The following is a 71,873-nucleotide window of genomic DNA, read 5'->3' as shown; positions in this document are numbered from 1 at the left end:
AAATATAAAATGAAAAGTGGTAACACTCACGGGAGATTGACACTACAATTGTAGAACAAGTGATGTTTAAATATTTAGCAAGGCAAACGATTTGAGTCCAGTAAAAAATTTTGCATGGCGGTAAACACAGACCTGTGACTGTGCTCAAGGATGGTGGCACCAAATGATAACAATGTCGGGCTGCTTAAACTAAGGCCAAGCTGTTGCAATGGCCTTTCCATCAACTGTTTTCTCAGCGTAGTAAAGCGGCGGCAAAACAATAAAAAGTGATCTAATGTTTCTTGTTCACCGCAAAATGCGCAGACGGGAGACAGTGCCAAACCAGACCTGTAAAGATAGAAATTTAAAGGTGGGATACGGCATCGCAGCCTTGTTAGTGAAATTTCAAGTTGCCGTGAATGACATAATTTTCTATTCCAAGAATAATTTAGATGCAGGTAGTCATCAGATCTTAAAAGATGTCCATTTTTCATATTTAATAGGACGTTTCTTCGAAACCTCGCTGCGGTGATGTACGCGGTCGCCGGAAGGATAGATAATACGGGGCCATTAAGGGACTCTTTTGCCAAATTGTCAGCATATTCATTTAAAGTCACATTGCTGTGGCCTGGGACCTATACAATATGTATAATTTTCAAATGTCTAGGGATCAGGGAGACAAAGGCTTTTACTATTGCAGAATCCACCGACGAAGAGAGAGATGAACATAAGGATAGAGAGTCGGAAATTACTGCCACTTCAGAAAAAGAGGAGTCTAATTTCCGCAAAGCGAGTACCACCGCCAGAAACTCCGCCTCAAAAATTGGGGTGAAGTCCGGAAGCCGTACAGAAAAAGACCAGTCTAAATGTGGACAATATATACCCACACCCGTCTTTTCATTACTTTGAGATGCGTCAGTAGCTACAACAAAACTATCAGAAAGACTTCTTAAATGATCTTCTAATAATCCGTTTAGAATAACGGACGATAAGTTTTTAGCATTATTTGGGAATATGTCGTCAAAGACAATTTTAATAGATGAACCGATGGTTTGTATGGGTAGAATACTAGGAAGGGGAACATTTAAAGGGTCCAGCAAATTTTTGACCATAACAACCTGCGGGGTGTGAAATTTAGACCAATGGACACCGAAAAAGGAGGTCGGTTGACAGCAAAAAACAGACATAGATCGATGAAACTCTGATTCATATATCCTTAAGTACGTCTGAACGGTTAGAATTTGTAATCTATATATCAAGGGTGGAATCCGGGCTTCAAGGTAGAGCACATTGTTGGCAACAAATTTTGGAAGTCCCAGACACAACCGAAGTGCTTCTCGCTCCAACAGAACAAGCGGTCGAATTTTATAAGTTGCTGATCCAGAAAACAAGACTGAACCGAACTCTAAAATTGGACGCACATACATAACATAAATCATTAAAAGGACATCTCTCCGCATTCCAGACCTGGGACAACTAATTCGGTGCAACATGCCCACGGCCCGAGCCCCTTTCGTAGCAATATGGTTAATGTGGGGCTGCCATAAAAGATTATCATCATAAGTGACTCCTAAATACTTTAATGATTTAACCTGTGGTATTATTTGCTGCTGATACATTACAGACAGACTTACAGAATCTTTTATATTAAATACGAGGACTGCGCTTTTGTTGACATTTAATGTGAGACGCAAGCCACACAACCAATTCGCAATAGAGTTTAGGTACGTTTGCAAGTGGAGATAAAGTGATTGAATATCCGATGCAGTTGCAAAAAACGCAATATCATCCGCATATACGTAAGTGCGAACGTCATGACTAACTGGTATTGAGCTGAGTAGTATGTTGAAAAGGACTGGTGAAAGGACTGCTCCTTGCGGCACTCCCCTGGCTTGCTTATATCTGCCATAATGGACGCCATTTAATGCACAGTAAAACTCTCGGTTTTGGAGGAATTCAGATATCCAGGCTACTAAATAATGTGGAAACTGAAGAGATTTTAATTTTTGCAAGAGAATGCTATTCTCAACGCTATCATAGGCCTTGGCTATATCTAGCGTTATCAAGGCAGCGTGCATTTTTTGGCGCCGCGCTAAAAGAACTCGACTCTCGAGATCAGCATGCGCATTCCAGATGGAACACTTTTGACGGAAACCAATTTGGCAAGGGCTGAGGATATTTTCTTTATTCATGAATTCCGAAACACGTATAAGTATGACCCTTTCAATTAATTTTACAATGTTTGATGTTAATGCAATTATCTAATATTATCAATGGACAAGGCACCGCCTTTATTCTTAAGTAAAGGAATTATTTTGGCAAGTTTCCATTCTGGGTGTATCCAAGCATGTTTGATGGAATAATTTACTAGCTCTAATAACGTCTGAGGTGACTCGTCAAAAAGAATTTTTAACATTTTTGAAGTTACTTTATCAGGACCGGGAGCAGCGGCTGGTAATCTCATAACTATAGGAGAATGCTCAGAAACGGAAATTTGAGGATCATAATTAACTGGTTCCATTGGCATTACAGATATCGAGCCCGAAGGAAGTGCAGACGAGAAACGCTTCTCCAGTCCTTTGGCAATTGTTTCAATTGTGTCTATTGCTTCATGTGGAGTCAAAATAAAGGAATGTAGATTTTGTGCTTGCGGAATCTTTTTCCGTGAGCGTAAAAAACCAAAAAGAGCAGTTCGATTGCCAGATTTAGAGAGGAAATCAAAATGCTTAGCATCATACTCGTCCTTCGCTTCTGCAACTGTACGTTTAAAAGTAGCTGCAATGAACTTGTAGTCCTGCCAGCTTTTCGGGCACTGGTTGTGGAAAAGCTTTTTCCATGCCGCCTTTCTACGTCTGTAATCTCGGGAACAATCAGCATTCCACCAAACAGCTGAAGTAATCCCTTTTGAGCTCCGTACCAAGATCTCAGACTTCTTACGGCAATCCTCAATCACCGAGCATAAGCGTTTTGATTTTTGTTCTTCATCCGTGTTAGTCAATGACTCAAGATTAGAGCGTAACGTTGACTGAAAGTTATTATAGTTGATAAATGACTTCAATTGAGAAGTCGCTGCAGTTACAGGGTGATTAACCTCAAACGCAATCGGTATGTGGTCACTAGAGGTGCCACAATCAAGTGTCGACCAATTATTAACGAAGAGACTGGGAGAGGTAAAAGTTAAATCTAACACAGATTGACTGTGTTTTCTTATAAAAGTGGCCGAACCCGAATTTCTACAGGAAAAGTTATTATTTGTTATCCAATCCCAAAGACGCTTGCCACAACTATCTGTCTTGTAGCCCCATGACACATGATGCGAATTAAAATCACCAGCCAGAAGAACTGAGTTTCGACAATTAACTAATAGCAGATATAGAGGTTTTGTATCTTGTACACCGCTAGGGAAATGAGCATTCACTAAGGAAAACGGACAGTGCCCTGGAATTTCAAAGTCTAGGGCCAATAACTCACAATCTATAAAAGATAACTGGAAAGAAATCTTAGCCCTGTGACAGAATTTTGTACAGACAAATATAATTAAACCTCCTCCTTTTGATTGGCGATCTTGTCGGAATTAATGATAATTTTGTAAAGAGAAATGCTTTTCGGCTGTTAGCCAAGTTTCTTGCAAAATAATTATGTGTGGATTATATTGAGAAGAAATGTAAACTAAATCTGTTGAAGCTGTTAGAATTGAACGACAGTTCCACTGGATAACTCTTAGTGCCCCTATCATTGTGAAATCTTGGCAGCCGCAACTGCCTGCCCCAAAATATTATCCTTTGGCTTTAATGTATGCTGATGTTTCTTTGATTTTGGTTGGGACCGCGGAGAAGAATGATTGGACATGGGAGACCCACACCGTTTTAGAATTCGTACATCTGATTCTACCATCTCTGCGTCATTAATGTTTTCATCGTCATCTGGGGGAGCAGCCCTGATAGGCGAAGCAACAGTAGTGCTTTCAAGCAGTTGAGAGCTTTCAGAGGGCATATTTGCTATGAAAGGGGCTGTTCCTGATTGCAGTGCTTGCGTTAGCTGAACTGCCAGAACGTTAGAAAAACACTCTGTGACAGTAGCAACTATTCGGTCGACCATTTTAGTCATTGATGCTTCCACTGCAGCCATTATCGTCTTTGAGATTGATGCATCCAGAGGCACACCTGATCGGGCTGACACACCTGCATAACCGTGTAATCGTTCCTTAACTTCTGTTACAGCGTCACGACGCGAACAGCGTTTTCTATCTATTACCTCTAAAATTTGCAGCTCCTGTTTTCGAGATGGACACTCCAAGGAGTTTGCAGCGTGGGCTCCACCGCAAAGGCAGCATTTGTCGTGTTGTTGTGAACATGATGACGAATGATGATCATCGCCACATTTGGAACACCGCACGGAGGACTTACAACCACGTGCACTGTGACCATATCGCCAGCAATTAGTGCACTGCAGTGGCTTAGATTCAAGAGGATCCACACAGAAGATCCATGGCCATGCTTTTATCTCTGACGGGCATGAAGTTCCCGCAAATGTGGCAATCACCGACTCTGTTGGTACCCGCGTATTATTAACCTCCCGGCTGCAACGATACACCGCTACCACACCAGCCGCAGAAAGAAGGTCGAGGGTCTCAGCTGGAGTTAAAGAAGAGTCTACTCCTCGGACTAATTCCTTTGTGCATGCAAGATGAGTTGGGATAAAGCTGCTCACCTGAAGCGATCCAAATGAATTGCATTTAAGCAGATCCTTCACGCAATTGAGGTCTGGAGATCGGCACAGTATCCCGCCACGCCCAAACTGCCTCACTTCTGTGATCGAGTCATACAGGGTAGAGGCTGCCTGGAGAGCAGCTCGAACAGTCCCAGGGTTATTCATTTTAATAAATCCGCCATCCTTGGGCACCAGCGCCACAGGAATGTTTGGAACGCCAGATCGTTGGAACGTTCCCAGAGGTAGATCGTGAGGAGTAATGAAAGCCGACCAGGGGGAGCGCCCCTGGCCGGGAGACTGCGTAGACATCACTTTACAGTTACAAACTCTCTGCGAGCGTTATCAACACGGTGAAAAGCGCAAATGCGCAGGGGAAAACAGAAAAAGAGGACTAGCCGCCCAATACTTAGCCGATCAAGCCTTCTGCTCGTAGCGGTGCCCTAATGGCGGTGCTGAGAGACTGCTGCTATGGCTGCCGAGCCATATTCGGCGGAAATAAATAAATGATGATGGATGAGATGTACCTGAGTGTAGAAGAAGAGGAGTGGTGAAGAGAAAGTGTTTTCAGATTCTTATTACAGTTGGCAGTGTGCGCGTGTGTTGTCTTTCTTCTCTTGTGTTTGTGTTTGTTGCGCCACATTTCTGAATACTATGCAGCACCAACTAGCCCCTCAAGCCGTTATTTTTAGGATGCAACGTTAGGGTGCTTCCATGTTAATGCCAACCATCTTTTGATGGTGGTGCAGGCCGTTCAATGGTTGGGAAACGCCATTATGCTCCCTCTTGATTGCGTGTATCATTGACATTGACATGAGAGTCGTACGTATTACGAGGTTATGGCTTAATTGCCTGGCTAGTGCATCGGACAATCTCGTCGGTGACAAACAGAAAATGAGTTCTTTGGAAATAACACACCGGCGCGAAAATGTTCACCTCTGGGAATATAGCATGTCATCACCACTCTAAACGGCTAACTTGCATACTGAAGAGCTTCGCTGGCGAGAGCCGTCTTTTAGCACTACAGCATCGGACGTTGGCTGCGCACGCGTGTCCCTAGTATGCGTTGTGCATTACCGTGCAGCGTGGTGACTGCAGTACGGAGGGAACGGCAAGATAAAATGTCTCACAAATCGTAGGCGAGAACCATAGCCTCCTTTAGAACACGTTCTCCAGTAGACATGGTATGATGGATGAAGGGTGTGGTCAAATAAATGAAAAAACCCTATCTGGTGTAATCTGTGGGTTGTTACCGGTAGTGGGTGAACTGGGCCAAATGCTTTGGGCTCTAGCATGAACGGTGACCATTGAAGCGTGACCGCTTTGTAAATGAGACGTGAGACGCTTTGTAAATGAGACCAAGTAGTTAGGCGTCGAGCTGAATGGTTACCACCAAAGTGAGCAATATCGGAAAGAGCAGACGAAAGAGCTAGGGAAAAGAACAAAAGTGAAAAGACGCCGCCATATCGATTCTCGCTAGAGCCAATTTATGTTCTTTTTTTTTTTCTTTTTCAGCAGCAAGCTTTGGTATGTAATGCCATTTCTGTATTGTTCGCATTTGAACATACAGAAACTCCATAGGGCGTTCGCTGGCTTCGTTTGGGCTTCGGAATGGGAACACTTCAACAGGACGAACCTGTTTTGACTGGATAAAAATGAGGGTTTAGAGCTCGGGCACCTCCTTCTTTTTCCAGGTGGTCAACGTATTTTTGGCTTTTGTTTTTTGAGACGTATCCGACACATTCATGTGTAAAGTAGGCTGCGGCGCGTGCTGGTGGAGTTTCTTGTCTGCAACGAAGTAGCGTGTGTGGAGGAGGAAAGGAGTAGAAACGGAGGGCGGAAGGCAGGGATGTTAACCAGAAATAATTATAGTTGGCATCTGCCTCGGTTTGCCTAAATGCACCTCAACGGCAGCAACTGTTCTTCTAGCCGGGGAACATCCTGTCACTGCCTATGTTGCTGTCGAGACCCTGAGAACACACATTGGAGACCTCGCACGAGTTCCCAATCACCACCTGGCAAATCTCCCAGCAACTAGACCATGGCTGCCTTTTCCAAAACCATTCAATTTTACCGCACGTATCTTCATTTGCAGTTCACCCCTGCTTCAAGACCATGCGCACCCATATGGAGCCTACATGAACCACAGATTAACTTTTCAATTCCTGGTATAAATAAGAAAGCTGGAGTACCAATGCCTGCTTTGCAACAAATGACACTGTATCATCTTCATTTAAAGCACAATCGCCGCATATATGTGTACACGGATGGCTCAGTTAAGTCAGCCAGCTCCACGGGGACAGTGGTGATACCGGCAAGGTCCGTCTTGATAAAGCTAAAGACTACACATTTCACCTTTTCGACGGGTGCGGAATTAGCTGCCCTACGGGCTGCAGTCCAATACATCAGCCAGGAACTCCCCCAAGAATATTGTTTTCACTGACTGCAAAGCAGCGCTTTAAGGCATGCAAGCGGCAATACGCCACGGTTCAAATGAATATCTCATTGCAGAGATCCGCACGCTGCCCCACGCCGAAATACCCAAAGGTTACGACATCATCTACCAGTGGTTGCTAGGACACTATGGCATTGCAGAAAATAACCAGGCGGACGACGCTGCTCGTTCTGCCCACAACGACCGACTTCCAGTTCAAATTCCGTTAGCGATAGCCGCCGCAGCGATTCGGCTTCACTGTTTGTCTGTGGAGCTGCCATATTCAGCTTGGAACACCGGAGATTCTCCAACCATCGCCTCAAGGCTTTGGACCCCGGACTGCATCTGCAAATTCCCCATCACACAGCACGTCGTCAAACAACGTTACTGTGCCGCCTATGGCTTGGCGTTGTTTTTGCAAACAAATTCGGCTTCCTGATCGGGATGGCTGACAGTCCTGCTTGTGAACGACGCGGCGTTGACGAAACGATTGAGCACCTCCTTTGTGAGTGCCTTGTTCTTGCAACTGAAAGACATACGCTGCGTACTGCATTGGATCGTCTGGACGCCACCCCTTAACGGAAGGGAAGATCTTGGCACCATGACCACAAAAGTCATCTGCGCTCGAAGCCTACAAGGCACTTCTTCGCTTTTAAGAGAGACTAGCCTGATTGCAGACTGTGACTTTATCACCTCCTCTGTCGCTTGGCGGAGGAGGCTTACTGCAAGACCTTTTCTGCGGCCACGGCGCAGGAGAGCCGGAAAGGTGGAGACCCTCCCCTTGGCTGAGCCCCTGCCCCGAGGTCCATGCCGGTGTAAATAAAGTCTTCTGTTTCTCTCTCTCCCTCTCAAAAGAAGGAGTGAAATAATGTGACGTAGAGGATATGACGTCACTCGACTGGAAGTAGAGCCGAAAAATGACATAGGAACGGATTGGCGCTCAATTTGAAAGTACTAAAGACTGAAACGGGTAAACAAGAAGTGAATTAAGGGACTAGAAGCAGCCAACAGCAGCATGAATCCGTGCTTTCGCATTACTCCAATGTAGATTCTGCTGTGCTCTATTTTTTTTTTTTTTTACCGTGAGGAACGCATTGTTTATTCCGCAAGAAATCGGAAACAATATAACATGTTTTTTTTTTTTTTCATTGTCCGGAAGGCGTAATTTTTGAGATTTATTACAACGAAACATAAAGAAGGATTTCCCACTAAACTCGCACGGTATTCAATATTTAAGTATATATAGATAATGTGGATGGGTTTTTATTTAGCGCAGTTATGCTTTTGGGTTTCGACTCGAAATGGCGCTCCAGAATGACAGGGTAATACTGTGACAGAGATGCAAGACCTGCTCGAATTTATTTTCGCGAGAGTACGAAGTGGTTTGCCGTCATTAAAAAAGCTGCTGCAGAACCTCCCATCTGGCTCTCAAGGAATAGAGCCTCTGTAGTAGTTGTGGGATCTTTAATGTCATGATGCCATGCTAACACTGAATGATCACGATGCTCCTTTACATGTGCTCTTCATGTTGTGATTGATGTTTATTTTAGGGAAATATTGTGCGTCAAAGCCAGGCAATAAAATAAAAAAAAAGCTCGGCGCGGACTAGCGGTTAATGCGCTTGGCAGATCAGAGGGATAGTGACTGAATTCCCGGTGGAGACAGACTTTTCTTACCTGTCAGGTCGACACTTGTACAACACGACGCGCGGCCTTGAAACATAAATATTTAAGGATTTCGCTTTAAAAACACCTTGAAGGGCATCTCAGCAGGTCCGGAAAAAAATCCGCGCGACAAGAAGCAACATCTCATGTTCTGTCTGCTCCCTTATAATGTTTCTAACTGTGCTGCCCCTCTGGGGGTCTTTGAGAGCAGGTGAAATTTCTCAAGGTTTAGTTCAGCACTTAGTTCATCGGCGATGATAGTACTGGGTACCTTGAATAGTTTGCTTCGTACATACCCCTTCAAAAGTTCCCTCTCAGTTCATTAGTACGCACAACACTATGTCCTAGTTGCACGAGTGATGTCTATTCTCTTGTTTGATCCTGAAAAAAAAATGGGCACAAAAAAAGGGCGTCGCGTTAATCTTGTGCTCATTTTCCGTGGCGATAATGTGGATACAATTGTCCTGCTCTAAATTTCATCCAGCCAAGCCTGGGCGGTTCACCCAAGGTGTAAGACTGTAGACGAGCGAGCGCCGGGTTAGTCACCCCACCGATTCACCGTGAGGACGGTTATCTTTACTTCGTTTCCTTCGCTCTGCATCTCCGTTTGTCGTTTCGGCTGGTACAGCTCCAGTTTCAGGGGCTTCATGCACTTGACAGGGAGGATAAGGTGGAGGGGAGGGAAGGAGAGGGGAGGGAGCGCGACAGAATGATGAATTCTTCAACAACCCAGCAAAACTCCATAAAGGCTGCCGTCTTTTCTACTTTCCTTCATGAATGCTGCCGTCTGACCGGCCTGACCGGTGAGCCAATGATTGCACTAATGTGTGCTGCCGTTCCGTTGCCTTCCTCCGTCGCCAGGCTAGCTCAGTCAAGAAATACATGATCTATCGTTTCTGGATGTTTACAAATTAAGCAGTGTGAACCCTACGGAAGAAATAAAGCTTTTTCTTGCAAAAACACTTTGAGTGGCAAAGTTCCAGTGGGAAACTTAAAAAAGAAAGTTTTAGCCGCTGCCGGCACTTGCATTCTCTTTACCCTCTTCAGTATATTGCTGCCAGGGCCTCCCCTGTATATGACCCTATAGACGGGCTCCGGAAGAACAACATCGCACAAATCTTTGTAGAACTTTTTCTTTTTCACAGTTGATAAATACTCTTTTGAAAACCTTGCAGAAAGAAATCGCACACTTGAACAACTTCTCTAAAGTAACCAAAAATACCTCCCGTGTAACATTCGGTTGGCACAACAAAATCTGGCAGTGCACGTCCAAGCCTAATTTGGCAGACAGTGAGAAAAAATGGATCATGAAAGTCACAGAAATCTGCTGACAGTCTGCCGCAAAAAAAAAAAAAAAAAAAGGATGTCCTAAGCCCATGCCGCCATCCTTGACACTTTTAAATTCGTGCGGCTGCATCTTTCCCATTTTGAATGTATGTCATCACTGTTGGGAAGGGGTTTATTTTTGGGACGTACTTCAAAGAACCATAAAGAAAAATTTACCTATTATTCCTTACGGAATACGGTGTACTTACCCACGCAGAATGAGGAGAACGCAGAAGGACTTTATATGTGGGCCGGGGAAGAAGAAAAAGAGAAGAAGAAGAACGCTCGGTCACCCACAGCTTATGCATTCGTTCAATATTTGGTTCAGCACCGTTGAACAATTGTAATTTTTTTAACCCTTTGTTCGTAAGCGACTCGCTTCCTTTCTTTATGTTTATTTCAGATGTCAAGGCCATGTCGCTCGGCTAGCTCAGTGCTGGATACAATACAAATATACTCCAGAGCGAAATGGGCACGAAAAATTTGTAACACAAAAACAACTTCTCTTACTAATTTAGTGACAGCGCGATTTCTGGCCGGGTAACTAGACTCAACAAAGTCCGGTATCACATCACCTAAGCGCATCTGTATCATTGTGCGCAAGAAAGGGTCTGTTTGATCGTGCAAAAAAAAAAAAAAAAGAGAAACCGTAACATAGCTCGTCTCAGAAACAATTTCGAAAGACCAAGGCCCCCCCTTTTCATTAGACGAAACAGATTAGTGCGCCTAGTTCGCTCTAAATTTGAGCACCAAATAAAAACTGCAAATATTCTATGCAGTTTCTGCACATTCAATCGGGACATGCACAAAAATTGCAGGAAATACGAAAATCTGGCAATCAAAAAGAAATTGCAGACGCTTGCACGTGCGAACAGTGAGAGGTCGCTCCCTTTCAACCCATTCTCTTCTTGCTAAGTCTTTTGCGCTGTGTCGTTACACAACTCCCTGGTGCTCTCATAATGCTCTAATGGCACACCAAAGTACTTCTCTGGAACAGTTGTCCACAGCATATTAGCAAACATTACTGGTGTATTACACTATTCAGCATGCCAACAACCAATGCTGTTCTCCCAATTGATTTCACATTCCGTCTTTTTGCAGTAATCACGCGCAACTCGAACGACATCTTTAACGCTTTCCCGAACTGCGCAAAAAACTGATATATCGTGCACTTAGCCCAGTACTGTATCTTAGTATTGTATCAAGGAAATAATTGTATAAGGACTTGCTCAACCTGCTTGTACCCGTACCTCCGTACCAATCAATATTTTGTGGAGGCCCAGGACAAGATGCCCTAAAGAAAACTAGGAAGATGCCGGTAAAACAGAGCGTCAAATCTTTTTTATTTTTCAAGCTTCACTCTGGTACCCTTGCCGTAAAACCCTGTCTTAATGATAAAGGTATATGTGTACCTTGGACCCTCAACTGCACAATATATGTTAAAAACAAAACAAAACAGAGACCATCGATCACGATTTTATTGACTGCTGGGATCCCGTTTTTCACTGGGATATATTCAGTTCAGTTCAGTCGTTCAGTCGTGTCCGACTCTTCGTGACCCTATGGATCATGTCACGCCACGCTTTCCGGTCTCTCACTATCTTCCTAACATCACATAACTTCATCTGCAGGGATATATTACAAAGAACTTTAAAAAAAAGAACTACCCATTAAACCACACGGCATCCGGTTTCTGCCCGTACAAAGTGACGAGGTCCCATACGACACGATCATGGTGCTGGGTCTCCGCAGCATTTGGAAAACGCGGATGGCATTTAAGCACGCCAGAGAAAATGTATGATAGGTCAGGGACGACTTCATCGAAAGTGTCACATTTCTCAGAGATGTTCTTCGCAGTCAGCCTGAGCAGCGTCAGTGGATGAATGTTATTGACGCATTGATCACAATGAAAAAGGTTTATGACATTGTTTAAGTCAAATGTAGGCTACTGATTTCTATGCTTGTATGTCTTTGTTTACCGGCAATAAAGAAATAAAAAAGACCGGTTAGCTCAGTCGGTAGGACGTGAGACCTTATCTCAGTGTTGTGGGTTCGAGCCCTACGTTGGGCGGTTCATTTTTTTTTTAATTCTTTTTAAATAACAATGTTGCTGCCAGCAGCTGCATTCTTTGGCCCCTTTGGTTGGCAACGCTATCTGCAACTGAAGAAATGATCTCCCAAGGTTCGTCCCCTGGGATGATATTTTGATCAAGGATGGCTGTAGCAGTGGTCAGTTAGGGCCATAAAACATGTTATGAGAAAGCGTTAACCAAACACTCTCATCGAAACTGATAATTTTTAACGAGAAGCATAAGGAGGTGATAGATTAAAAAATGTCCAGCTGTGCAGCTTACACAGTGCTATTTAAGGGAAACACGCCTTTCTTTTTTTTTTTTTTTCATGATGGGCTAATTAGGCCAGTGAGTTAGTTGTTTTAGCGTTTAGATATGAAATCAATTTCCAGGAAATGCAAGAAAAGGCAATACTGACGGCGAGATCCGAACCCACGTTCTCTGTATATCGTATACAGCCTGTAGATCTCTCCAGGCGATATGCTAATCAGTGGCTTTGGGTATTATCTACATGGATATTTTCGTTTAGTCTACTTCCTTCGAAACTTTCTTTTCCCTAAGCGATCAACCACTCTCTCAAACTTTCTGAGCTGTGCGTATCCGCTATTCCCGCCTCCTTCGGCATCTCCCTCCTCCCCACCCCTCCCCATAAATGTTTTCAACTGGTCGGGTGGAGGGGGGGGGGCAGCATTGGCTGGGCTATTCATACCCGTAGGCGGCCTTGAACCGTGTGCGGACGCTTCCAGCGAATGTAGTTGTACCTGACCTTTTTTTTATTGCCTTTATATCCACCTGACTGCTCGTTATTATTTTGATTTTATTCGTGCCACATTTTAACAGATCCTCGTGAAAAACATACTCGTGTGCAGAGAACACTGCGAGGATAAAGTTATGGAGCCATGAAACGCAGCTGTGGAGCTGAGTATAGTCAAGCCGAAATGATACACGGATAGCGGGGGTGAACGACGCGTGATTTTTTTGTTGGTATATTTAGCTGGAGTATGCAGCCAGTTTTTCGTGCGTGCCCTGGTTTCAGTCATGCATCCCTGAGCAGTACAGAAAAATATTTCGTATTGACGAACACCACGTTTACAAACTTAAAGGCCGCTTGCGGGCCCCGCAGCAGACTGGGGATGAAGAGTATACGTTTATGCTTAGCTCTCGTAACAATGCATGGAAACGAACCTCTTCAAAGCAGCTTTATAATTTCGCAGGTAATTTATGAAGCCGTCCTTTGGTGCAGAGCAACCATAGACACCATAGAACAGATTGCGAGAATACGAAACGTCATTTAGTACGTGGCGTATTTTTGAACACTGCAGACCGTTTGAAGGTACCACTCTATAGCGCGGCTCACGAACACCTTGAGCGGAACTTACGGAAACATTTTTCTCGTCCTAAGGCTATCATCGGAGCGTTATAAGCTGGAAAGTGCTTTGAATAAATGTGTGACAAAATATGCTACGACATACCGACGGCAACCCATGTTTGGTGCATTTCAGTAAATCTAATTGCAAAGCTAAATATATATATATATATATATATATATATATATATATATATATATATATACCGTGAGAAGGCTCGCGATCAGCTGGGTGTTTCACCGTGTCGCGTAAGCTTCTCGGGCAGCCTGATGTGCTGCCGCAATGATGTGTTCTAAACATCCTATTTTCTTCTGGGCATTGCTAAGTGGTCCCGTCTTCTGCACAGTGTTGATTTGACATCGCTGTCATAATAGTTTGTATAAAATGTATGTATATACAGCATTGCTTTATTGCAATTAAATTCCATGCTGAGAAAAACAAAAAGGGTTGATATAGCTTAGTGGTAGAATGCAGCGGCCAGGGAGGCTGACTTGTAGGCTTCGCCGTGGGCTGGAATCACGTTCGGGGCTGTATGCCATTTATTATTTTTTGTTTATTGTGCGCCATCCCCTGATGAGTGACGTCACACTTTGACGACGGTGCCTCGGGGATTCGTACCAAGAATTTCAGACCGCGCGATCTTTCGCCCAGCGCATGCGCTGGCCACAAGATAGCGCTTCGGCGAATGTCATATAGAAGCGTCGCTACCCAGGTAGCACAAAGTGAGCTGTGATGGGTGGGTCCCGGTGGGTCCGATGTAGGCAATGTAGGACAGCCCCGGTGGGCTGAATGTGGGTGCTGCAAGAGGGGCCGACGTAGGCCCAAAGGGGACTGTCGACAAAGCCCCGATGGGCCCTACTAGGGACCGATGCAGGCAGCCCTTGCGGGGCTGCCCACATTTTTCCCGCATTGCCAAAAGGGCACATCCCGCCAACTCCTCCCGATGGTCCTACTTTGGACAGATTCGGGCAGCCGCTCTGGATGAATATTTTTTTTTATTTCGGTTAGCCCCTCAGATAATGACATAGGACCGATGCGGGTTCTATAACGCAAGCCGCACTTGGGCTTGCCCACATTATTCTCATAGAGGTCCGATGCAGGAAATTGATGGGAAGCCCTAGTCAAAGTTTTTCCAATCAATATTTATGCACATAATTAATTAATTATTTTATACATGTCTGCACTTTCTAAACAGCCACAATATTAAACTTTACAATAATTCATAACATTAATCTAGCCTAAATGACTTCATATACATCTTGTGCAGGCTATGGAGATGTGTGCTCTGAACAGTAATATTGTGCTGAGAGTTGCAAGCTGTCCATAGCAACCACACAAGAAGCAACAGTTAGCAATTAGTATGTTTTAGTATTTTTAGCGTAATTTGCATGAACGCGAGAACTAAAGCCATGTAATATTTCTAACCGACTAAATATGGCAACAACTGCTATACAAATCATTTATAATAGTAATTTACGGCAACATCTAATACAAATAAAGATTGGAAAGAATGATTACACAATTGCACGCACGCCTTCTAGCCCCATTACGGCCGATGTGGGACCTACAACGGTTTTGTGTGGGCAGCCCCAATTGGGCTGTGTGTTGTTTTTGAACCTAAAGCCCACTTGCTGTTGCACGTGCCTTCAAGTTCCCCACAAGGGACCGATGTTGGTATTATGCGGGCCCTCCCGCCTTCCAGCCCCATTACGGCCTATGCGGGATATAAAGCAGTTTTGTGTGGGCAGCCCCAATTGGGCTGGGTGTCGTTTTTGAACCTAAAGCCCACCTGCTGTTGCACGTGCCTTCAAAGTCCCCACCAGGGACCGATTTTGGTACCATGCGGGCACGCCCGTCTTCCAGCCCCATTACAGCCTATGTGGGACCTAAAGCGGTTTAGCTAAGGCTGCCTTATTTGGGCTTCACGAGGGCTTGACCAAATTGAGCTCTTATTCATATCTCACCTGCCCTCAAGTAACCTACAAGGGGCTGATTGGGACAGCATGTGGGTGTGTCCGTTTTTTTGCCCCACTACGGCCGATGTTGGTCCCACAAAGATTTAATGGGGGCGGCCTCATCTATGAAGGCTTTCCCATAAAGAGCCCACATAGGCTGGATTGCCCTCAAATATCCGACAAGGGATCCTTGTGGTCTGGATGCAGGAATGGGCTCTGCATTATCACGAGCAACGCCGCTATGGGACCCATGCAGGAGGAACAGGGGTAAGCCCAAATGGGGCTTGCCCACTTTTGCCCCATCGGGGACCGATGCAGGTTTTATGATGGTTGCCCCAGCCCCACTTGCCTACATCGGAACTACTGGGGCCCCACATTTTATGCTACCTGGATAATTTCATCAGGATTAAGAGATCAGGACAACCTTAAACTGCAACCAAGCAAACTACAAGCAGCTTTTCGGAAAGGGTCCTCTACTATCGATCATATCCACACTATCAACCAGGTGATAGAAACATGCTCGCATAATACCCAATCCTTATACATACATTCATCGATTACGAAATAGCATTTGACTCAATAGAAACCTCGTCGGTCATGCAGGCATTCCAAAATCAGGGTGTAGACGAGCCATACGTGAAAATACTGAAATATATGTGTAATGGCTGCCCAGTAACTATTGTTCTGCATAAAGAAAGTAATAATATTCTAAAAAAGAAAGGTGTTAAGCAAGGAGACATGATCTCTCCGGTACAATTCACAGCTTGCTTAAAGCATTCAGACTTGGGATGGGAGTAGTTAGGGATAAGGGTAGATGGAGAATACCTCAGTAAATAGCGATTTCCCGATGACATTGCCTTGTTAATTAACTCAGGTGATGAATTGCAAAGAATGATTGATAACCTTGACAGCAAAAGTAGAAAGGTCGGTTTAAAAATCAATATGCAGAAGACAAAGATAATGGTCAACAGCCTCGGGAAGGAACATTTTTACGTTAGGTAGCGAAGCACTGGAAGTAGTAGGCGAATATGTTTACTTAGGACAGGTAGTAACGCAGATCCGGACCATGAAAAGTAAACAATAAGAATAAGATTGGGATGGAGCGCATTTGGCAAGCACTCGCAGATTATGACTAGCAGCTTACTGATATCGCTCAAGAGGAAAATATACAACAGTTGCATCTTACTTGTACTCACCTATGGGGCTGAAACCTTGAGGCTTACGAAGAGTGTTCTATGTTAGTTGAGGACAACGCAGAGGGCTGTGGAACGAAAAATGGTAGGGGTAATGTTAAGAGATAGGAAATGAGCAGAGTGCGAGAAATAACTCAAGTTACTGACATTCTAGTGGAAATCAAGATGAAAAAATGGGCATGTGCAGGGGATGTAGTACGAACAAGGGATAACCGATGGTCGCTTAGGGTAACAAACTGGATTCAAAGGGAAGGAAAGCGTAGCAACGGGCGGCAGAAAGTTAGGTTGGCGGATGAGGTTAAAAGTCGCAGGGGTAAAGAGGATGCAGTTAGCAGAGAACCGAGTTAATTGGAGGATTATGGAGAGGCCTTCGCCCTGCAGTGAGTATAGTCAGGCTGCTGATGATGATGAGATGCAGCTTGGCTGCAAAAGGGACAGCCTAGAGAGAGAGAGAGAGAGATAAGGTGGAGCAGCTCCTGGAGCGATCTCAGCACCGACAGGAGATGCGGGGAGAGACCCAGCTTGACTCAAACAGCACGCCTTGTACGGCGACCATAAACGGTATGGCGGCACCATGAACGTTAAAGAAGCTTGTGAACTGACTGTAGATCCTGCGTTCTCCTAGGTACTGCACTCTAGGGTTCACAAAATACTGCTCTACCATGTCGATAAAAGAGAAAAGATTTCTTATGACTCGTCACACTGCATTTCACGTCTTCCTGTGCTTTTCGAAGTCGTAATCTTGGTATACATTCTTGCAGACCTTCTTGCAGATATACCATTCTTGTAGATATACATTCTCGCAGACCGCTTACCGCTACCGTCTACCGCTACCGCGCGAGCGGGAGTACGCATGCGCAAATCACCCCGAGGGCGACAGATGGCGCCACATTCCTGGCAAATTCCGGGAACCTCCGCACGCAGGGACCAATCAGCGCGTGCTGTGCCGACGGCGCTCTGTAGCGGTAGACGGCTGCGGTAAGTGGCAGCGGTAAACTAAATGCTTACCGTTCGTCTGCCACGATATAGGCGCACATTTTTGTTAAGTTAGCGCGGCGTCTGCGTAGGAAATTTAGAAACGTCTCCTCCGCGCGAGGAGAGACCGTAGCCTTGCATACATTGGCGTCAACCCAGCCTCCTCACTCGGCGGTGACGGCGACTCAACCGGCCTGAAGGTATTTGTCATCGTGAGAACTTTCTACAGCGCTTCTACAGGAGGAGAGGACGCTTAAAAGGGTGAAGTTACGTGTATGTGCGCATCGGCCTTTGCGCTTTCTTAGACGTGGCGCGCCTTATTTATGGAGGTCGCGTCACTTGTGCGAGCCAGCTATTCTTAAAGCCAGTGTTGCTGCTAGTTAGCAAATGCTACTGCTCAGTTCCTGGGGTCAACCACTGCTCGACAAGCCCATTGATCTGTGAGGAGCGGCACTCGTCTACACGACGGCCACATCGTGACTGTGACTGTCAGTGTTGTAAGCCTCTGTTGATTCAAAAGCCTCTTTAGTTGCATGCTTTGCATTCCTTTCCGTGAACCTTGTATCTGTATATGTTTAGTGCCAGTTTATATAAAGTTTGCTTTGCTCATTAATTCTGACTGCGACTCTTACACTGGCTTGAACCATGATCCGGTAATGGCAATGGGCCAGCACAGCATATGGAGAAGCAGGATTGCAGTACGTCATGCAGATATTGACGCACGGCCAGCTAGAGAATACTTTAAGGAAAGTGTTGCAAGATTTTGTTAATTTATAAAACTGGATCCAGCACCTGACTGGCTCCCGCACATTGAAATTTTGAAATTTTTGACATAATTTTAACCCTGGTACGTCGGTCACATACGACTGACGTTCCTTTGGAAATATCGTATATTTTAGTTGCGATGAGAAAAATAAAAATTCTGGGGTGCAATGAATTATTACTATGCTTATCTGAGCACTCAAAGCAACTGTTTGAATCCTCTAAGCGCGCTTTTTTCTGTTTTTTGTTTCCACTTCCCAGCATTCAAATTTACTAACATCTTTCCTGGGGGGTGTTTCCCTTTAGGTTGCTTTATGTGATGTTTTTGGTTCTTAATAGCTGCTAAACCAGCCGTGAACAACGCCATGAGCTTAGGGAGTGACAATGGTTACACATTGCAATTACCTTCACCATAATAATTTCCTGTAGGAAATATGCGTAATGCATCGCTTCATCTTCGTCGTTCTTCCTTGCCAAATTGGAACAAAATCTATCGATGGCCCAGGGTAGTGTAAGGAATGAGGAAAAAGCTGACAGGAGCGCTCTTTTGGAATGTTGTCGTATGGGCGCGCTGGGGGTAGACGGCATTGGAGTGGATGACGAGATGACCAATGGGCTGGACGGATGAACACGTTGTTGGGTGGCAAGCTGTGATAAAGCTTATGATAAAGAGAAAGGCGAGCTAGTTTCCGGCGTAAAGCTAGATTGTGAAGTTCAAGTTTGGATTTTAGTACGGTAACATTGGTGCGATAGGAGTAATCTGAAAGAATGAAACGTGAAGCTCGATTTTGAGTAGACTCCAGTAAATTGATCAGATTAGTTTGGTGAAGATCGAATATAGCTTGAGCGTACTGAAGTTTGGGTCTGACAAGCGAAGTGTAAGCAATTAGTTTGACAGAAGGGGGAGCTAATGAAATGTTGCTGCGTAAGTAGCCAAGAACGCGACAAGCGGAGTTGGTTATATGAGAAATATGACTGGATCAGGATAGGTCACTGGAGACATGAATACCTATATATTTTACAGTGTCACTATAAGTTATAGGAAAATCGTAAAGATGATAGGTAGAAGGTAAGTAGTTACACCGACGGTGTAAAGAGACATGAAACGTTTTATCAACATTTAGTTTCATAAGCCAGGTGTCGAACCATTCCTGCACGTTAAGCAGATCATTCTGTAGGATAGCGATGTCAGATTGGTTATTTATGGTGCGGTATATTACACAGTCATCGGCAAACAGCCGTATGTTAGATGTTATGCAATTTGGCAGGTCATTAATATAAATTAGAAAAAGTAAGGGGCCAAGTACAGTACCTTGAGGAACGCCTGACCGGTCTTGGAAAAGGGTAGATGAATGGGAGTTGGCGACAACAAACTGGAGACGATTTGTTAGAAAATAATGGATCCAATTCAATACACAAGGGTCTAAATTAAGGGTAGGTAGTTTAAGCAGCAAATGGCGATGTGGGAATTTATCGAAGATTTTTTTGAAATCTAAAAAAAAAAAAAGGAGTCTGTGGGCATGTTAAGGTCGAGGTTCGTGTGAATATCGTGAAGGAAAAGAGCAAGCTGAGATTCACAAGCGTAGCTTGACGGAAGCCGTGTTGATTAGGATGGAAATAGCCAGCGGATGAAAGGAATGTTGCAACCTGGGAATAAATAACATGCTCCATAATTTTTGAATAAACACTGGTGAGGGATATTGGTCTGTAGTTGCTGGGTGACGAGCGATTACCTTTCTTGAAGAGAGGAACGACCTTCCCTATTCTCCAGTCTATGGGAATGGTACCAGTGCTTAGCGACTGTTGAAAAATGAGCGATAAAACAAGGCTACTGACATGTTTAGTGTTCTTAAGCACCTTAGCATTAATGCCGTCGGTTCCCGCTGAGGATGAATTCTTTAGTTTATCAATGATATTAGAAATTCCGTTCGGGTCAATAGTTAGAGGATACATTTGTGGATGAGCATGTTCTGGTGGCGAAGAGAGGTCGACAGAGGTCTCTTTAGTGAAAACAGCACAAAAAGTGTTATTCAGCATGTCAGCGACTTCGTGATCTTGTCCATTGCTGCCGTCACTACGAAGCAAATAAATGTTGGTTGAGACGGAAGGACTGATTGCCTTCCAAAACCTTTTGGGGTCATTACGCAGCATAGATGGCAGAGTGTTATTGAAAAAATTTTGTTTACAGGAGCGCAATTGTCTTTTGTACTCTTTAGCGGCGCAGAAATACTTATCCCATGCAGAGGCATTGCTTGAGCGCTTAGCAGATCGGAAAAGTCTTTTTTTCTTATTGTTTAAACGTTTTAGTGTCGAGTTGAACCATGGCGACTGCGAACTCTGTGTTATTGTGATAGTGGGGATGTACTTTGCGATTAGACGGATCATTTCGTTTTTAAAAAGTTGCCAGTTAACGTCAACAGGCCTCTCTTGATAAGTGGCTGCAAAAGTGTCGCAAAAAGATTCTAGCTCAGAATTCATACTTGTGTAGTCACCTTTATCATAGAGTGTTAGGTTTTTCTTAGTTTTTTTGTACCTAACCAAGCTGCGTTCCTATCCAAGCCGCTCGCGGCCATTGTCCCGTCAACGGTAAAACGATACGCTGCCACGCGGGCTTGTGCCGAAAAGGCTGCATACAGCGCGCTTGAGGAAAACAAGCCGGCTGCGCCTCCGCTCCCGTCGTTAGCTCAGTTGGTAGAGCGGTGGACTGTAGAGGTTTCCTACTGCGGACATCCATAGATCGCTGGTTCGAATCCGGCTCGACGGAGGGCACTTTTTTTTCCTGACTTTTTTTGTACAGTCAGCAAGCGCTGATTGCATGTAGCTATTACAACAGTTGTCCGAACGTTCTGTACAGTTGACAAGCGCTGACTACATACATGAGTTCTAGCAATTCTCCGAACAAAGCCTTCATTTAAGTTAGGTTTCAACGGTAAGGTGCCTCCATGCCAACCATCCTTTGAGGATGGTGTCGGTCGTCCACTGGTTGGGAAACGCCATTATGCCCCTTCCTGATTGCGTGTATAATTGACATTGACATGAGAGTTGTACGTATTGCGAGGTTATGGCTTAATATTCTGGGTAGTGCATCGGACAATCTCGTCAGTGGCAAACAGAAAATGAGTCCTTTGGAAATAACACAGCGGCGCGAAAATGTTCAGCTCTGGGAATATAGCATGTCATCACCACCCTAAACGGCTAACTTGCATACTAGAGCTTCCCTGACGAGAGTTGTCTTTTACCACTACAGCATCGGACGTTGGCTGCGCACGCGTGCTACTAGTATGCGTTGTGCATTAACATGCAGCGTGATCACTGCAGTGCGGAGGTAACGGCAGGATAAAATGTCTCTCAATTCATAGGCGAGAACACGTGCCCCCCGTAGCGCCACAATAGAGCGGATATGGTAGAACTAATTTCAAACGCTCTGCTAATGTAAGCAGCGCATAAAATGAAATGTAGAGTACAGTCTTCGGCACCCACAAAATTTTTTTCTGAGTTTTGTATAGCGTATGAACTATTTCGTACGCCAAACGCCAGCAAATTAAGGGACGTTATTCCGTGGGCTTTTAGTTGACCGTGCGAAAACACGAACACTAGTTGCAGGGGCGACATCTGGTGTTCAAACATTAAGGCACAGTCATCCTTTTTTTTTTTTTACTCGGAAGCCAAAACTAGCCATGTCGCGCCGGGATTTGAGCCAGTTATTTCGCTTCTGTGCTGAACACTGAGCCAGAATAAGACATTACAAACTACTGATTTCCCTGTGCGCCAAGTTTTGTATCGTCATTATGGTGCGTACCGTTCACAACTTTTGTTCACGGAAACAAGGTTGTCAACAGTTAAGCAAAGACGATCCACTTCACGGTATTTCCTTGTCAACAAAACGCCAATCGTCAGGCTTATGGACTGCTCAGCCGCCGAGAAAAATGAAACACAAAATTGCAGATGATTACGTTACTTCCTAATGCGAAATTGGCGGGCAACTCATCAGCTTTTTCACCTTTTTGCATAGATTGAGGCAAATAATTCGAGCATGACACGTATGCACAATTACAGACAAGTTTTTTTTTAAATTTTTTTACACGTATATTTCTTCAAGAAACACTGAACGGGGTAGCGCGCGCAGCAATAAGATAACTGGAGCGGTCGGCGCCACATAGAAAGAGGGGGGCTGAGTTGGGGGCTGAAAAGGGGGCAGAGCTGGCTACGAGGCCCACACCGACGCCGACGCGAAACCAAGGAACGGGCGCCAAAGAGCTGTTCTCTAAAAAGCAAAACGTGTAAATCCCTAACCGTTTGCTCCGTGTGCATTTTAGGCGTGAGCGCGCTAAAAACAGGCTAACGAAGAGAACACACTGAAGCAGGCGACCTGGGCACCGCCATCTTGTCAATGCTATTTCCCCATCGTATGTTAGAGCCTGGCACAATAAACCCAAAATTTTGCGTATGCTGGCCGATAGTACGCGAGAGCTCGTTCTCGACTACATCACGGCGCGCGCTATTTCTCTGCGTGCATTTGTGTACGCCATACTAAATGCTGCGATTGTCAACTAAGAAGACCCATTGCAAAGTTGCCAGATAAAAAAAAAGTATAGAACCATTTTACAGGACTGTTTCTCTAACTGCATCGTCATTGTCATCCATGCTACCATCGTCATCATCACTACAATAATCCTTATATAATTGTCACTGACTGCATCGTTGTTGTCATCGCTGTTTTCCTCACTGTAGACAAGCAGAATTACGATCGGTTTCTCACGAGCCCGACGTCGCCATTAGCTTGCAGTGATCGATGTTGCAGGGCTGCCTCCTAAGCCGTCTTTTTTTTTTATTTATATTGACCTTTTTTTTGCATGACAATAATGACAAATGACAGTGTAATGAATATAAGTTATAACAGGCAACTGAGGTGAAACAACTGGCCTACGCAGACGACGTCGCTGTTTTTACGGTTGACAGGCCGGGACAGGAATCATTAGATGACTTTTTATTGTTTTGCCGCCACTTCACTACATTGAGATGTAAATGCCATTGGAACAGCTTGGCCTCAGTTTAAGTAGCCCGATATTGTTATCATTTAGCGCCACCATCCTTGGACACAGTCACAGATCTGTGTTTATCGCCACGCAAAATGTTTTACTGGAATCAAGTCGTTTGCCTTGCTAAATATTTCAATATCACTTGTTCTACCATTCCGGTATCAGTCTCCCGTGTGTGTTACCAGTTTTCATTCTATATTTCATTTATTACCCTTTTTGTTTCCTTTCTTCGTTCCTCCAATAACTTTTTTTTTTTCATTACATGAAAGATACTTTAAAATATTGCTTCGCTACCCAATTCTTGGCTGATCCCTTTTAGTGAATATGTGTCATATGTTTTTTGCGCAACAACAACAAAATAGGTGGTGGTCAAACTAAGGCGGATACTACGTCAGTGCAAGCTTCCGGTCACGTGAATCGGGTCGTTTCTGTAATTTTGTTTGTGCAGCTATTACTGGGGGGGGGGGGGGGTGCTGGCGTGCGGTTTCAACCTGTATTTGGCCAATAATATCGCTCACACAGCGTGAAAAAGGGTGTTGTGCTTTGCTTCAAGCTGCGACAATTTCTTTGGAATGGGATGCAGGATATTCTGAATGCCATAGAAAAATGAGCGGCAGAAAAAGCAAACCGACCTTTGTATCCGCTTGCTGACCGCCATAACCATGATGCTCAGGATCACTCCCAGCGTTGGGTACGTTGTTTCTTTAATCCTTTGTTCATAAGCGACTCGCTCCCATTCTTCATGCTTATTTCGGGTACCATGGCCATGTCGCCCGGCTAGCTCAGTCTTTTTTTTTTTTTTAACACACAGCATACACTCTGAATACACAACAACAAAGCAAAACAAAAGGAATGCTAAAAGCACTAGGCACGTTCTGCCTAAAGCGCTAGATTTAAAAGGGCTTTACTGAAGCCAGCTGGTCCAGTACAGGTAGCCACTCCGGAGAATTATCTTGCGCACGCAGAATTTCTCTCAGGTATACCACGCTCTCGATGAAGTAGTGTAGAGCGGGGTGTATAACGGTTCGCTCATGCCTGACATCCATACGCGTTTTCCATACGCTATGCATACATAATAGCATCAGCATGTCATTCGGCACTCCTTCAGGGTCGGCGCATGGCAGATATCGGATACCGAATGGCGTTATTGGCAATTCCTTTTTTAAAGTTCGCTTCAAGATATCCCAGAGGAAAATTGGTAAGAAAAGAAAAAGCCCGGCTAGCTCAGTCGGTAGAGCATGAGACTCTAAATCTCAGGGTCGTAGGTTCGAGCCTCACGTTGGGCGCAGTTTCTTTTTTCTTTTCCTGCTAATCAGTCAGCGACTCGCTTCCGTGCAACTTCATTTTGGGTGCCCTCTCTGCATGGCATAACCGTGATGCTCAGGATCACTCCCAGTGTTGGGTACGTTGTTTCTTAATTCCTTTGTCCGTGACTCGCTCCCATTCTTTATGCTTATTTTGGGTATCATGGCCATGTCACCTGCGTGACGTTCATGATCCATTTTCGTTCACTGTCTGCCAAATTAGGCTTGGACGTGCACTGCCAGATTTTGTTGTGCCAACCGAATGTTACACGGGAGGTATTTTTGGTTACTTTAGAGAAGTTGTTCAAAGTGTGCGATTTCTTTCTGCAAGATTTTCAAAAGAATATTTATCAACTGTGAAAACGAAAAAGCTGTGCAAAGATTTGTGCGACGTTGTTCTTCCGGAGGCCATCTATAGGGCCATATACAGGGGAGGCCCTGGCAGGAATGTACTGAAGAGGGTAAAGAGAATGCAAGTGCCGGCAGCGGCTAAAACTTTCTTTTTTAAGTTGCATACTGGAACTTTGCCAGTAAAAGCGTTTTTGCAAGAAAAAGGGTTATTTCTTCCGCGGGGTGCACATTGCATAATTTGTAAACAGCCAGAAACGATAGATCATGTATTTCTTCACTGTTGGGAAGGGGTTTATTTTTGGAACGTACTTCAAAGAACCAAAAAGAAAGATTTACCTATTAATACTTACGGAATACGGTACTTACCCACGCAAAATGAGGAGGGGGTTCCATATGATTCAATCATGCTAATGGGTCTCCACAGTATATGGCGTTCACGCATGGCAGGATATCCCTGTGATCCTGATGCGCGTCCTGGACGATTTTTTTTTCCGCGAGGCTCTCCATTTGTTTATCGAGATTGTGAAGTTTGCCGGTGATAATCCTGAGTGGTTGCCAAAGGTAGAACCTTTGATGGATCTTAAGGAATTTTAGAAAAGTCAGCCCCTGGCAGGCTTATTATATCAATGTCTTGTGCGTGTTTGTTTTGTCTTGCAAAAGTCAGGCAATAAAGGAAAAAAAAAAAAGAAGCCCGGCTAGCTCTGTCGGTAGATAATGAGGCTCTTAATCTCAGGGTCGTGGGTTCGAGCCCCACCTTGGGTGCTGTTTATTTTTTCTTTTCCTGCTAATCAGTCAGCGACTCGGTTCAATTGAACTTCATTTTGGGTGCCCTCTCGGCATGGCATAACCGTGATGCTCAGGATCACTCCCAGCGTTGGGTACGTTGCTTCTTTAATCCTTTGTTCGTGACTCGCTCCCATTCTTCATGCTTATTTCGGGTATCACGGCTGTCGCCCGGCTAGCTCAGTCGATTCCACTTCTGGCCGCCACAGCGTACGGACGTGTAATGACGGGCTGCGCAGGAGCGGCTTCAGCGGCCATGTCTGGCCGCGGTAACAGGGCTATGGAACAGGATAATGACTACCAGGTTGTTCTGCCAAGACTTCCAACAGGGCGTTTTTTGTTAAACACAGTTTTTTTTGCACGCGGATATCAGGGCCCGCCCGTACCGGGTGGAAGATTTCCGTGACCCGTTGGCTCAGCATTCGCTGCTCCCTGACATTATCTCCATGGGATCGTATCGTATGAGCCACGTCATGGCCATAACCCTGAAAGACGCGGATACTGTGAAGGAGACTGCAGGAGTGGGTGAGTTGTGTGCGAAGCAACGTCGCTGCCTCGTTATTGATCCGGCGAACCAGGATGTGAGGCTGAAGCTCCACTGGTTGCTTTACAACGTTCCGGATGAAGATGTGCGTGTGGCCTTCGCGCCGTACGGAAAGGTTTCTGAAGTGGCAAGGGAGCGCTGGCGCGTGCATGGCATATCTGATAAGGGTTCGACTACCAGGATTGTCACCTTGAAGCTGAAAGCTGGGGTCAAATTGGACGACTTGCCGCACCAGCTGAACGTCGGTGGCGAGTTGGCGCTCGTCGTAGTACCTGGAAGGCCCGTTATGTCTCCGGTGTCGAAGTACCGGCCACATTCACCGAGAGTGTAAGATTCGGCGTTGTGGTGCATGCCGTCGTTTAAGCCACGAAGAAGGGCAGTGTTCTCGCAGCTACGCGAGCATCGCTGGTCCTGGGAACAGCGAAGATTCTTCCAAGCATCTCATGGATGAGGCGGACGTGGAAGAGGCAGCCAAAACAACCGGGCAACCAGCAAGGAATGATGGGCCGGTGTTGACACCTTGACGAAGCAGAGGACATCCACGGCCGCTGCGGCAGCGGATTCTGCACCAGTAGAGAATGGTTCTCAACTGGACGCAAGTAACAGCGTGGCAGACGCCAGAGAACCTGTGCTCGAAAGCCAAGGCAGCGCGAAGACTCCCAACTCCGACATTATGGACTTCAACGAAAGAGTAAGCGGCCTACCCGTTGGGAAGCGGCCCCATGATGAGAGCGTCGGTGAGCATCTGCAGCCTGGTGGTGGCAGTGACGAGCCGCCATCGAAAGTACCGGGGGTTCGACGTTCGACGTTGAAGCCTCGGCCGAACGTTTCGCCTGAGACGCCGCAGGCGGGAAAACCGCCTCCGTAGTTTGGACGTGACCTGATGCATGTGAGTGCAGGTTGTGCGTCAGCCGTCATAGCCTGCTTTCGGCTGTGGCTCTTTGACTGTGTTTATGGAAGGTGGCAAGTGCAGTTTTCAGGCACGGCATAGTACGCCTTCAGACATCCCGTTGGGAGGCCGGATACGAGCGCGTACGCTTCGGAACCTCGGGCAAGCAGAGCCACATGGACGATTGAGGTAGGCATCAGATGGATCGGGCGCCTTTTTCCCTAGACGTATGGCAATTAAGCTAGATGTCTCATTACGCGTAGCAATCTTGAATGCTAGAGGGCTTGGAGCCCGAAGGCGCCAATGCCAGTTGAATCGCCTGCTGCTATATAATGAAATCGACTTATTAGCCGTGCAAGAGTCGAAGATAGAATTTCAGGACCATGCAGACCGCATGGTGTCTGTTTTCCATGCAAACTTTGACGTGTATGTTTGTCACTCAGTGGGGGCTTCAGGCGGATGCCTTCTTTTCATTCGCAATACTTTGGATATAAGCGTACACTGCATATTTGCATGCGAAAGTGGCCGACTCTTGGTTGTTGACTTTTTGTTCTCAAATTTATTTTGGCATGCTGTCTGTATGTATGCCCCTAATGTTGAAAGTGATCGTCAAAACTTCTTTTATTCAGTCGAACCGTACTTGAAATGTGACAAAATTTTGCTTGTATTGGGCGATTTTAACTGTGTGTGTGCTGCTACTGATCGAGTGAAGATTATATCAGTGAAAGACAAGAGCGCTGAACTGCTGAATGTATTTGTGCATGACTATTGCTTGGAAGACACTGAAAATATGTTTTCTTCTGGAATCCGGCCGAAATATACGCACTTTCAACGCGATAGTCATGCGAGACTAGGCAGGCTGTATGTATCTATTAATGTCGTTCCAATTTGTACCGACTATAATGTAAAACCTATTTCGTTTAGTGATCATTGCCTCGTTAGTGCGACTTTTGGAATGAAGGTAAAGAAATCTGTTTTCAACTGGCATCTATGGAAACTGAACGAGAAAATTTTGGAGGATGAAGAGTTTGTTAAGGCAATCACGAACAATTTGGAATGTTTTAACGGGCATGAAGAAAGCAATGCAGATAAGTGGGAAAAATTTAAAGAGCAGGTGAAGTTAAAAGCAATAGAAAGGAGCAGTGTTATTCGGTACAAACAGAAAGAAACAGAGAAGAAACTTTATGGACAACTTGAGTGCCTGTTGTGCCTGGAAAGCTGTGCGCCAGGAAAGTTCACTAAGCAAATAAGAGATGGGAAATCTCATTTAGAAAGAATCGACTCTGAGAAGTACAGAGCCGCGGTTATACACGCAAGAAGCGATAAACTGTGGCCTGGCGAGGCGCAGACAAAGCGAGTGCTATCAGAGGAAAAAAGGTACGCTAGCCAGAAGGAAATCAGGCAAATAAGACATAAAGGGCGGAAGATGCTAAAGGTATAAAGTGTGCGATTATGAAATATTTTGCTGAGCTTCTGAGTAATACACGCGAACATAGTGGAGGGTTTCCAATAGAATTATTACGGCTAATGCCAACGCTCCAAGATCGTGCGAAAGAGAGCCTTGAAATGCCTATTACAATGCAAGAGATCGAAAAGGCCATAGATGACCTCCCATGTGGGAAAGCCCCTGGACCAGATTGGCTGAGCGCCTCCTTTTACAAAGCATTTAAAAACTTTGTTTCCAGCCTTATGTCGAAAGTGATAACAGAAGCCTAGGAACGCAAACAAGTGCCATGATCATTTACTACGTCACACATCGTACTTATTCCAAAAAGTGATGATCCAGAGAAACGCCTGTTGGTGAAGTCCTATAGGCCAATAAGCCTGACAAATGTTCATTACAAAATCTTTATGAAGGTTTTAGCGAAAAGATTGCAGAGTGTAATAGCCAAATTAGTCGGACCGCACCAAACGTGTGGCATAGGAGATCGCAGCATTGCCACAAATATACATGAGGCACGAACCATACTGGAATGTGTAGACACGCTTGGAAGTCAGGTTGCCATGATTCCATGATTCCAGCTCCGTGTGTACATCGTCTTTCTTCGTCCTCGTCCCTTGGCTGGTTTTTATTCTCTGCCATGATTCAGCTGGATTTGGAAAAAGCGTTCGATCACGTATAGCACGACATCCTTTTCTCCATTCTAGAGCATTGTAACCTGGGCTCGGTAATTGTGGCAGGAGTGAGAATGGCGTGCGCAAACTGCTCGACACGTATTATAGTGAATGGCGATCTCACTGACAGTCTCGCAGTGCGTTCTTCGATGAGGCAAGGATGCCCACTCTCTCCTCTGCTTTTTGCAGCCTATCTCGAGCCATTATGCTTGGCCATTCTCAATAATGAATGCATCTCGGGTTTCAAGCTGCAGTCGGCACAGGTGAAGCTACTTGCATACGCGGACGACATTGCAGTATTTTGTACAAACAGAGAGAGCATTTGTGAAGTGGTTAACGTTGTCGAAAAGTTTTGTGGCCAGACTGGATGTCGGGTTAACTGGGAAAAAAGCTCCGGATTTTGGCACGGCTTATGGGATGCTGAACCGGCTTCTTTCTCCGATTGCAATGGTCTTCCTTGCCAACGCAGTATCTGGGTGTGCCCCTACAATGTTATCGTGATCCTAGCTTACACTGGAAGGAAGAAACAAATAGAGTGCGAGAGAAGCGGAAGCATGGCAGGGAAGGCAACTGTCAATCTTTTCACGCGCGTTCATCTGCAATGTGTTTTTGATTTCAAAGATATGGTATGTAATGAATGTTCTATGTGCATCACGAACTGCCATTCAAAAAATTCATCGTGTGTTTGCGGTTTTTCTTTGGACGTCGACCTGGGAAAAGACAAGGCGGACGAATTTATTTCTTTCTTTAAAAAGCGGAGGAGTCGGATTGAATCATTTGTTTCTGCGCCAAGTGGTATCGAGCTTTTTGTTTCTTCGCGACCAAAATGACACCTTCTTAAGAACAGTCATACAAGTGCGGCTGCAAAGGCTGTTACCCGGATTTGTTGTCTCCTCATGTGAAAACAGTGTGGTGCTGTCACAGAATATTTGCGCAAGGTAGTTCTCTCTTACAGGTTGTTAGAAGTGCGCTTTTCCCCTGAATATTTTTACGGTCTTGGCAAGAAAAAGTTGTATAAGGACCTAGTTGAAATCATGCTGCCGGCACCTTTGTATCGGAAGCCTTACCGTGGAGGCCCAGGGCAGGATATTTTTAAACGAGTGAAGAGGATGCCAGTTAGACCGGCCGCCAAAACATTCTTTTTTAAGTTGCACTCTAACACTCTACCCGTCAGAACCTGGCTTCACGAAAAAGGAATCTATGTCCCTTGGACGACAAACTGCCAGCTTTGCAAGAAGCCAGAGACAATCGAGCACATATTCTTAGACTGCTGAGATGCAGTATTTCATTGGGACGTGCTGCAAAGAACAATTAAAAAAAAGAACTGCCACTAAACCCTTATGGCATCCGGTTTTTACCAGTGGAGGACGAAGATGTACCCTACGATTTAATAATGCTTCTGGGCCTCCACAGCTTGTGGAAAACACGAATGCAAGTAAGGCATGAAGATGTTAACATTCGCAGTGTGCGTTTAACTTTTGTTGAAAGTGCTGTTTTACGGGAATGTATCTGTGCGCTCCCTGACCCACCACAATGGGCAGAAGTTCTGGATGACTTGGTAAAATTGAAGAAATGTTGACCTCACACGCGGCAGCTCAAGGGCAGCTGAAGGCCGACAGACTAAAAGGATTCGGTTGGTCTGTGTTTGCTACGTGCTACGATTTGTAATTTATTTCTTTTTACCAAGATATGGTACGTGTTACAAGTACTGCATTGTTCTCGTGCGAATGTGCAGAGATTTCACCGTGTGTTCGCCATGTTTGTGTGGGGAAGTACTTGGGAGCGTACCCGCTGAACCAGCGTGTTTACTCGCGTCCGCTCTGGAGGAGTTGGTTTGGCGCATTTGTATTTGCGCCAAGTGGTTAACCGTGTTATGTTCTTTCGTGATACAAAGGACCCATTTTTACGAACTGTGTGTCAGATTAGATTGAACAGAGTGCTACCAAATTTTGTTGTAAGTTCGGCGAGCATGCAAGGGAGGATTTTCGGAATCCTTAAAGAAGTGTACATGTCATGTCGTGTATTGCAAGCCTGTTTTTCGTTTCAATATTTATCAACTGTGACCCGAAAGAAACTTTACAAGGACTTGTGCGATGTCTTTCTCCCATCCCATTGTAGAGATCGTTGTACTGTGCAGGTCCATGGTAGTCAGTCCTTAATCGAGTAAAAAATATGGCTGTACCAGGGGGAACAAAAAGTTTCTTTTTCAAACTCCATAGCAATAGACTAAAAGTTAAGACTTATTTAGAAATGAAGGGTTTTTTGTACCTTGGGGAAATCACTGCTTCATATACCGCAAACCAGAAACTATCGAACACGTTTTCTTAGACTGTTGGGAAGCCTTTTTCTTCTGGGACATTCTACAACGAACAATTAAAAAAGACCTACCCGTGGATGCTTTCGGAATTCGATTTTTGCCCATTGAAAATGATGATGGGCTATCGCTGGACATGATCATGTTATCTCTTCAAAAGCGGACAGGTCAATGTTGTCACAAACTACAGGCCAATTTCGATACTTTCGTGCATTGCTCTTATACTTGAAAAGCATATTTTTCACGCAATGCAGAGCTTTATTGATGCGCACAACATACTGTCGCCTAATCAGTACGGATTTACTTGTGGGCGTGGCACTAGATTAGCATTAGATGAATTAACCGATTACCTTAACAGTACTCTTGAAATTAGTGCATTCGCTCGTGCATTATTTCTAGATGTATCAAAAGCTTTTGACTCCGTAAACCATAACATTTTACTTCGTAAACTTCATAGCTATGGCTTCCGAGGGCCTTTCCTAACTTTCCTTGAGAATTATTTGCACGGTCGAATCCAAGTAGTAGTTCTCGGAAATATTAAAAGCCAACCTAGGCAGTTGAGCGCTGGAGTACCCCAGGGGTCGATTTTAGCTCCCCTTTTATTCAACTTGTACGTTAATGATCTCAGTCAAGCAATTTTTCACTGTCGGGTGTTTCAATACGCAGATGACACGCTTTTAGTATCTCGTCATACTAATTACCATCAAGCCGTGGCTGAATTACAAACTGACACTACAAATGTTATCAGTTGGTACCGTAATAACTTAATTTCTATTTACCAAAATAAAACTAAATCAGTATGTTTTCACGATCCGCTGAAATCTATTCCTGTCATCACTCCAGTGTTTCTTCATTCTCCTCTGTGTAACAATTGTTCTTGCTCTCCTATTCCATACCTCTCAAGTGTCAATTATCTCGGTGTTCATTTCAATTCTAACATGTCCTGGAACACTCACTTGGCTAACGTTTGTGAAAGGCTGCGCAAAATAGCCTGCCTGCTGTATTCTATTAAAGCACTATGCCCAATTTACGTAAGGAAAACAATAGCACATACATTGGCGTACAGTGTGCTGAGATATGGAATTTGTTCTTTTTATTTCTGTTCAGTGTTTTGGCGCAATAAAGTTGATTCTTTACTAAAATCCATAATTCGGGCGGTGATGTATGGTGTGCACATTACTAACAATCCCGGTCTTTTTTCATGCTCGCACATGCCCTCGTTCAGGCTGTTATTCAAAGAAACAGTAATCATTTCCTATATATGGAACAATGAGTTCTGCGTCCCGTATGTCCCCGCCAGAACATTACGTCCACGCGACCGCTTTTCCTTACCAAGAGTACGGACAAGATACGGGAAACGTGTCCGTGCCTTCTATGTACCTGATGTGTTGAACGACCTGCCAGATAATGTTTTATCTTCCAGCACGTGGAAAGAAGTAAAATCTTATATCTTTGATCTGTATGTGTAATTTTGTTTCTTTTCTTTCTTTCTTTTTTTTATTTTTTTCTTCCCCGTCATTTCTTACTGCCTTTCTTTAGTTTTTAGTTTGAGTCTTGTGCAATTGACTTACTTGCTCCATTCTGCCGAGCGCTGCCCCACAAGCCCATTGTTGGCTTGGGCAGGCTCGTATTTGTATGTAATTTTTTGAAATAAACAATTTATATATATATAATATATATATATATATATATATATATATATATATATATATATATATATATATATATATATATATATATATATATATATATATATATTGGGCCTGCACAGTATCTGGCGATCCAGAATGGCTTTCAGGAATGCAGATGTTGATGCGAGGAAAATACGGCAGTATTTTATCCAAGCCGTTGCGAGTGTTATTGAAGTTCTCAAGACACAAGACGAAGTGCCTGAGAGGCTTCCGAGAATGGAAGTGTTGCTGCAAATCACTGATTTGTAATGGATCACGCAGCCCAAATCCCGTGGGTTTAACCCATGTAGTGTATTTGTCGCGTAATATTCACTCTCTCTCTGTGTGTGTGTGTGTGTGTGTGTGTGTGTGTGTGTGTGTGTGTGTGTGTGTGTGTGTGTGTGTGTGTGTGTGTGTGTGTGTGTGTGTGTGTGTGTGTGTGTGTGTGTGTGTGTGTGTGTGTGTGTGTGTGTGTGTGTGTGTGTGTGTGTGTGTGTGTGTGTGTGTGTGTGTGTGTGTGTGTGTGTGTGTGTGTGTGTGTGTGTGTGTGTGTGTGTGTGTGTGTGTGTGTGTGTGTGTGTGTGTGTGTGTGTGTGTGTGTGTGTGTGTGTGTGTGTGTGTGTGTGTGTGTGTGTGTGTGTGTGTGTGTGTGTGTGTGTGTGTGTGTGTGTGTGTGTGTGTGTGTGTGTGTGTGTGTGTGTGTGTGTGTGTGTGTGTGTGTGTGTGTGTGTGTGTGTGTGTGTGTGTGTGTGTGTGTGTGTGTGTGTGTGTGTGTGTGTGTGTGTGTGTGTGTGTGTGTGTGTGTGTGTGTGTGTGTGTGTGTGTGTGTGTGTGTGTGTGTGTGTGTGTGTGTGTGTGTGTGTGTGTGTGTGTGTGTGTGTGTGTGTGTGTGTGTGTGTGTGTGTGTGTGTGTGTGTGTGTGTGTGTGTGTGTGTGTGTGTGTGTGTGTGTGTGTGTGTGTGTGTGTGTGTGTGTGTGTGTGTGTGTGTGTGTGTGTGTGTGTGTGTGTGTGTGTGTGTGTGTGTGTGTGTGTGTGTGTGTGTGTGTGTGTGTGTGTGTGTGTGTGTGTGTGTGTGTGTGTGTGTGTGTGTGTGTGTGTGTGTGTGTGTGTGTGTGTGTGTGTGTGTGTGTGTGTGTGTGTGTGTGTGTGTGTGTGTGTGTGTGTGTGTGTGTGTGTGTGTGTGTGTGTGTGTGTGTGTGTGTGTGTGTGTGTGTGTGTGTGTGTGTGTGTGTGTGTGTGTGTGTGTGTGTGTGTGTGTGTGTGTGTGTGTGTGTGTGTGTGTGTGTGTGTGTGTGTGTGTGTGTGTGTGTGTGTGTGTGTGTGTGTGTGTGTGTGTGTGTGTGTGTGTGTGTGTGTGTGTGTGTGTGTGTGTGTGTGTGTGTGTGTGTGTGTGTGTGTGTGTGTGTGTGTGTGTGTGTGTGTGTGTGTGTGTGTGTGTGTGTGTGTGTGTGTGTGTGTGTGTGTGTGTGTGTGTGTGTGTGTGTGTGTGTGTGTGTGTGTGTGTGTGTGTGTGTGTGTGTGTGTGTGTGTGTGTGTGTGTGTGTGTGTGTGTGTGTGTGTGTGTGTGTGTGTGTGTGTGTGTGTGTGTGTGTGTGTGTGTGTGTGTGTGTGTGTGTGTGTGTGTGTGTGTGTGTGTGTGTGTGTGTGTGTGTGTGTGTGTGTGTGTGTGTGTGTGTGTGTGTGTGTGTGTGTGTGTGTGTGTGTGTGTGTGTGTGTGTGTGTGTGTGTGTGTGTGTGTGTGTGTGTGTGTGTGTGTGTGTGTGTGTGTGTGTGTGTGTGTGTGTGTGTGTGTGTGTGTGTGTGTGTGTGTGTGTGTGTGTGTGTGTGTGTGTGTGTGTGTGTGTGTGTGTGTGTGTGTGTGTGTGTGTGTGTGTGTGTGTGTGTGTGTGTGTGTGTGTGTGTGTGTGTGTGTGTGTGTGTGTGTGTGTGTGTGTGTGTGTGTGTGTGTGTGTGTGTGTGTGTGTGTGTGTGTGTGTGTGTGTGTGTGTGTGTGTGTGTGTGTGTGTGTGTGTGTGTGTGTGTGTGTGTGTGTGTGTGTGATGTTCTATATGTGTAAAATCTGATAATAAAGTAGGTAATAAATAAAAAGAAAGCCCGGCTAGCTCAGTCGGTAGAGCATGAGACTCTTAATCTCGGGTCGTGGGTTCGAGCCCCACGTTGGGCGCTGTTTTTTTTTCTCCTGCTAATTAGTCAGCGACTCGCTTCTATTGAACTTCATTCCGGCTGTCCTCTCGGCTTAGCATAACCATGATGCTCAGGATCACTCCCAGCGTTGGGTACGTTGCTTCTTTAATCCTTTGTTCGTAAGCGACTCGCTCCCATTCTTCATGCTTATTTCGGATATCACGGCTATGTCACCCGGCTGGCTCAGTCACAAATACTGAGGAGGAGTAGGATGGCTTATAGACACTGTGATGTCGATGCACGATCTGTATGTGATTATTTTGTTGAACAAGTGTATAAACTAAAAGAAATTTTGAAGCAGCAAGACGCTGCGGAGGAGGTATTGAGTCTGATGGGCGAACTTGTGGTAATGAAAGTCCATTAGACCCGGTTGTCAGCCAAGGGGTATGGCAACCACGATCTTTTACTGATGTATTTGCACCGATTCATGCAGTAAAGAAAAAAAAAAACCCCGGGCAGCTCAGTCGTTAGAGCAAGAGACTCTTAATCTCATGGTCGTGGGTTCGAGCCCCACGTTGGGCGCAGTTTCTTTTTTCTTTTCCTGCTATCAGTCAGCGACTCGCTTCCGTGCAACTTCATTTTGGGTGCCCTTTCGTCATGGCATAACCATGATGCTCAGGATCACTCCCAGCGTTGGGTACGTTGCTTCTTTAATCCTTTGTTCGTAAGCGACTCGCTGCCATTCTTCAAGCTTCTTTCGGGTATCACGGCTATGTCGCCCGGCTAGCTCAGTCGGTAGAGGAAAAACTACGTCTGCAAGGTCCTTGTACAACTGTATCGCACCATATACAGTGCCAATCCCGGTAGCGACGTTTTAAAGCACGTAAAGAGAATGCATATGGCTCCAGGCGCAAGGTCCTTTTTCTTTAGGCTGCACACCGGAACCATAGAGGTAAAAACCTGGATGGAGGAAAAGGGACTGTACGTTCCCTGGGGTGTGCATTGTTTTTTATGCAGAAAGCCCGAAACCGTCGAGCACGTCTTCTTGGAGTGTTTGGGTGGCGTGTCCTTTTGGGACATACTGCAAAGAACACTGAAAAAAAGACCTGCCACTAGACCCCCGAGGAATTCGTTTCCTAGCTGTGGAAAATGATGAAGGCGTCCCTTTCGACGCAGTAATGCTGATGGGATTGCACTGTATATGGAAAGCCTGCATGGCAGCGCGACACGCCGAGATTGATGCAAGGCCGGCACGACAGTACTTCTGCGAATCCGTTGCGGCGTTCGTGGCAACCCACAAGAATGTGTACCCGGTGCCCGAATGGGTATCGAGAATAGAGCCCCTTATGCACATCAAGAGTTTTTAGCCCCTTTACATCAGTCAAGGTTTGGCTGGAAGTTTTAGCCCATACCGACGCTATGTACATTCTTCTCAAGTGTTCTTTCACTTCTGTTGTGTAGCGATGTATGTCTAAGCAGGCAATAAAAACAAAAGCTCAGTCGGTAGAGCATGAGACTCTTAATCTCAGGGTCGTGGGTTCGAGCCCCACGTTGGACGCTGTTTTTTTTCTTCTGCTAATTAGTCGGCGATTCGCTTCTATTGAACTTCATTCTGGCTCTCCTCTCGGCATAGCATAACCATGATGCTCAGGAGCACTCCCAGCGTTGGGTACGTTGCTTCTTTAATCCTGTGTTCGTAAACGACTCGGTCCCATTCTTCAAGCTTCTTTCGGGTATCACAGCTATGTCGCCCGGCTAGCTCAGTGATTCCGCTTCCGGCCACCGAGAGTGACGGACGTGTTTATCATGGGCTACCAAGGAGCGGATTCAGCGGCCCAGCTGGGCCGTGGTATCAGGTGTACGTTAAGGTCTACCAAGGATTATGAACTGGTTCTACCGCATCTACCTACAGGTTCGAGTGTTTTGCATACTGTATTTTTGCGTGGCGACATACAAGCACGGCCGTACCGGGTGGAGCACTTTCGAGACTCCCTCGCTCGTCTTTCACTGCTGCCGGAAGTGGTTGCCCTCGGGGCATATCAAATGAATCATGTGTGGGCGGTAACGTTTAAAGGTGAAGAGGCGAAAGCGAAGATTTTGCAGGCCGAAGCTTTTGAAGTGAAGGAGCACCGATGCGTGGTCATTGACCCCTGTAACCAAGGCATCAGGTTAAAACTTTTCTGGCTGCTTCACGGCGTGCACGACGATGATGTGCGAGCGGCGTTGGCGGCTTTTGGAAAAGTGAATGAAATTTCAAGAGACAAGTGGAAAGTGCAAGGGTGTGTCGACAAGGCTCCAACGACTCGAGCGGTCACGCTGAAGCTCAAAGTGGGCGTTACCATTGAGGACCTGCCGCATCAGCTTCGAGTCGCCGAGGACGTCGCACTCGTCCACGTCCCAGGCAGAGCCCCGCTTTGCCTCCGGTGCCGGCGGAAAGGACATATACGTCGTGATTGTCGTGTGCCGCGCTGCGGGCTGTGTCGTCGCTACGGCCATGACGAGTCCCAGTGTGTGCGCAAGTATGCCAACGTTGCAGGCCCCGTGCCGAGTGAAGTGGCAAGCGAGCACTTGATGGACGCAGAGGACGCCGAGGAAGCTAGCAGTGGAATCACTGAGGATGCAGAGAAGAACGAACAATCCTCTGAGAAGACCCCTGCTCTGAAAGAACACCGTGAATCAGATTTGATAGTTCCGTTGTCAAATGTTGCTGGGACCGAGACACCCACGAAAGAAAACGGCAATGCCAGTGCTGCAATCCCAGCTTCGACTACGCAACACAGTGCGGAACAGGGAGACACTGAAGCGGAGATGCCAGCTGCTTCTACCTTGCCTGTGAAGCGTGTGCACGAAGACAGTGTCAATGAGGGATCAACGCAAGGAGGAGCGGAAAACGGACAGCCTCCACTGAAGGCGACCCCCCTTCGCCGGTCGGCCTTCAAGCCAAGGCAAAACGTGCCTCCAGACCGTAGAACTGTGTCACCTGCGCCTCCGCCATTGCGGGGGTATGCTTTTCAGTCGTGACGTTACAAGCCCGGTCCATGATCGGGAACACCGCTTGGAACGACGGACGGACTCGCCAAAACGAAAGAATGGTCATCCCATGCAACAGTTCAACCGCAATGCTGTCTTTCTGCAGAAGAGATGTGAGTGAAATGTTTCGCGATTTATAATTTCTTGAGATCGCGACCAATTTATCCACTAGCTTACGCGTAGCCACGCTAAATGTGAGAGGGCTGTCAACGCGTTGGAGACAACAGCAGCTGAACCGCCTTCTGCTGGAAAATGAAATTGATGTGCTGGCAGTTCAAGAGAGCAAAATGGAAAGCGAACAACAAACAGAGAAAATGGCTGAAATATATCGTTCTAGATGTAGTGTTTGCGTTTGTCATGCGGTTGGACGATCGGGGGGATGTGTCATTTTCATCCGAAATTGCATAGAGTGTGTACAATCTGTGTTCTCGTGTGAGAGTGGCCGGCTTTTGATATGTGATTTCAGTTTTTCTGGATTGGGACTGGAGAGTGATCTGCGTTTATGCGCCGACTAGAACTTTTGAGCGCGAAGAGGTTTTTCAATATATGAAATCCTTCCTAATACATGAGAGGCGTGTTCTCCTGCTTGGCGACTTCAACTGTGTTTGTAAACCGGAAGATAGAACAACAAACCGGGTCCTTCATGACAAGAGTGCAGAGTTACTTAATGACATTGTTAATGAGGCAGAGCTTGAAGATGCTGGCTGTATACCGACGCATAAAGGCCAAGCAAAGTTCACGCACTTTCAAGGTAGCTGACATGCAAGGTTGGACCGAATATATGTTCCCATTGATTGTGTGCCTTTGTGCTCGGAATATCAAACACTTCCCATGAGCTTTAGTGACCACTCCCTCGTAATGATTACTCTAGGCATGAAAAGTAAGGCAACAAAGTACAATTGGGAGCTATGGAAATTTAATGAAAAACTGCTGCTGGATGAAGAGTTTACCACTAAAGTGAAAGAACATATTACGTATATGTTACAAAATGACTCTAATTTTATACAAGCATGGGAGCAGTTTAAGTCCGATATAAAGATAGCTGCTATTGACCGAGAATGCACTCTTCGACGTAAAGGAAGAGAACAAGAAAAAGAGCTTCGTAGCACACTTGAATACATGCTTAGCATGGAGAGCGTTAAGCCTGGCTTGTTCGCCCAAGATATAAAAGAGGTAAAAACCAAACTTGAGGTGATAGACGAAGAGAAGTATCGCGGTGCGGTGATAAGGGCACGCAGCGAAAAATTGTGGCTCGGAGAGACGCCCACGAAAAGGGCACTTAGTAATGAAAAAAGGTACGCAGTGTCTAAAGAGATAAAAGAAATCTGCTATCAGAACGTAGTTACCACGGAAAAAAAAAAAACGATTGAACGGGCGTTTGTAGAATTTTACAGGGAATTGCTTAGCCTGAAAACACCGGACATTGAACGCTTCAGAAAAGACTTTCTGTCGCTGATGCCAAGAGTGGAAGACGAAGTTGCGCAGACACTTGAAGCAAGTATTACTTCCGAGGAAATTGAGGCCGTTATCGGGGAATTAAATTGCAATAAGTCACCCGGACCAGACGGTCTTGGTGCTGGCATATACAAGGCCTTTCCAACTGAAATGGCTGTTTGACTGGAAATAGTTATTAGTGAATGCTACGAAAAGAACGTACCTCCTCCGTCTTTTCCAGTGTCACAGGTTGTACTAATCCCGAAAACAGATGACCCGGTTAAGCTTCAGTCTGTAGCATCTTACCGTCCTATAAGTCTAACGAATGTTGAATATAAAATTTACATGAAAGTATTATGGCGACGACTCCAACGTGTAATTACTTCTCTTGTAGGCTCACATCAGACATGCGGTATAAAAGGAAAGACCATTTTTACTAATATACACGCAGCAAGGAGTGTTCTCGAATGTTGTGACGCTGCAATGGCTGCAATCTGTTCACGTGAACTGTTTCACGACCACGGCGACGCAAGTCCGCAGAGGGCGTGACGGGCTCAACTACGTAGTTGACTGCAGATGTTTGCTGGAGGACCCTATATGGCCCGTGGTAGCGAGCAAGAAATTTCTTTGAAAGGCCAGGGATTGTGGAGGGCACCCAGAGCCACACCAGAGAGTTCGGGAGATATGACGAAGCTTCGCCGGTATCACGGAGGTATTTTTGTTGCCACTGATTTTCTGTTGTGAGAGAGCGGGCGAGCTGACGGCATTCTTCTGCGTATGTGACGGCATCGGATAGCGGGCTAGATTCGGAAACGTCAGGGCGGTAGGGAAAAAGTGTGTCCATGGTACAGGGTGGCTCGCGCCCGTAAAGGAGAAAGAATGGAGAGAATCCAGTAGTGGTCTGTGCCGCGGTGTTATATGCGTAAGTAACAAACGGTAGAACTTGGTCCCAATTGGAATGGTCGGTGTTCACGTACATAGCCAGCATGTCACCGAGAGTGCGGTTGAAACGTTCTGTCAGTCCATTCGTCTGAGGGTGGTATGAGGTAGCGGTGCGGTGTATGATGCGGCATTCTTTCAGGAGAGCCTCAAGAGCGTCTGATAAGAAAACGCGTCCACGGTCACTGAGCAGTTCGCGAGGGGCACCATGGCGAAGAACCAGGTTTTTCAGAATAAAGGCAGCCACGTCGCGTGCGGAAGCAGAGGGCAGTGATGATGTCTCAGTGTAGCGGGTCAGATGATCCACTGCCACGATAATCCAGCGGTTGCCAGCTGAAGTTGTAGGAAGGGGACCTTATAGATCTATGCCGACACGATCAAACGGACGGGCAGGACAGGGCAACGGCTGCAATGAAGCAGGAGACTTGAGAGGAGTTTTTCGGCGTTGGAAAGACTGGCAAGAGCGGACAAAATGGCGGACAAAGCGGTACATTCCATGCCAGAAGAAGCGTAGACGCAAGCGCGTGTAGGTTTTCAACACTCCGCCGTGGGCGCACTGGGGATCAGTATGGAAAGCAGCACAAATTTCGGCGCGGAGATGACGGGGGATGACTAAAAGCCACTTCCTTCCGTCGTGAAGATAATTGCGGCGATAGAGCAGCCCGTCACGAATTGAAAAATGGTGAGCTTGGCGGGCAAGCGCCCTAGACAAACGACCTGGAGAGTGACTTGAAAGAAAGTCCAGAAGTGTAGATATCCACGGGTCGCGCCGCTGTTCCGTGGCCATGTCGATAGTGGCAAGCGAAGACAAATCGTAGGCGCAGATCTCATCAGACAGCGAAGAGGGAGGCAGCGGTGAGCGCGAAAGAGCGTCCGCGTCAGTATGCTTGAGGCCTGAGCGATATATGACACGAATGTCATACTCTTGGAGGCGAAGAGCCCAGCGAGCAAGGCGGCCGGACGGGTCCTTGAGGGACGCCAGCCAGCACAGAGCGTGATGATCAGTGACCCCATAAAATGGTCGGCCATAGACATACGGACGGAATTTGCCGATGGCCCAAATAATGGCCAAGCATTCTTTTTCCGTAACAGAATAATTTGACTCTGCCTTGGTCAAGGTGCGGCTTGCGTACGCCACCACATAGTCTCGGATACCAGGTTTGCGTTGGGTGAGAACGGCGCCTATCCCAATACCACTAGCGTCAGTGTGAATCTCAGTTGGCGCATTCGGGTCGAAGGGGCGGAGGATGGGAGGCGAAACCAAAAGACGGCGTAAAGTGTTGAAGGCGTCATCACAAGCAGGTGTCCATGCGGAGAGGTCGGAGCTGCCGGAGAGGAGCTGGATGAGAGGAGCAATAATAGAGGCGAAATTTAAGATGAAGCGGCGAAAGTAGGAGCACAGGCCGATGAAACTTCGTAGTTGCTTCAGTGATTTTGGGCGTGGGAATTCGGCAACTGCACGAAGTTTGGTGGGATCGGGAAGAATGCCATCCTTAGAAACGACATGACCTAGAATAGTTAGTCGGCGAGCAGGAAAGCGGCACTTCTTCAGATTCAGTTGGAGGCCGGCGGTAGCGAAACAAGTGAGAACGTCCTTCAGTCGGAGCAGGTGGGATTGAAAATCGGTAGAAAAGACTACGATATCATCGAGATAGCAAAGACAGGTTCGCCACTTGAATCCACGAAGCACAGTGTCCATGAGGCGTTCAAATGTGGCCGGGGCGTTGCAAAGCCCAAAGGGCATGACGTTGAATTCATATAATCCATCTGGTGTGATGAAGGCAGTTTTAGAGCGGTCAGCATCATCCATTGGCACCTGCCAGTAGCCATATCGTAAATCCAACGAGGAGAAAAACTCGGCGCCCTGCAAGCAGTCCAGTGCGTCATCGATGCGTGGCAGAGGATAGACGTCCTTGCGCGTGATCTTGTTGAGCCGGCGGTAGTCGACACAAAACCGGGAGGAGCCATCTTTCTTAGGTACCAACACAACTGGAGACGCCCAGGGACTGTGGGATGGCCGAATGACACCACGACGGAGCATGTCGTCCACATGATCAGCAATTACTTGGCGCTCCGAAGCCGACACACGATAGGGGCGCTGGCGCAAAGGTGCGGTTTTGCCGGTGTCGATGGTGTGCTCTACGACAGACGTGCGGCCCAAGTCAGTTTGAGGAAGGTCGAATGAAGAAGCGAAGTTCTGCAAGAGGGCGACAAGTTTATCACGTTGCGCAAGTGGAAGATCAGCATCAATAGCATGTTGGAAAACGTCGGAGGGCGTCGAAGCGGTCGCAACATCGTAAGAGCACAGACTAACGTCGAAGGAGGGGGTTGAGTCAGCAAGAGTGGTGATATGACCGGGATCAAGCTCTTCAAGACGTCCAATGCATTCGCCACGGAGCAGGACTGCTGGGCAAGAAAATGGGTTCGAGGCGTAAAGTGCACTCTTGCCGTCTTGAATTTCGAGAACTGCGAACGGAAAAAGGAGGTAGGGATGACGGGAGGCGGCTTCGGAAGGTGTAAAAATCGCAGTCAAAGGAGTTACCCACTCACAAGACATTGGTACGAGGGCAGCAGAGAACGGAGGAATGTCGGTGTCATGGGCGACGAGAAGTTTTGCAGTGCGGGGAGGGGTATCACAGAAGGGGGCATCACAGAGTGGGGCGAAGGCAATTTGCGCACGAGCACAGTCAATAACGGCTTGATGAGTCGATAGAAAATCGTATCCGAGGATGATATCATGCGAGCAGTTCGCAGAACAATAAACTCGATGGGGTACAAGACGTCTTGAATGAGCACACGGGCTGTGCAAGATGCGGAGGGGTTAATGTGCTGTGATGAGGCGGTGCGGAGCGAAAAGTCGGAAATCGGAGTGGTCACTTTGCGAATTCGACGGCAGAGCGCTTCACTGATGACGGAGGCGGCTGCACCGGTATCGACGAGAGCGAGAACTGTGGCGCCTTCTACAGAAACTTTGATAACATTAGCGGGACGACACGGAGGACTAGAGGAATTCGAAACAAGCGCAGTTCTTGCCCCCGGAACTGCGACTGTTAGTTTCCCTCAACGGTGCTGGTAGGACGTCGCAGCATTGGAGAAAGCGATCGGCGCCGAGGAGAATGTGATCGACGAGTGGCATAGGTTTGGCGATCTTGTGAGACAAATTGAGAACCGGGCGGAATCATTTGCGAGCGTGAGTCGGTATCGTACGGGTAAAGTCGAATGTCAGGTTGTGAAGGTTGGAGGCGCTGGCGACAAAGGCGTGCAACATGGCCCGGCCGACCGCAGGCATAGCAAATCGGAAGGTTGTCCGTAGTACGCCAAGGTTTCATAGGATGTGGGTGGAACCTTGAGGGTGGGGCTTGGAACGAAGGCTCAGCATGCGGCGGTGAACGGTAGGCAGGGACCTGCACATAGGAGCCAGACGTGGGCGAAGGTGGTGGCCTAGCCGTTACTTGGGCATACGTGAGAGGTGCCGTCACAGGCGGCAGCACGGGGTTGGACGGCAAGACATCAGCGACGTGTTCTTGCACGACACGGCGTATAGTAGGGGCCAAAGATGGAGCCAGTTCAGGAACGAGGCGGCCCGAGTCTTGAAAATGGGGAAGGAGTGAGATTTGGCGTGCGACCTCTTCACGAATAAAATCTTTGATCTGTTGATTCAGCGGGCTCCCTTCAGAAGTTGGCGAACCACCCAGCGCTAATGCGGATACGCCTTCGTCGCACACACTGGAGCGGCGCCTAGAAGCGCGCCGCTTGCGGAGCTCGTCGTGGCTCTGGCAAAGCTTCACGAGTTCACTAATGCTGGTGGGATTTTTCGCTACCAGCATCTGGAAGGTGTCCTCAGAAATACCCTCGAGGATGTAGCGGATTTTGGTCGCTTCCGGCATGGCCGGGTCGACTCGTTTGCAGAGATTAACGACGTCTTCTATGTAGCTGGTAAAGGTCTCATCAGCGCGCTGAACACGATCGTGCAAACGTTGTTCGGCACGAAGCTTACGCACTGCCGGGCGGCCGAACACTTCCGCGAAATTCTTTTTAAATGTCGACCAAGATGACAGGTCAGCCTCATGGTTGCGAAACCAGAGGTTCGCCACGTCCGTCAGATAGAATATGACGTTACTGAGCTTGTATGAGTCATCCCACTTGTTGTAGCTTCTTACTCTTTCATACGATGACAGCCAGTCGTCGACATCTTGGTCGGCCGTGCCACTGAAGAGGCAAGGGTCACGCTGGCGCACGACGCCAGAACACATGATCGTGGGTGGAACGGCCGGCAGCGTAGAAGTGGACTTGTCTTGCATGGCGGTTGTAGAGGGTAGTGTACGGCTTCGCAGTTTCAGTTTGGATGGGATCGTACCCGGCACCTCCGCCAATTGTAATAGGGCGTTTATTGACGCTCAGATGGAGAGCTGTGAGGAGAGGACCTTGCAACGGCGAGCCCAGCGTACTTCTTCTTTGTCTTCGTCGCACAACGCACTGGTGCATGTCGATGGCTGAAGTGCTGACTATCACAGTACAGCGCTTTATCTGGAGCCTTTCTGTTTAAGATTGCTTACAAGGCCAAACATACGTGGTTATAGATTTTTTCAAAGTGAAGTTCGGGGTTTGGCATACGCGGACGATATTGCGTTTTTTTTTTGTACGGACCATGAGAGCGTGCAAGAAGTTGTAAAAGAAGCCTTTGCTTTTTGCACTGGAAGTAGAAGTGAAATTAGTTGGGCAAAGTGTTTAGGATTGTGGCATGGAGACTGGCAATAGGCGCCTGAAATGTTCTCCAGTATGCAATGGACAATAACGCCTGGAAATTACCTTGGTGTGCCACTAAAGCATTACCGTGAAAGCAAGGAATGTTGGGCCGGTGAGGTTGAGCAAGTGAAAACCCAAACAAACAAATGGGGAGGACATAACTTTTCTATGTTCGGAAGAGCTACCGTTTGCAATATGTTCCTAGTTGCAAAATTTTTTTACATCCTGCAAGTGTTATCTAAGTCAAGAATTTCTGTTCAAAAACTGCACAGGGTATTTGCCACGTTTGTGCGGGCTTCAACATGGGAGCGTACCAGTCGATGCAATCTGTTTCATACGGTGCAAAATGGTGGACTGGGATTGTCACATTTCTTTCTTTCTTTCTTTCTTTCTTTCTTTCTTTCTTTCTTTCTTTCTTTCTTTCTTTCTTTCTTTCTTTCTTTCTTTCTTTCTTTCTTTCTTTCTTTCTTTCTTTCTTTCTTTCTTTCTTTCTTTCTTTCTTTATTTGTTCCTTTCTATTACAGAAAGCCGGAGCGAAAGCTAAAGGCTACAGAGCCTGACAAAGGCTTCCGCTCCGAATGACGTTCAGCGTGCAGTTTGAAAAATGTATACAAAACATACAAAAGAGCAATTCGAATCATAAACACAACGCGCAAATACAGAAATTTGATTGCATGAAACTGAGTCACTCCAAATAACTATGGATAGGAAAAAGAAATACAAAAGATTGGAATTTTATTGCGGATTGCTATGTAATAAACCAACTGCAATTAATGAAACAGATGAAACATACCGCTGTAGACGATATCAATAAAACCGTTTGTTGAACTTAGTGATACAGTATAGAACAGTTCCAAATAACAAAGAAAAGCACATGTAACCTCTGATACAAAAAACACAAAACAAAAAATTAAACTATGCAATTGCGATGTCATGCTTGAGTAATAAGGCTTTAAGAAACTTTTTGGTGACAGGCTTGTTAAAGTTTACGAGCGTATCTACACGATTCAACAGAAACGGTATCTGGTAGTCTGTGTGTTGCCGGCCGTAGTTTGTTCTTGTGGCAGGTGTCCTTCTGAGTATTCGGCGAAAAGAATACTGTGAACTTGGGTTTGAATCAGAAGCTTTATATAACTTATTGTTGTTAATGTACTGTACGAGCTTGTAGTAGTAGACCTGGTTTGCTTTGATTATTAAATGTTGCGAAAAAAGCGGATGCGTTGGGAGAAGATGGGGCTTGCCATAAAAGTTTTCAAATATTCTCAGCATTTTCTTCTGCAATAAAATTAAGTTCTTATAATTTTGGGCTGTCGTAGTTCCCCAGACGAGTGCGCAGTAAGACAGTCGAGAGTAGAAGAGGGTATAATACAACATTTTTTTCAGCCAAAGTGGAACGAGGTTCTTAATCTTATACAGACACCCAACAGCTCGACTTAAGTCCCCTGCTAGACGACTAACATGCGTATTCCAAGATAAGTTATTCTGAAACCACACACCCAAAAATTTTTGTGTCGATACCTGATCTAGCAGCTTATTACGGAAATTGATGGCGATTTTGCAACATAGAGGCTTATTTATTGGTGCAAAGATTATATATTTGGTATTGTGTATGTTTAACCTTAATTTATTAACATCGAGCCAGAGGGATAGTGAGTTGAGGTAGTTATTCACTCTGTCCTGGAGCGAAATGAGCGATCTGCCTGCGAAGAAAAGATTAGTGTCATCTGCGTACATAATTAATTTTGGCGAACTCGGTATATTGCAGATGTCATTAATGTATAAATTGAACAATGTCGGTCCTAGAATTGATCCTTGCGGTACGCCGTACAGTACATATAATAATGATGAATGCGCATTATTTATTGTAACATATTGGGAACGATTAGTCAAATAATTTCTTATTAGATCTAATGCGACACCTCGTATACCGTAGTCGTAAAGCTTCATTAATAATATTTCATGGTCCACCGAATCGAAAGCCTTCTGAAGATCCAGAAATATACCTACCGTGTAGAGTCTTTGTTCAATATTGCGTATTATTTCGTTTTTAATGTTCAGTAAAGCCTGTTCAGTTGACTTATTCTTTTGGAATCCGTATTGTGTCTCATAGATTACGTTATGTTTCCTTATGAAATCTTCCATTCTGACGTTTATAACACCCTCAAAATCTTTTGACAAAAGGGGGAGCACTGATATGGGACGGAAGTTGTTGACTGAGTAATCACTCCCACCTTTATGAATTGGACTCACCCTTGCTATTTTGAGTTGATCAGGAAATATTCCAGTCTCCAGCATACTATTAACAATATGGGTAAGAACAACAGAGATTAGATCGGAAATATATTTTATAGGAATTGCCTTAATATCATCAATGCCGGCCGCAGTGCTATTTTTAAGATTTTCTATCAGTCGCTCAATTTCAAGTGGTGTGGTTGGCGACATTGCCAATGAGTTCAGAATAGCAGGTTTCGGTAAGACAAGCTCTTGTACAGGTGGGCAAGTGGAAGTGTATTTTCCGCTTTTTATGAAATGGTTGTTGAGGGTATCAGCAGCTGTTGTGTCACTAAGATTTCCGTGTGGCGAGGAAACCTGAATAGGAGGAGGAGGAGGAAAAACTTTATTTAGTCCTATATTATTTGGCGGTTTTTGGACGTCTTCAGAGACCTCTCGCCAAATTTTCCTAGGGTTATTGGAAACACGGGTAAACAACTTTTCATAGTAATCTAACTTTGCTTGCTTAAGTTCTCTATTAAGCCGGTTGCGATATTTTTTGAATTCTACAAGCTTACTGACATCACGAGTTTTTATAAAGGAATGGTACAATTTGTGTTTGTGTTTAATCCTGTCTAAGAATACTGCATCTATCCATGGTTTCCTAATTTTGTTTTTGTATTTTATGCTCCTTGCACTCAACGGAAATGCTTTATTGTAGCAGTGTTTCAGTTTCTCGGCAAATAGAGTGTACGCAATGTTCGGGTTTGATTCATTGAAAACAGATTCCCAATCAGTGTCTTCTATCAAACGGCGAAAATCCTTTAGTGCCTTGCTAGATATGTTACGACATGAAGGTGAATCGTTTTTAATTTTTTCTTTGTGCACGATCGGTATAAAACAGAAAATGGGCAGATGATCACTTATGGCAAGTGATAATACGCCAGACGAAGCGGGTCCACGTTTGTGATGCAGACGTCTAATAATGTAGCACTGTGCTCCGTAATGCGCGTGGCTAAGGAGACAAGATTAGAACATGCATAGGAATTCACTATATCGCTAAGAGTTCTGGAGTTCACATCCCCCGCCATTAGGTTTACATTCATGTCACCCATAACAACAAACTTAGTCCCGGTGTTACTTAAGTGGTTTAACATATCATCGGCAAAAGAAAAGAAATTTGTTTTATTTCCGCATGGTGGTCGGTACACCACTGCGACGATAACCGATTTGAGACGCACGGTTAGACACTCAACATGTTGGTCGATAAAAGAAAATTCAGACACTACTTCATGAGATAGATGCTTTCGGACGTAGATAGCGACTCCCCCACCACGCCCAGAATTTCGTTCAAGGCCATGACGCACGTAGTTATCAAGATGCGGTGGGTTATCATTTGCTGTCAACCAGGTTTCTGAAATAAGCACGAGATCAAACTCAACTACAGTGTTTTCGAATAAATCGAGTAGTTTTTCGTGTTTATTTCTGATGCTGCGCATATTTATATGCAATATTAAAAAACACTCATGAAGATTTGCATACGTGTCGTTAAAGGAATGATAGTCGTAATATCTGCACATGCCATCACAAGGCATGGTCGTGGTGGCATGCTCAGCCATTACTTGTTCTGATTGTTTTTTTCAGCGGCATGTTTTTTTTTTTTTTTCCTTTTACGCGGTCATGCTGTCAAGGTCATCGGCAGAAAAAATGCGCAAGACTGTAGATGTCTCATTTTGTCGGGCAAATATTTTGCCTCCATTAGTCCACACAAACTTCCAATTAACCTCTTTCTTTTTCTTGGTGGCAGCTCCAAGAAAGCAGATACTTAAAGCAGATTGTAACCAGGTTCTTTTTGTTGCGCGAACGAAGCGATGTTTTTCTTAGACCGGTAATCCAAGTGCGATTGCGTGATTCACTGCCGGAATATGTAGTTTCGACTATGTCTACAGGGACAGTGGCTCTAAGTGCTTTTCTTCGCGAAGTTGTGGCGTCCTTCCAAATTGTGAAGGCGAGATTTTCAAACGAGTATATGTGTACTGTTACGCGAAAACGGCTGTACAAAGATTTATTGGAAACCTTTTTACCTGTGCCTCTTTATCGCGCTGTATATGCTTTAGGTCCGGAGCGGGGCGTGTTGAAAAGAGTGAAAAGAATGCCCTTCAGATCGTCCGCTAAATCTTTCTTTTTTAAATTGCATAACGGCACTCTTCCGGTGAAGCCATGGCTGGAAAGCAAAGGCCTTTTTGTGCCATGGTCTGCTGACTGTTTAATTTGCAAAAATCTGGAATCCATAGAGCATATTTTCCTTGATTGTCACGATGCGGGTTTTTTGTGGGACGTGCTACAGCGTACTATTAAAAAGGACTTACCAATAACGCCGTTTGGCATATACGCTACTTTCCGTGCGCCCAGCCAGGAGAAGTGCCCAGTGATTTATTAATGGTCTTGTGTATGCACAGCATATGGAGAACGCGAATGGATGTTCGCCATGAGCATGTTGTCGTACACCCAGCCCATCAGTATTTTGTTGAAAGTGTAATGTACACACGTGATGTTTTCGGAGGGCAATCTGAACCCCCGGAATGGCTGCCAGTCTTGGACAAGCTCATGTCACTTAATCCATTCTATCACAAGAAACCTGTCAGAAAGTGACTTGTGTTTTTAATTCCATGCGACTTTTCATCGTTCTTTGTAGTTGCCAAGTCGGTAATGAAGAAAAAAAAAAAAAGCCCGGCTAGCTCAGTCGGTAGAGCATGAGACTCTTAATCTCAGGGTCGTGGGTTCGAGCCCCACGTTGGGCGCAGTTTCTTTTTTCTTTTCCTGCTAATCAGTCAGCGACTCGCTTCCGTGCAACTTCATTTTGTGTGCCCTCTCTGCATTTCATAACCATGATTCTCAGGATCACTCCCAGCGTTGGGTACGTTGCTTCTTTAATCCTTTGTCCGTGACTCGCTCCCATTCTTCATACTTGTTTCGGGTGTAACGGCCATGTCGCCCGGCTAGCTCGATCTTGACAACAAACGGCTATGTTGTCACTGGTCAGCATATGACATTATCTTTTCCATTAGTCTAAATCTTCGGTCACCTTTATTTTTAATCGTGTTTACGCAAAACGGTTCAATATATATGGCAAATAACAGAGGAGAAAGTGGACATCCTTGTCTTACTGACGATCTTATCTGAAAGCTTTCTGTGACTTGACTTCCTTGAGCTTTCTCCCGGTCTAGTTGCAACATTGCAACGTGATCTGCAAACACGTCACAACATTCCAAAATGCTTCTAGCTATGTGACCATTTGTATATATGCTTTTCCCTTTAATCTTTAATATCTTAATTACGTTCTTTAATATCTTTAATTACGTTCTGCAACCGTTTCGCTAGCACCTTCATGAAGATTTTGTTGCCAAGTGTTATAGGCCGGTATGAGTTCATTAAGTGCAATTTGATGGGGTCATCACTCTTTGGTATCAACTCAACGTGCGTCCTTCTAAATGTCGGTGGCGTTTCTTCTTTATCATATGTCTTTCTCAAAACTCGATGCAATGCCTGCACTACTTCCCCGTTAGCTTTATAAAAAGCTGCGCCCAATCCATCAGGACCAGGCGATTTTCTAGCGGTCAGGTCATCTATAGTAATTTCTATCTCTCGCATACTGATGGGCTGCTCCAAGCTTGCTTTCACGGTGGCATCGAGTCTTGGTTAAGAAGGACTGATTTCTTAGCTAGTTGGCTCATGATGCGAGGTAAAACAACCAACAAAAAAGACGCTACGCAATGCGGAAGGCTCTCACACACAGGGCTTGTACGTGTAGCTTTGTGTAGGTGAAGTCTTCTGTACTGTGTAACGTCTTTTTTATTTGCTGTTTACCCGACGGCATGGATAAGTTCGGGCACGAACTTTGAGCAGTGATTCATTTTCGAGCAGGGATTCAGTCTTGTGGAAGGGAGAATTTTAAGGCTGTTTTAAAAACGGGCGCCGGGTATAAAATTATGTTGAGATTGTTAGTTTCTTGATAATTATGCGACTTTCAACTTCTATAGACCCCTGAAGTAAACGCCACCGGGCAACGAGGGAAGAAGGCCAATGCGTCTTTTAGTGCTAGTTTGCTTAGCTTGTAAGAAAGAACTTGTTTGCACTGGAGAGCGCAGAGAGCTCTTAGTCAAATCGCGATTTTACTAAGAAAAAATGGACAGAGATAAGTATCGTGCAGCAGTTATTCGGGCGCGGACGGAACAGCTGTGGGCGGGGGAAACACCAACAAAGCGTGCGTTATCAGACGAGAAATGATACGCGTGCTCAAAAGGAAATTCGAGAAATAAGAACTAGCACAGGTATTTCGGCAGACAGTAGTGTAATCAAGAACGCAATCAGTGATCATTTCGCAGATATGCTTTGTCAGTCGCGAAAAACTGAACGGGGCTTCTATAGTGAATTCCTTCCACTTATGCCGAAACTTGCCGAAACTTATGCCGAACTGAGGAAGAAGTTAAAACACGGCTTGAGCAGCCGATTTCCGTGAAAGAAATTGAGGATGCAATAGATGCCCTGCCAGCAGGTAAAGCCCCTGGCCCTGACGGACTGGGCGCAGCTTTCTACAAAGTGTTCAAACCGGCAATAGCCCAGGCTCTGCTGAAGGTTGTTGACGAAAGCTATGAGAAAAAACGTGTTCCGCTGTCTTTCACAACATCCCACATAGTGCTAATTCCTAAAACCGATGACCCTGATAAGCGCCTGTTGGTGGGGTCTTATCGCCCGATAAGCCTCACCAACGTCGACTACAAAATTTTCATGAAGGTGCTAGCGAAAAGATTGCAGGGTGTTATAACAACGCTCGTAGGCACACACAAAACATGCGGCATAAAAGGGCGAAGTATCGCTACTAACATACACGTGGCACGATCCATACTTGAATGCTGTGACTCATTTGATGACCGAGTGGCGATGATACAACTAGACGTGGCAAAAGCCTTTGACCGCGTTTCTCATGGTGTTCTGTTTGCCGTATTAGATCATGCAAATGTCGGCCGCACTCCCTCGTAACTTAACGAGATTGGAGGAGGTTACCCTTAGAAGGATAAGAGCTGGGGCGGCCCTTACCCCGTCGGTAAAATGCCGATGGGAATCGCAAGCTGACATCGGACCAACCACATGCCCGAAGTGTTCCACACCAGCTGCAGAAGTGGATGTTTGCCACCTGCTATGGACTTGTGCAGGGACAAGGGAATCAAGGACACAGATTCTGCGCGAAGTGGGTCTAACCACAACAAGGGAAGAGGACTTTTCTAAATGGCTCACCGACAACGCTAAGAGCGGGAGCCTGCTCCGGTTCCTCACGGAAAACCATTTACATGAGTTTATATAATATGCCTTATGGCAAGTTTGCGTACAAAAAAAAAAAAAAAAAGTGTGGATTTGGACGCCAATTCGCCAGTGTAAAACTATTATCATTGTCGTCAAAATTTAGGGCATTCTGAAAATAGTTTTTCATCAGCTGTGAAGCAAGCGATGAAGGAGTAGCTGCGAAGACTAATAATAACTGTTCATGTGCGTGGTTAAGAAGGATTGGTTTCAGAGCTCGTTGGTTCATGATGCGAGGTAAAACAACCAACAAAAAAGACGCTACGCAATGCGGAAGGCTCTCACACACAGGGCTTGGACGTGTAGCATTGTGTAGGTGAAGTCTTCAGTACTGTGTAACGCCTTTTTTATTTGCTGTCTACCAGGCGGCATGGATAAGTTCGGGCACGAACTTTTAGCAGTGATTCATTTTCGAGCAGGGATTCAGTCTTGTGGAAGAGAGAATTTCAAGGCTGTTTTAAAAACGGGTGCCGGGTATAGAATTATGTTGAAATTGTTAGTTTCTTGATAATTATGCGAATCTCAACTTCTATTGACCCCTGAAGTAAACGAAACCGGGCAATGAGGGAATTTAGTGCTATTTTGCTTCGCTTGTAAGAAAAAACTTGTTTGCACTGGAGAGCGCAGAGAGCACTTAGTCAAATAGCGATTCTACTGGAAAAAGGAGGCAGCCTGGCAGCTGCAGCGAGATAACGCAACATTATACAGAATCAGGTAGGCAACTGGAATGTAGACATTCCTTTACTAGACCACCTTCCTGTTCACTTCTCTGTTGATTCCTTCAAGCCGAAATTCCGGAGATCAAGGCAGTTCGCAGAACTTCCTTTCCTTAAAATAATTGTCATATGCAGCGAAAAAAAAAAAAAAAAAAGACGCGGGATACGCACTGCGATGTTGTTGTTGTGGCTGCAAGAAGAAGGAAAAGAAAATACACGGGCCTGCAACTGGCTGTGTAGGTGAGCTACATACGCTGCCTCGTGCGGACAGAAGAGAAAATAGAAAAGATAAGAAAAAGAAGAGGGATAGAAAAAGCTATACGCACGCGAAAAGGTGAACTGAGCAAGTCGCTCGCGGCCACTTGCTGCTTAGACTCATACACCACAACAAAGGAAAAACAACACTGGCGAACAATGCATATAGCGTTGGCATGGGCTAAAACAATCAGCCAAACCGTGAAGAGTAAAACGATACGCTGCCACGTTGGCTTGTCGTAGAAAGGCTGTATGCACCGCTCTTAAGAAAAGGAAACCGCTTCCGCCGCTGTCCCCGTCGATAGCTCAGTTGGTAGAGCGGTGGACTGTAGAGGTTTTTTCCTACTACGGACATCCATAGGTCGCTGGTTCGAATCCGGCTCGACGGAGGTTTATTATTTTTGTTTTGCGCAGTCAATTACATTCTTCTGTAATAACACTCACCAGTAGGTCGCTGGTTCGAATCCGGCTCGACGGAGGTTTATTGTTTGTTTGGGGGACACCTTTACGTCCCCTCGTGATTGCGCATATATTTGGCATGGATACGAGACATTCGTGTTATGAGGCTAGTGCTTGTTTGTTTGAATAGTGTAGGGTACGGTTAGGGTCGAAAACCGACACCGACTCATTCCGAAATGACACTGCTGCACCAAAAAATTTCGGATAGGGAAATGTCGCATGGCACTTCGACCTAAAAAGGCGAAGTTGAATACTGAGCTACCCTAGCGAGAGCTGTCTTTTAGCACTGTAGCGTCGGGCGCTGGCTGCGTACGTCTGCTACTCGTATGAGTTGTCCGCTCCTAACGTGATGACCATGCACTCTAGCGAGAAAACGGCAAGTTAAAACGTTGCACAAATAATGCGCGCTGAATACTTCTGTCCGAATGTAGCGATATGAGGCAATGCTAATCTCTGAAGCTTTCCGCGAGTGCAAGACACACCCAAAATAGAATCCATACTACGCTCTTCGCCGTGCCTGAATATTATCGTAAAATAAGAAATACAAAATGCAAAATTGTCCGCCAAGTCAGCCACTTATTCTAATGGAATAGTTCTACTGACGGACTGCCGTGGCGGCTCTCTTGATGTTAAAAATGGTTTCGTTTCGTTTATGCGTTTTAACGCCCCAAAGCGACTCAGGCTCTGAGAGAAGCCGTAGTGTCATCAGCACTGGACTCCTTTCCCTTTAGCCTCCATTGAAACACAGCCGCGTTGACCAGGTTCGAACCCGGGTACTCCGATCTCGGACATCTTAAACACTGCGCCCCTAACGCTGTTCAAGCGTTAGAGAACCTTTAATATGTTTTGATGTTGTCAGTGCATCTTTGATAATATGTTGTGCCAAATGTATCTTTTTTTTTCCTTGTTTTTTTTTCTGCGTTATTTTTTATTGGTTATTATTTTTTTTCATCTGACGGAGTACGGATGTAGCGCGTACATTGCCGCGGCTGCCGTTTGTCGCCGCACAAGCCCACTTGTGGTTTCGGCACTTCCGTTTCAGTATCCTGTTTACAATATACTAAATAAAGATTATTAATTTTATTATGTAGTTGCGTAGATACAAGATTAGCGCAACACAGATAAGCATTTGCGACAAAAAAAAAATTAGCGCCCAACGTGGGGCTCGAACCCACGACCCTGAGATTAAGAGTCTCATGCTCTACCGACTGAGCTAGCCGGGCGATGGAAGCTCGCGAATATTAACGAGTATTCATGCACTGCTTATCTACACTTTCAAGTGGAGATTGCTGCGCTAGTTTCTGTAGTTTCCGTGCTGCTAGCAAGGTGCCTCCCCCAGTGAATACATAATCACCTACTATCGAGCGGCTCCGGGAAATTCACATTTCACGGCACGCGCGCGTCGCACTTGGAGCCATGCCAGCATCTACTGGAACAGCAGGTACGGATCAGCGAGGGAAGAAAAAAAATGCTTTGAAAGCCGCGGTGCGATAACTTCATATCGAAGAAATGTTCTTTTACTCTTTGCCCTACTTTTTCGCCTCACCCTCCCTCTTTTCTCCTCCATGGCTTTTCGTCTTTGGAAGCAAAAGCGTATTTAAACCCCCGCCATTGATGATCGCGCTCCCCAGAGGAAGACAAGTAAGCTTGCCGAAACAGCTCGGCTTGCGAACTGAACCTACCCCTCAACCCTTGTTCAGTGCTCTTTCATACTGTGTAGCCATCCACCTTCTCTAGTTCTACCCTAAATCCACTACATTAGGCCAAGCGACGATGCCTTCGAAATCAACCGACGTGTGCGAATATTTCGTCTCTAGAGCTATAAATATTTTGTTTATTCCTGGAGCGTAGTTCTGCACTTTTTCTGTCTACTGTTCAAATCCAGATGCATTTACCAGGCCGAGCGCTGTTTCGGCTTCCGCCTCTTGGCAGAGAGTCTTTGGTGTTTGACTCACAGTGACTGATTAAATTAAAACGTGTGAGCGCGAGGAATCAGAAATCCTAATAGTTCTCGCCCCTCAACTCTCGGGCTGATTGCTAGCGCATGCAAGGCGGAAGACGGCGCCATGAACGACTGGAAGCATCTTTTTATATGACGAATCTTTTGATGAGCTTTCTAACTTCTGCAAGCGCCTTGGCTCTAGAGAACGTAGAAAATTACCAATAACTTTATCTAACTATAATTAAATGCCATAGATATTTTTACGAGAACACAACCTCCTTGTAACTGGGCTGAGTGAGCTGCCAATTTGACTTGTTTTATTTTTTTCTTGGCGGAGCAGATGTTTGAGGCAAGGTAATCCATACGTGGAGGTCCGCAAGAATATATTCTAATTTTCCTCTCACGTCTTTACAGGAGGTGCATTGCATTTTTCACTATACACCTTCTAGCGAAATTTACGCTTGCTCTGCTCAGATATTGTGATTCATGTTTTCAAATTTTTTATTCAAGTAAGCTTCACGCTATTTTCCATCCTTGATAAGAGCAGATTTTACTTTGGGACTTGCCACATACCATCTATACCAAACTTCTTCTGCTTGATTACAGTGCGTGGTACGCGCACATTTTGTGCGTATTCAGGTTTTGAATAACATTTAGATAACCCGCGAAATAAGACGGCGTTACTCTGTCGAGGTCTTAGCCAGCTATGTTTACTCGCTTTCTAGTACCGATATTGAAAGACTAACTTGTTGACTCTCGATAGTGAAAACAATGCGTCCTGCTATTTACCGTGTCCGGTGCTGTTTAGGCAGCATCGCGCGTAGTGGCTCGGTGTGCCCACAGAAGGTATCTGGCAGCAGCTTTTGCGTGCACTCCTATACGACAGATGATGCTAGAGCTGTAGTGCTGGTCAATACGAGAGCCGCGAGGGTTAAGAGCGCAAACGAACTTATCAAAATTAAATGCGAAATTCCAACAGCAGGCTTAGCAGCGACGGCGAAAGGTCTACTTGCCGCGCTCCACGGTAGTTGCCCTTCCCTTTCATATCTATTCGATCGCAAGAAACTTGTGAAAGCAGCTGCCGTTTTCTTTCTTGTTCCTCTCGGTGCAACCAAACGCACCACAGCTTTTCGGAATGTCGCGAATGATGCTCAAAAACAAGCAAGGTTCACATATCGAATGCACACGACTCAGCCGTTTGCTTGCACCACGAAAGCTACTGCTGTTACGAGCGCCGTCGCATCTCCCAGGCGCCATGGGCTGACGTTTCCCAGTCAACCACTTTGCGCACAATGGATATCCGTAACACAACCTCCTCCGGACATACGAATGTCCGTTAGAAACCAGCCGAACACCGATAGATCACCCACGGACATCCGAGAAATGTCCAAACGAAACTAACTTCTCACGGACACCCATGTCGTATACTTAGCAATGTCCCCGTCGGCCTACATGCACAGGACATATGCGATAAAGATGTGTTCATTCACGAAGCAAGTTTCGGTGATCACAGTCAATAATATCCAGCAGGTACCATGAGCTCATTACAATCTCACACATTTCTCTAATCTGACATGGTACTGTATGTAAAATTATTTCAGGATCTATGAAAGGAATAAAAATAAAATGTTTTAGACTCAAAACAGGTTTATTATGGTCGCTAATGCTGCTTCGTCTTCAAGATGTATCCCTGTTACAGTAATTGATCTCAAGAAATCCGACTTGCTAATGTTCAAGGTAGTATTCGAATTTTTCTAACTTGTAGAAATGCGTTTTTATCACGGAATGGTAACAAAATACAAAAAGAAATACTAAGGAGTGGGTACACTTCGCAGGCATGTCACATATGCGTTGTAAAGAAATAGGTGAAAAAGGCATGAAGACAGCACTTAAAAAAGAGCTTAGAGCTTCACCTAGACATGCAGCTGCTTCATAGTGCAAGCTTTAATATGGTTGCCCAGAGTAGGCGGGTCACAATATTGATGAAGCGGACAGACTGAACATATAACGCCCGTATCAGGCTTCAAACGTGCATTTGAGCGTCAGGCCCGTAGTGTAACCTATTAAATCTATGCTAAAATATGGACATGTACACGCCACAGTTGCCCCGCGGGGGTCGTGCAGTGGTAAGACGCCCGACTACTGTGCTGGAGTTCCCGGGTTCGAACCCGACCGCGGCGGCTGCGTTTCGATGGAGGCGAAACGAAGTGGCTTCCGTGTGCTGTGCGATGTCAGCGCACGTTAAAGATCCCCAGGCGGTCGAAATTACTCCGTAGCCCTCGACTACGGCTCTTCTTTCTCTCTTTCCACTTTCATTCCCACCTTCCTCCCCTCCCTTACGGCGCGGTTCGGATGTCCACAGAGCGAGCGTGACAGTTACTGCACCTTTCCCTTCCTGTAAGCCAATTATTATTATTATTATTATTTTTACACGCCACAGCTCTGGCAGAAAGTGGACAAGCTATTAGAGTGGGAAATATTATGATGATGCTAAAACATGCATTTTTTTTAAGCGCATCTATAAAGCGATCGAAATTACTCCGCAGCCCTCCCCTACGGCACCTCTTTCTGTCTTTCCACTTTCGCTCCCGGCCGTCTTCCTCATTTCTCTTACTGCTCTGTTCAGGTGTCCACGAAATATTATGACATATACTGCACCTTTCCTTTTCTATAAACCAGGCACGCAGTGTTTAAGATGTCCGAGTACTGAATCGGAGTACCCGGGTTCAAACCCGATCGACTGCGGTTGTGTTTCAATGGAGCCGAAAGAGGAAGGAGTCCAGTGCCCAAATGATGACACTACGGCTTCTCTCAGAGCCTGAGTCGCTTTGGGACGTTAAAACGCATAAACGAAACGAAACCATTTTTAACATCAAGAGAGCCGCCACGGCAGTCCGTCAGTAGAACAATCCCATTGGAATAAGTGACTGACTTGACTGACAATTTTGCATTTTGTATTTTTTATTTTACGATAATATTTAGGCACGGCGAAGAGCGTAGTATGGATTATATTTTAGGCGTGTCTTGCACACACAGAAAGCTTTAGAGATTAGCATTGCCGCATATCGCTACATTCGAACAGAAGTATTCAGCGCGCATTATTTGTGCAATGTTTTAACTTGCAGTTACCTCGCTAGAGTGGTCATCATGTTTGGAGCGGACAACGCATAAGAGTAGCACACGTGCACAGCTAGCGCCCTACGCTACAGTGCTAAAAGACAGCTCTCGCTAGGGTAGCTCAGTACGCAACTTCGCATTTTAGGGTCGAAGTGCCATGCGACATTTCCCTATCCGAAATTTTTTGGTGCAGCAGTGTCATTTCGGAAGGACTCGGTGTCGGTTTCCGACCCCAACCGTCCCCTATACACTATTCAATCAAACAAGCAATATCGTTTTTTGTTTGCGGATGTGAGCGGTGTTTGCGCACGCTTCGTGATGAGTGAAACCAGGCGGCATTATACGGCACAGTTCAAGCGGAAAGTTATTGCTGTTGCGAACGAGACTGGCAACAACCTGGAAGCAGCCAGGCGCTTCGGCGTTTCTGAGGTGAACGTGAATAGCCTCATGACACGAATGTCTCATATCCATGCCAAATATATGCGCAATCACGAGGGGACGTAAAGGTGTCCCCCAAACAAAGAACGGTCGATATCACCCTCCAATCACGGCTGACATTTATTTTCCTTTCTTGCCTAATTTATTATAGAAATTTATACATAAGGAACATGGATGAGCACTTCGAGTACGAGCTTGAGTAAAGAGGTTCAGTCGGGTGAGTGTTATTACTGAGGAATGTAACTCCCTGCGCAAAACGAAAATAATAAACACCTCCGTCGGCCGGATTCGAACCAGCGACCTATGGATGTCCGTAGTACGAAACCTCTACAGTCAACCGCTCTACCAACTGATCTATCGACGGGGACAGCGATGGAGGCGGTTTCCTTTTCTTAAGAGCAGCGTATGCAGCCTTTCTACGACAAGCCAACGTGGCAGCGTATCGTTTTACTCTTGGCGGTTTGGCTGATTGTTTTAGCCCATGCCAACGCTATATGCATTGTTCGCCAGTGTTGTTTTTCCTTTGTTGTGATGTATGAGTCTAAGCAGCAAGTGGCCGCGAGCCACTTGCTCACTTCACTTTTTCGCGTGCGTATAGCTTTTTCTATCCCACTTCTTTTTCTTATCTTTTCTATTTTCTCTTATGTCCGCACGAGGCAGCGTATGTGGCTCACCTACACAGCCAGTTGCAGGCCCGTGTATTTTCTTTTCCTTCTTCCTGCAGCCACAACAACAACCACATCGCAGTGCTTATCCCGCGTGTCTTCTTTTTTTTTTTTTTTTTTCGCTGCATATGACAATTATTACAAGGAAAGGAAGTTCTGCGAACTGCCTTGATCTCCGGAATTTCGGCTTGAAGGAATCGACAGAGAAGTGAGCAGGAAGGTTGTCTAGTAAAGGAACGTCTACATTCCAGTTGCCTGCCGGATTCTGTGTAATGTTGCGTTATCTCGCTGCAGCTGCCAGGCTGCCTCCCCCCCCCCCTGATTTTCACGCGCTTGCCTCTATCGCCCTTCACCTCCACACCGCGGGCTACCACGAAACCACATTGTCGCGAGTTCAGGCACTACCAGCTCTCACTGTAAAAACGAAAGCAGAAAATTTCCGACGCCTGCCGCCGCCATCGTCGTATATGGCAGAAGCGGCGGATCCTGCTAGTTTGGCTGATCCAGAGCGCTCATCTGCCTGACCGCCTCTCACGAAAGCATTCGCAACTGGTTATTATCATACGCTACAATGATGACAACATTTGTCCATGTCAAATATGTTATGCAGGATAATGGCGCCCTCCGTCGCTCTTCGAAGCTCGAGTATGGTGGCTGCTTGAGGTTCTCTGCACCGCGGCGTTTCAAACACAGCGAAGACCGCCTAGATTGTATGTTTGGAATCCGACAAAATGAAGGAGCCTTGGCAGGGCAGAAGACTTGTTACGTAATTTATGCAGTTTTATCATGCCATTCTACGTTCTTTGTGGGCACAATAACATTGCAGGATTACTTTCTTCTTACTATGTTGATAATTTTCTTAAAGATAAGGAACTTATATATATTTTTGCTGTTGAAATCTCCCCACGATGCCTTTGTGCTTGGGGCTTTCGGGTATTGAACGCGAAAGTGCGGCTGCGATCTCGGCCCCTGCGGCCGCGTTTTGATGCTGGCGAAATGCAAGGCGCCCGGCGCTATGGGAGGTAACTGCACAGTACACAACCCAAGTGGTCATGATTATACACTGAAGTAAGCCACTACAACGCGCCTCATGGCGGATTTCGGGACTCTAAACGCAATACACTTTTTTTTGCGTGTTTGACAAAAAGCCTACTGTGTGACTGCAGCAGGGTCAGTGAGCAAATTGTGTTTCAAGGAACTGTAAACATTTTTTAGGAAGAAGATGCTAGCCCACTACAAATTTGCTTCGAATCTTACACGATACAGTGAGATAAATCTGCGCCACAGCTTTTCCAGTAAAATCGCGATTTGACTAAGAGCTCTCTGCGCTCTCCAGTGAAAACAAGTTCTTTCTTACAAGCGAAGCAAAATAGCACTAAATGACACATTGGCTTTCTTCTCTCATTGCCCAGTTTCGTTTACTTCAGGGATCAATAGAAGTTGAGAGTCGCATAATTATCGAGAAACTAACAATTTCAATATAATTTTATACCCGGCACCAGTTTTTAAAACAGCCTTAAAATTCTCTCTTCCACAAGACTGAATCCCTGCTTAAAAATGAATCACTGCTCAAAGTTCGTGCCCGAACTTATCCATGCCGCCTGGTAGACAGCAAATAAAAAAGGCGTTACACAGTACTGAAGACTTCACCTACACAATGCTACACGTCCAAGCCCTGTGTGTGAGAGCCTTCCACATTGCGTAGCGTCTTTTTTGTTGGTTGCTTTACCTCGCATCATGAACGAACGAGCTCTGAAACCAATCCTTCTTAATCACGCCCATGAACAGTTATTATTAGTCTTCGCAGCGACTCCTTCGTCGCTTGCTTCGCAGCTGATGAAAAACTAATTTCAGAATGCCCTAAATTTTGACGACAATGATAATAGTTTTACATTGGCGAATTTGCGTCCAAATCCGCACTTGGTCTCCTGGGTTGTACTCTGCGTGGCGTAGACCTAAGTTGTATCGTCGGCTGTCGGTGCGCTGTTGGTCTTTAATACGCAGACGTGCGAGTCGTCGGGCTTCCTCTGCACGCTGCAGGTAGGCGGCGACGTCAAGGTTGTCTTCGCTGGTTACGTGCGGCAGCATTGCGTCGAGCGTCGTCGTGGGCTCCCTGCCGTACTCCAAACTTTAACGGGGTCGCTCTGGTCGTCTCCTGGTCTGCCGTGTTATACGCGAAGATCACGTACGGCAGCATGGCGTCCCAGGTCTTGTGTTCAGCGTCGACGTCATGTTCGCGATCGTTTTGTTCAGGCGCTCCGTAAGACCATTGGTCTGGGGATGGTACGCAGTTATTCGTCGATGGCTTGTATGACTGTATTCCAGGATGGCTTACGTCAACTCTGCCGTAAGCGCCGTTCCCGTGTCCGTGATGAGCACTTCTGGGGCGCCGTATCGCAAAGAATTTGGTCGACAAAAAATTTGGTGACTTCTGCCGCGGTACTATTTTGTAGTGCTTTTGCTTCGGCGTAACGGGTAAGGTAGTCAGTGGCCACGATGATCCACTTGTTGCCCATAGACGAAGCTGGAAAGGGGCCGAGGAGATCCATCCCAATTTGTTGAAAGGGCAGGTGTGGGGGCGGAATCGATTTTAGTAATCCTACCTCACCACAATGGAAGCAGAGCGGTCGTTTGTTAGATGTCCTCCAGGCGTCGCATTTCCTGGGGATTTGGAGATCGTTGGTAGACATGGTGGGCGCGGGCCAAGGGGCCCCTTCCGGGGACAGGATGGTAGCGACGAGGGCTTGGGAGGTCGCGTCGGGGTGCAGGACGACGTAATGCAGAAGCATAGTTCATCGCTGCTGATTCATGCACTGGAGCCATCGGAGTCGTCACTTGAGGAACACCCAGTGCCTGCTGGACTTTACGTACGACGTCCGCGAGCGTCGCCACCTGGGGTTGTTGAGATGATGGCAGCAATCGGCGGAGCTCCTCTCGCACGATCTCTCGGAAGAGGCCCCGAAGATTCTCTCCGCTTGCAGATGCGCTGGGGTAGTGGCTTGAGTAGTCCGGTTGAAGTGGTCGCTCGTAGTGGCACATCCGGGTGTCCAACGTCTTCTCGATGGTAGACGCTTCCGTTTCAAATTCCGGTACGGTTTTTGGCGGATTTCGAACAAGACCTGCAAAAAGCGATTCTTTAACGCCTCGCATTAAAAATTAATTTGACTCTCTCACCTTCGGTCATGTTAGAGTTGGCGCGGCGAAAGAGGCGCTTCATCCCAATGTACGCCAGGACTGGCTCGTTAGGGAGTTGAAGTCTTGACTGAAGGAGAGCTTGGGCTCTTTCCTTTCACACGACGCTTGGAAAGGCAGTCAAAAATGCTTCCTTGAAAATCTCCTAATCCTTCATAGCTGCCTCATGATTTTCGAACCAAACTCGGGCATGTACTTAAAGGACAAATCAGACTTGCCTGAGTTTCGCGGCGTCGTTCCAGCCGTTGAATTCTTCCACACGGTCGAAAAGGTCCATCCAGACTTCCGCATCTTCACTGGGCAGTCCTTGGAAAATGGGGGCTCCCGGGGCTGCGCGAAAATGAATGGTGCTGCTGGCTGGGCCATTTCTGAAGTTGATGCCTTCTGGAGTCCAACGGGGTCAGGCAGCGGACCGTGTTCCGGTTGTAGGCCTTGGAGTCGGCGGCTGGCTCGGTGACACGTAGGCTGGTCCCCCAGGGTGACAGAAACAAGGCTGAGGTCTTTCCTTGAAGGATAAAGGGCGGCACCTCCACCAGATATTATGTAGTGGTGACAAGGCCGTTGACACCAAAAGAAGACACAGTCTTGATAGTACTTAAATGAACTCTTTATTGGGCTGATTTGCGCCTCCGAAAGAACTAAGCAAATACACTTTTGAAGGTTTCGCTGCAATATGAAGGAAATCAGAATGGTTAAAAACCACCTAGAGGCTATCGATATACGCACGTGCAAAGGGGTTGTCGTCCGAGCACGTGCAGATAGATTATTACCCCAAGAAGCGCCTACCAAGCGTGCAATAGGAGAGGAAAAAAGGTACGCGATGAAGAGTGAAATAAAAGAGATCAACACCAGCAATGGGGTCACAAGCGACAGAGTGGAGATACAACAAGCGTTCGTAGAATATTTTCGCTCCTTGCTAGGCCACACAAGGCGAGTGGAGAAAGGATTTGAGAAATACTTTTTGCCACTGATGCCAAGACTCGATGCGACCGTGAAAGCAAGCTTGGAGCAGCCCATCAGCATGCGAGAGATAGAAATTACTATAGATGACCTGACCGCTAGAAAATCGCCTGGTCCTGATGGATCGGGTCCAGCTTTTTATAAAGCTAACGGGGAAGTAGCGCAGGCATTGCATCGAGTTTTGAGAAAGGCATACGATAAAGAAGAAACGCCACCGTCATTTAGAAGGACGAACGTGGTGTTGATACCAAAGAGTGATGACCCCATCAAATTGCTCTCAATGAAGTCATACCGGCCTATCACACTTGGCAACAAAACCTTCATGAAGGTCCTAGTGAAACGGTTGCAAAACGTAATTAAAGATATTGTTGGGCCACATCAAAAATGTTGAATTAAAGGGAAAAGCATATATACAAATGGTCACATAGCTAGAAGCATTTCAGAATGTTGTGACGTGTTTGCAGATCACGTTGCAATGTTGCAACTAGACCTGGAGAAATCTTTTGACCGGGTTAGTCACGAAATTTTATTTTCAACACTGGGTTATGTAAATGTAGGCCGAGTCATATTAGATGGAGTTAAAATGGCATATGCGAATTTTTTTAACTAGCAATAATGTAAATAAGAAATCAAGTCTCAGAACGCTTCCAAATAAGATCGTCCGTAAGACAAGGATGTCCACTTTCTCCTGTGCTATTTGCCATATATATATATATATATATATATATATATATATATATATATATATATATATATATATATATATATATATATATATATATAGAACCGTGTTGCTTAAAGGTGATTAAAAATAAAAGTGTCTGAAGATTTAGACTTATGGAAAGCGAAGTAAAGATATTGTCATATTCTGACCAGTGACGACATAGCCATTTTCTGTCATGATCGAGCTAGCCGGGCGACATGACCGTGACGCCCTAAATTAGCATGAAGAATGGGAGCGAGTCGCTTACGAACAAAGGATTAAAGAAGCAATGTACCCAACCCTGGGAATGATACTGAGCATAATGGTTATGCCATGCCGAGAGGACATCCCAAATGAAGTTTAACGGAAGCGAGTCGCTGACTGATTAGTAGGAAAAAAGAAACAGCGCCCAACGTAGTGCTCGAACCCACGGCCCTGAGATTAAGCGTCTCATGCTCTACCGACTGAGCTATCCTTTTTTTTTCTTTATTACCAATTTTTTTAGGCACACAGCATACACTCTGAATACACAACAACAAAGCAAAACAAAAGGAATGCTTAAAGCACTAGGCACGTTCTGCCTAAAGCGCTAGATTTAAAAGGGCTTTACTGAAGCCAGCTGGTCAAATACAGATAGCCACTCAGGAGAATTATCTTGTGCGTTGTGTATAATGTAGGGTCTGAGCGTGACGTTTTGAAAAGGGTAAAACGTATGCCTGTCAGAGCTGGTGCAAAATCATTCTTTTTTCAATTGCATTCCGGCACTCTTCCAGTCAAACTATGGCTGCAGAACAAAGGGCTCTTTGTACCTTGGTCTATTAACTGCATTATTTGCAGAAACCCCGAGACCATTGAACACATCTTCTTGGAGTGGCATGACTCAGTTTTCCTCTGGGATATCTAGAAGCGAACTTTAAAAAAGGAATTGCCAATAACGCCATTCGGTATCCAATATCTGCCATGCGCCGACCCTGAAAGAGTGCCGAATGACATGCTGATGCTATTATGTATTCATAGCGTATGGAAAACGCGTATGGATGTCAGGCATGAGCGAACCGTTGTACACCCCGCTCGACACTACTTCATCGAGAGCGTGGTATACCTTAGAGAAATTCTGCGTGACTGAGCTAGCCGGGCGACATGGCCATGATACCCGAAATAAGCATGAAGAATGGGAGCGAGTCGCTATAAGCAAAGGATTAAAGAAGCAACGTACCCAACGCTGTGAGTGACACTGAGCATAATGATTATACCATGCCGAGAGGACCCCAAAAATGCCCCGCTAGCTCTATACCGACTGAGCTAGCGGGGCAAAGGAAGAAGCTAACGGAACGGTAGCACACATTATTGTAATCAATGGCTCACTGGTCAGCCCGGTCAGACGGCAGCATTCATGAAGGAAAATAAAAAAGACCTTTATGGAGTTTTGCCAGATTGCTGAAGAGTTCATTGTTCTGTAGCGTTGCAGAGAGCAGCGCTTATTCCCTCCCTGCTTCCTCCCCCCCCCCCCTCCTTCTATCCCCCGGGTCAAGTGCATGGACCGCCTGGAGCTGTGCCAGCCGAAACGACAAACGGAGATGCCGAGCGTAGGAAACGAAGTAAAGATAACCGTCTTCACAGTGAGTCACAGTCTTACACCTTGGGTGAACCGCACAGGCTTGGCTGGATGAAATTTAGAGCAGGACAACTGTATATACATTATCGCCATGGGAGATAAGCGCAAGTTGAACGCGACTCCCTTTTTTTTTTGTGTGCCCATTTTTTTTTTTTCAGGATGAAATAAGAGCATGCACATCACTCGTGCAACAAGGACACAGTGTACCGCGTACCAATGAACTCAGCGGGGACAAGCGTGAAAGATTGCCTTTTTGAAGGGGTAAGTACGAAGGAAATTATTTAAGGTACCCAGTACTGTCATCGCCGGTGAAGTAAGTCCTAAAAGAAACATTGAGCAACTGCATCTGCTCTCAAAAAGTCCCAGCAGGGTAGCACAATTAGAGACATCATAATTAAGAGAGCAGGCAGAACTTGAGATGTTGGTTCTTTTCGCGCGGATTTTTTCTGGACCTGCAGAGATGCGCCTAAAGAACTTTTTAAAGCGAAATCCTTAAATCTTTACATTTCAAGGTCGCGCGTCGTGTTGTACGTGTGTCGAACTGACAGTTAAGAAAAGCCTGTCTCCACCGGGAATTCCATCACTATACCTCTAATCCAGCCGAGCGCATAAACCGCAAGGCCATGCCGATTTTTTTTTTATTTGCCTGGCTTTGACGCACAATATTTCCCAAAAATAAACACCAATCACAGCATGAAGAGCACATGTATAATAGGGACATCATGATCATTCATTGTTAGCATGGCGTCATGACATTAAAGCTCTCGCAGCGACTACAGAGGCTCTATTCCTTGAGAACCAGACGAAAGGTTCTGCAGCCGCTTTTTACTGGCGGCAAACCAATGCATATTCTCTCGAAAATAAATTTGTGCAAGTCTTGTATCTCTGCCACAGTATTAGCCTGTCATTCTGGAGCGCCATAAATAGTGGAGGCCATAAACAAGAATAATTACATCAAATGAAACCCCATCCGCATTATCTATATATATGCTTAAATATCGAATGCCGTGCGTGTATAGTGGAAATATCTTCTTTATTGTTCATTCGATACATTCCAAACGTAAACCCCCTCCTAACAATGCAAAAAAAAAAAAAAAAACCGTGGTCTATCGTTTCTGATTTCTCGGGAAATAGACGATGCGTTCCCCACGGTGCAAAAAAAAAAAAAACAAACATTAAAAAGCACTGCAGAATCTACATTGGAGTAATGCGATAGCACTGATGCTGCTGTTAGTTGCTTCTGGTTGCTTCTAGTTGCTTAATTCACTTCTTGTTTACCCATTTTACTCTTCGTTACTTTCAAATTGCGCGACAATCCCTTCCTATGCCCTTTTTCGGTTCTACTTCCTGTTGTATGACGTCACAATTTTAACATGACATCCACTATGGCATCCCTTTCTCTCTTTTCGTTTTCACTCCCACCTTCCTCCCTTCTCTTACGGCGCGGTCAAGTGTCCACAGAAGAAGTGTTAGATACTGCGCCTTTCCTGTGAACCAGTTATTCTAATGAATTACCTAATTAACTTATTGGCCTAATTATTTTTGACACAAGATTACTTCACCCTCTATCGATTCACACCACGTATTAAAGGTCCAAATAAATGGTCACCAAGAAGGGTAAACAACGCCGTAAGACTGATAGATATTGAACCACCCATCATTCTCCCGCAAATATTTTCGATCTAGCTTCTGCAACACCAGATATATCGGCAATTAAAAATGACCCTTCCAATTTTACCTCTTAACTCGTACGCCCGAAGAGAGTCATAAAAAAATAAACACAAGCATGTTCAAAGCTCCGCCCAGAAATACGTCACTTTGACGAACTTCCGTTGATCGCGCTCACGCTCGCTCGCTGGCGTACTCGCGTCAACCCTTCCTCGCTCGCACACGCCTGAGGCACCTATAGGAGTTCGCCAGTTCGCACAACGCACGATTAACCGCGGTTACCCTAACCGCGGATACCCGAAACAGTGGTTAGCTCATGTTACGCCGCGGACCAACCCACGGTTACACCACTAACCGCGGTTATCGCAAACCAAGGTTGGCGACCTCGATTTCCGTCGTTAACCGTCTGTTGACGGAAGCTACTCGTCGGCACCCGAGTGCGCGAAACGTACGAGCGGGTCTGCTTCACAAAGTTATTCATTTGCCCACTGTAACATGTTTAAATATCGATGTAGAGAATATGCGATGTCTACGGTGCCGCCCGACGTCTTCGATTACGGCCGAGAGCGTACAGCGCAGCGCAGCGGCAGCGACAGCGACAGCCTTGTCCTGCCTGCAGTATCGGTTGAACGGCTTGTTGCAGAGCAAGACGTCAAAAAATGCGCGGCCTTAGCTGTAATGAAAGTACACGAGTTTGCAACGCTTTCAGCACGGGCTTCCGCGAGTAGGCTGAGGTACGTTACAAAATTACCGCGGGGGTGGGAGCGCGATCGCGGTGAACGACGGCGCCGTGCGTGACCATCCATAGTCGTCGCTAGGCCTACATTGTATCGCTACGAAGCCGCGGTGGTCGGCGCTTTCGAGCATGATCAACGCTGTCGTAAATCGTCTACTTATGAAAGTGCCTTATTGCGAATCCTATCCTGCCATAGTAAAAGAATCATAGGATTAACTCTGGCGACACATTAATCGCAGAGCTAGTACGAGCAGATCGGGTGAGCCGAAATGCACCAGCGGCAGTGGCTTGAGCAGAAACTTGTTTGTATCACGACTATGCTCTTATCAGCATTTGCTGCTGGTCGGCGATCCTCACGAGGGTTTCATACTTGATATTCGGCTCATTATTCCAGACGCCAACAAACTTTAGCGCGCTTTATTTCGAACATCGGTGCTAACGATCCACAGTGTCGTTCGCGTACGGTATGCGGGAGGAGGGGCCACAGCGGCGCTGTTTACGGCGGTCGAGGAGGTGCTGCCATCGTGCGGTGCTTGACCGTTCTGTTGACGCCTCGTCGGACGACACTCCGGTGCTCCTAAAACCACGTTATATAAATAAAATATTTGTAAATGCAGCTTCATTCCGCTGATCACTGCGTCGCTTCAGTTGTTGTACTTGATGGGCAATGGCCGCCTAACTGAGAAGGGCAGCGATCTGTGTAACAATAGCTAACCGCGATTGGCGGTTAACCGTGGTTAAGTTCGGTAACCTCGGTTAAGCGTAACCGTGGTTAAGCCGGCCGTCTAAAGAGGGGTATAAATCGTAACCACGTGTGCCATGTACGTGAAGGCACCTGAGGAGTTCGCGTAGCGCACGAGCAGACGACTTATCGCAGCTAACGGATGTGTGTCCGTGACGTCATGGCTGCAGTGACCGCCGCGAATAACCGCTTCTAGCAAGCCTTGCCAAACAACTCACCCGTGACGTCATATGTTAAGGAAATAGTTCCATGCGACACCGCCAAGCGACCACCTCTCTGCCCGCGAATTTCAAAAAACGCTGTTTTTTTTTAATTAATAAATCGCTGCCTTTGTTCCAACGAGTTATACTCTGGGCTAATGCTCAAAAGGATTCGTTCTACACACGGAAAATGTTTATCAGCGGCTTCTTGGTGACCGTTTCTGTAAACCTCTACCACTTCTCAATTACACACAACTGCTGCGGATACGTTTTTGCGGACATGTTCTTCTGACAAAAAACTGTGAACATAGCGAAGTACTGCCTTCGCATTAATAAAACCTATACCCTCAAAAAGCTTCTTTACTAGTAACGTTCCAATATGCAATTTAAACGGAATACTCTTAACCCATGGGGACACCTGCAATTTCTTATTTCTCTTTGGGACGTTTCTGCCTGGTCCTCCACTGCATAATGCCCTGTACAAAGGGTTCTGGTAAAACAATGTTAGAAATATTGCAGTACAACTTTATCTGCTTTAAACCGACCAAATATTTCACAGATAAAGGCGTTGAAAGAAATCTAACAATTACAGCCAGATCCCTGTAATAACCAAAAATCCACACATGCTACTCCTTCGGTGGAGACAACAAACTCCGTCAGCAGGCTCTGCAGCCTAACTTTGCACAAGAATGGGTCGGATACGTCGCGAAAAAAACAAAACAAAGATACGTTGACCACCTGGCCAAACAAAGGGATGCCCGAGCCCTAAACCCTCCTTTTTACGACTACTGTCACAGCCTGCAAGCAAGGTACACAACCGCTTAATCTGGGACATGCCGCTCGAGCTTACGAAGATCTAGGTTGACTTACCAGAGGGTCACAACCTTAGAAGGGAGCACTTCATGCCCTCTACAGCTCAACTGCTTTATTGAATAGTTCATTGAATAAATACTGCAAGAAGCTGACATTCTCCTCTCAACTGTATCATGGTTAACATTTTACTAGCATAACAATGCTTTTATTTATTTATAGGTATCAATAAATAAAAAAATTTCGAGTATCATAAAAGGAATAAAAGTTTCATGCAATTGAAATTTATTTCAGCTGTATTGAAAACTACAACTGCATCCCATATGTTGCATTGTTTGCTGTGAATGTTCAATTCGCATGTATCCATTA

The 71,873-nt window shown here is 45.7% G+C and overlaps 1 protein-coding gene and 5 non-coding genes across 6 annotated transcripts; 5 read left to right on the top strand and 1 right to left on the bottom strand.

The window, feature by feature from the left end:
* Window positions 1-21,107: 21,107 nt before the first annotated feature.
* On the top strand, window positions 21,108-21,198 carry TRNAY-GUA (transfer RNA tyrosine (anticodon GUA)). The gene is given in 2 exon segments: window positions 21,108-21,144; window positions 21,163-21,198. It is a non-coding gene; the product is annotated as a tRNA-Tyr (tRNA).
* Window positions 21,199-35,536: 14,338 nt separating this feature from the next.
* On the top strand, window positions 35,537-35,608 carry TRNAK-CUU (transfer RNA lysine (anticodon CUU)). The gene has a single exon. It is a non-coding gene; the product is annotated as a tRNA-Lys (tRNA).
* A 1,766-nt stretch (window positions 35,609-37,374) lies between these two features.
* Window positions 37,375-38,589, top strand: LOC146196078 (uncharacterized). Its single transcript, XM_084596913.1, has one exon. The coding sequence runs from the start codon at window positions 37,375-37,377 to the stop codon at window positions 38,587-38,589; it is 1,215 nt and encodes a 404-aa protein (XP_084453039.1).
* Window positions 38,590-50,656: 12,067 nt separating this feature from the next.
* TRNAK-CUU (transfer RNA lysine (anticodon CUU)) lies at window positions 50,657-50,729 on the top strand. The gene has a single exon. It is a non-coding gene; the product is annotated as a tRNA-Lys (tRNA).
* A 3,823-nt stretch (window positions 50,730-54,552) lies between these two features.
* Window positions 54,553-54,646, top strand: TRNAY-GUA (transfer RNA tyrosine (anticodon GUA)). Its single transcript has 2 exons — window positions 54,553-54,589; window positions 54,611-54,646. It is a non-coding gene; the product is annotated as a tRNA-Tyr (tRNA).
* Window positions 54,647-55,866: 1,220 nt separating this feature from the next.
* TRNAK-CUU (transfer RNA lysine (anticodon CUU)) lies at window positions 55,867-55,939 on the bottom strand. Its single transcript has one exon. It is a non-coding gene; the product is annotated as a tRNA-Lys (tRNA).
* Window positions 55,940-71,873: the final 15,934 nt, after the last annotated feature.

Source organism: Amblyomma maculatum, chromosome 3, assembly GCF_055883805.1.
Source record: "Amblyomma maculatum isolate TAMU_Amacu chromosome 3, ASM5588380v1, whole genome shotgun sequence".
Classification (NCBI taxonomy): domain Eukaryota; kingdom Metazoa; phylum Arthropoda; class Arachnida; order Ixodida; family Ixodidae; genus Amblyomma; species Amblyomma maculatum.
Note: the sequence above shows the minus strand (reverse complement) of the source record. Positions and strands in the feature narration are given on the sequence as shown.

Coding starts and splice junctions, on each gene's coding strand:
- LOC146196078 (XM_084596913.1), top strand. CDS start 37,375: ATGGGCTACCAAGGAGCGGATTCAGCGGCCCAGCTGGGCCGTGGTATC.